The sequence below is a fragment of the Colias croceus genome, chromosome W (genome assembly GCF_905220415.1).
Source record: "Colias croceus chromosome W, ilColCroc2.1".
NCBI classification, from domain to species: Eukaryota; Metazoa; Arthropoda; class Insecta; order Lepidoptera; family Pieridae; genus Colias; species Colias croceus.
Genome location: NC_059567.1, coordinates 1,286,740 through 1,358,828, shown reverse-complemented (window position 1 = coordinate 1,358,828; position 72,089 = coordinate 1,286,740). Strand labels below are relative to the sequence as shown.

Genomic DNA, 72,089 nt, shown 5'->3' with positions numbered 1-72,089 from the left:
TTATTCAACTAGCATTTCCTTTCTGAATTGGATCTTTTTTGACGATAGACCATCAAAATAGGTTAAAAGATTTAAATAGTTTTAAGTTACAGATATAATTGAGTATTTGAATAAAAAATTTTTTTGTGCTAAATGGAAAGATTATACATATATATTAGTTTTATAGCAAAACTATTTTTTTAAATTTTTATTTGCAATAATTCAAAAGTTATTTCCAAATAAAAATTAGTCTTTGAATTCAGTACCGAAAACACACCGACAACTCCCGAAGCGTCACCCGGACGCGTGTGACGTCATAATGTTAGTTTTCACACATTGCAGTTGATACAAAAACGTATACAACTAAAACATTTTGACGTCACATCTATGGTGACCAGTCGTGGCGCGTTTATAGTCACGTGATTTTAATTTAAATTTCATCAATTTTTAATTGCTTTTATTTAATTGAAAAAAATTTTTTTTGGTGTTTTTTGCATTAAATATCAATATTATTAATAATAAGGTTTTAAAATACATAAAAAAATCAATATTTTTTTTTATTCAAATACTCAATTGGGAGTTGTTATAAAAGAATAATAATTGAAAATAATATACATGTAATGAAAAATATATTTTTCATTAATTTGAATTCCCGCGCAATCTGACCGAAACATCAAAACAGTAATTTATAATTCTATGTTTGAGTCTAATCTGTGGTAAAGAAAACTTGAAGGTAATCTATGGATCTCACAAAAAGCGCTCGTCATTGTGGATAAAATTACTATTGATCCTTTATTGTGATTTAATTAAGAAACGACACAATTATAAACATTAAATGTTGTTTCTTTATTTACAGGTACGATCTTGTGTTAATACTAAATGTGAAATTCAACTAATGAATACTAAATGTGAACTATGTAAACTAATTACAATAAAACTTTATTTACAGAGAAACTCAATTGTGTTTTGTGTCGCCCAAAACTTGGGAAAATACCTTATAAAACAACATTTATTGTAAGAAGATGGAAAAATTAAAATTTATGTTCCAAGTAAAACCAACAACAGATGGAAAGTCAAACTTTATTGCCATAACCTTAATTGCCACGCAAGATGACAAAGTCTACTTAATCCCTGAAGAATATCAAACAATATCGTTTCATAAACATATCTTAGCCTCGAAAAGCTTCACCACTGTGAAAAATACATTAAAAAAACGATATCAAACCAGAAATGTTTGGATAAAAACTACAGAGGATATTTTAAAAACATATGTTGATGAGGACGGTAACATGATTTTCCAGGACCAATTTCTAGAGGAAAGTACCCAAGAACAATTATCTTTTGAGAGTAAAAAGTATTCTGAAGATCCTGTAATAAAAATTTTAGAAAAATTAGTTGAAGATCAACAAAACAAAGAAAAACAAAGTGTAAAAAAGTTAGCCGAGAGATTTGTTATTGAAAAGTTTGACGGAAGAAACTCAAGTGCATATGAGTGGATGAATGTATTTGAAAAAGAATGTACAAGGTTTGACATAATAAAAGATGAAGAAAAAATTGAAATCTTCCGACTATTTTTAGAAAAATCATGCACTGATTGGTATTCTTCCATGATGATAAAGTTAAGTCTACACTCCGAATGGTCAAAATGGAAATCAAGTTTCTTGCAAACTTATGCCAATAAAGGTTGGACATCTAGCAAGTATGCTTTATCGTTCAAGTATCAATCAGGATCTTTACTAGAGTATGCAGTGAAAAAGGAAAAACTTTTACTCGAGATAAGGAAAACAATGGATGAAGGCACCCTAATTGATATAATTGCTGCAGGCTTACCAGATTTTATAACAGATAAAATTAACAAAGAAGAAATTTTACATACAAGCAATTTATTCAATGAACTAGGCAAATTAGAACATCTGGTCACAAAGAAAAAAAATATCTTCAAGAAAAAAGAAGATTTAAAGCCAATTAAAGAAAAATGCAGTATATGTGAAAAATTAAAAAAAGGCATACGCTTTCATTCAGAAGATTCCTGTTGGTTTAAACAAAAGACAAATATTGAAAAGGATAAAAAGCAAATAAAACTTATAAACAATTCAGAATTAGAATGTGAATTACAGTGTGAAGACCAAAAAAACTAATAGTGCCGCCATTGATCAAAATAAAATTAGTACTCAATGAAAATATTGAAGTATTCGGAATCTATGACTCGGGGTCTAATGTCTCATTGATAAACTCAAAATTATTAAAGATAAAGAATGAGGATACCGGTCTCTCCAACAAGACAAATTTAAAAACGATTAATGGCGTTAAGAAGGCAAATGGAATAATTACTCTTGATGTTGGCATATTTGATTTGAAAAAAAAAATGAATGTTTTTGTAATAGACAAAGAAAATTTTGATTATGATTTTTTAGTGGGACTAGACTGCATAAAGGAATTTTATCTAGTTCAAAATGAAAACTTGGAAATTAGCCAGAAAATACCAATACAAAGAAATGAAATTGTTTCTAAGGAATCAAATAAAAGAAATACGGATTTTAAGAAAATAAAATCCGAAAATTTAGTAAACTTCAACGAAGACTTCAGTGAAGAAAACTTCAAAATTTGTATTAACCATCTGGACTATCTGGAAAAGGCTTTGATTGATGAATTAATATCCAAAAATAAAACAGTGTTCGCAAAGGACAAATATGACATAGGAAAGGTAACTGATTATGAAGCACACATTGATCTGCTAGTAGAAAAATATTGCAGTAAAAGGCCATACCGTTGCACAATGGAAGACAAAAAAGAAATTGAGAACCAGGTAGCAAAATTATTAGAAAAAAATATTATAGAAGAATCATATAGCCCATTCGCAGCACCAGTCACATTAGCATTTAAAAGAGATGAAAACAAACGATCAAGATTGTGCATAGATTTTCGTGACTTAAATAAAATAGTGGTACCTCAATCACAGCCATTTCCTCTTATTGAGGACCTCATAATAAAAACAAGAGATTGCAATTATTTTTCAACTCTTGACTTTCATTCAGCATTTTGGTCTATACCTTTGCGTGTTTCAGATAGACACAAAACTGCATTTGTGACACAAGAAGGTCACTATCAATGGACCTGCTTACCATTCGGATTGAAAACTTCTCCAGCCATCTTCCAGAGGATAATGTGTAATATAATACGGAAGCACAAGCTCACAGAGTTTACGGTATGTTTCATTGATGATAGTTTGCTATTCTCAAAATCTTTCTCGGATCATGTCAGGCACCTAAAACAACTATTTCAAGCAATTAAAAGTGAAGGTTTAAAACTAAACTTCTCTAAATGCCCGTTTGCAACAGACTCAGTTAAATACTTGGGTCATGTAATACAGAATAACTCAGTCAGGCCACTGAAAGATAACTTAGTATCAATAAAAGATTTTCCAACCCCAAAAACTAAAAAAAATGTGAGGCAATTCTTGGGGAAAATAAATTTCTACCATAAGTATGTGCCAAATATAGCAATAAAATTAGAACCATTACATAACCTTTTGAGAAAAGGACAACCTTTTAACTGGACGAAATCGTGCCAAAAAACATTTGAAGAAATGAAACAAATATTGTGTTCTCAACCAATATTAACAATCTTTGACCCAAACTTACCTATTCACATATACACAGATGCCAGTATACTAGGAGTGGGAGCTGTCCTAAAACAACCACAAGAAAACAGCGAAGAGAAACCAGTAGCATACTTCTCAAAGAAATTGAATCAAGTACAAAAAAGAAAGAAAGCTGTTTATCTGGAATGTCTTGCAATTAAAGAATGTGTAAAATATTGGCAACATCTATTGATAGGTAGGAAATTTATTGTCTTTTCCGATCACAAGCCACTGGAGAATATGAACATAAGGTCAAGAACAGACGAAGAATTAGGTGATCTGTCATACTATTTATCACAATATGATTTCCAAATTAAATATTCTCCTGGAAAATACAACACTGAAGCTGATTGCCTGAGTAGGAATCCAGTCCTCGAACCCCATGAAAACCAAGATGAACAGTTAAAAATAGTTAACACAATAACACTAGAAGACATCTTAAAAGATCAAATAAAAAATGAATATATACAGTGCAGAAAAGATAAGTTACAAATAAGGAACAATATTTACTACAAGAAAGTAAACAAAAAAGAGAAAATAATTATATCGGAGAAATTCAGCTTAGAATTTATGAAAAATGTCCATACAGATCTTGGTCACATAGGAATTAAACAGATGCAAAGAATGATTAGCTCAGTGTATACAGCAGAAAACATGTCAAAAAATATAAAAAGTATCTGTGAAAATTGTATAGTATGTTTAAAAAATAAATCAAGAGGACAAAATAAATATGGATTGATGTCCCACTTGGGTCCTGCTACAAAACCTTTTCAGATATGCTCTATTGATACCATTGGAGGTTTTGGAGGTTCTAGATCAACAAAGAGATACTTACACCTGCTATCAGACCACTTTACTAGGTATGCATATATTTTAACATCAAGCACTCAAAACGCAAATGATTTCATCAAACTGATAAGAAACTGTGCAGAAACAGATGAGATTGAATTGATACTCTCAGACCAGTACCCAGGTATCAATTCAAAGGAGTTCAAGAATTTTTTGGACGAAAAGAATATTTTATTAATTTTTACTGCAGTGAACTCTCCTTTCTCAAATGGCATAAATGAAAGACTAAACCAAACGCTAGTCAATAGAATCAGGTGCCGGATAAATGAACGTGAAACAAAAATAGCTTGGTCAACTATAGCCCACAACTGTGTAAAAAATTACAACGAAACAGAACACACTGTTACAGGGTATGCTCCAAAATACCTACTCTATGGCACAGATGTGAAAATTTTACCAAATGAGCTGAAGCAGGAGAAGACAGAATACAATTTGTTCCAGGCTAGGAAAAAAGCTCTTGAAAATACAATCAGATCACATGATTACAACAAGACAATTTATGATAAAAATCGCAGACATATAGACTTCAAAATTGGTGATACCGTTTTTGTGGAGAATGGAAACAGACTTAATAGGAAGAAGCTTGATGTATTTAAACTTGGGCCCTACAAAATTTTAGAAAAAATATCAAAGTCAATTTACAGGATAAACACGGATCATAGGAAGTCAGAGTCAAATTTTTTTCCACATCTCGAAACTAACGCCAGCCCCTGGCTGCACTTGAAGAGTATGTATGTTAAGCTCATTATTTTCTCTTTGGGAGGGAGATGTAATGAAAAATATATTTTTCATTAATTTGAATTCCCGCGCAATCTGACCGAAACATCAAAACAGTAATTTATAATTCTATGTTTGAGTCTAATCTGTGGTAAAGAAAACTTGAAGGTAATCTATGGATCTCACAAAAAGCGCTCGTCATTGTGGATACAATTACTATTGATCCTTTATTGTGATTTAATTAAGAAACGACACAATTATAAACATTAAATGTTGTTTCTTTATTTACAGGTACGATCTTGTGTTAATACTAAATGTGAAATTCAACTAATGAATACTAAATGTGAACTATGTAAATTAATTACAATAAAACTTTATTTACAGAGAAACTCAATTGTGTTTTGTGTCGCCCAAAACTTGGGAAAATACCTTATATACATTTAGTACTCAACTGTGAATACTGAATATTATATTATACAATTTTTCTGAAGTGACTAAACATCTCTTCCGAACTATCAAGATAGTGCTTACATACACAACACATTAAATTTCTTTTGTTCCAGTGTTGCCCTATTACATATTATAACTTCTCTAAAAATTGTTACAGATGTGGAAAGTGATATCTGGCAACGAGCAAAGCTCCCTAGAGACGATTCTAGAAGCGTGGGAGGGGGATTTGGAAGAGGCGTGCAATATTCAAGACCCGAACGATGGTAACACCGCGCTACATAAAGCGGCTATAGCTGCCAAACCTGAAATGGTTACGTGAGTATATTATATATTTTTTAATATGAACATACAATACAATGGTATATAGTTATTCTGTTTGTAAATAGACCTTGTTGTACTGTTTATAATGTATGTTATAGTCTATAGAAGTTTCAAATTAGATAATGTTACAACCGTGATAACTGTACCATATATTAAGAAGAAAGATCGTTGCGTGTTTTTATAATTTCTTTAATGCTTTAGAGTATTTATGCCCGATTTCACCAATAACCCCTAAACAGTCTCCTAAGTAAGGGTTCGACCTTAGTTTAAGGGTGTGGTAGTTCAAATCACTACCAAACCTAACGATTTAGGTGACACTTATCTGTCGGTGAAAGCAAATTTTACGTTAAGTATCCCCTAAATTGACTTAGGTGACACTTAAATTTTACAGGTTGTTGGTGAAAACGGGCATTAGACCTATAATAATTAATTGTGCACGTAATACACACGTCATCGTCACGTCACGTCTTGCAATCATGAATGCGTACATCTTGCGTAGAAACAATAAGAACGGAGCGGCAACGTCGCATCAGCCGTTCGTTGTGCGGCCGCGGCGACAGTTTTAATTATATTATTATTGTTTGACGAAAATGTGCGTGTACATTACCTAATGTACACGCAATCACTTGATGTTAGTAATAACCTAAGTTATTACTAACACGTCTTGATGTTAGAAATAAACTAAGTTATTACTAACATCAAGTGATTTGTATCGACCTCTGTCAGTGTGCCTAGTGCGAGTTTTCATCGAGTACGAAACGTTACTATCGCGTTTGCGTCACAGCCGAATTAGTATGGGAAATCGAACAGCGCCCCTAGCGGACGTATGGGGAAGCTTTGATTCCCCATACAAATTTCGATGTGACGCAGACGCGATAGTAACGTTTAACTAAAATTATTAGTGATGCTGACCGCGGTCATGTTTGCAAAAAAAAAAGTCATTTTATATGTAAAGTTATTAAATGTTCATATTTCAGTGCACTCCTAACAGCGGGCAGCGATCCCTGTATCCGTAATCACCAATTACAAACTCCATACGCGGCTACTACTTTCTCTCTGGAAGCGCAAGTATTCTAAACAAGGCAAGTCAAAAATTGTTAAATCACTGAATTAAGCACAACTTAAATGTAAAAATATGATTATTTTTATTTAATTGTCAATGAACAATATTCTGTTTTGCTTTTTTTGTCTTTTTATTGCCTACAACATAATCCCACTACGAAATCTTTGCAGCAAAAGAATTCGAAAGAATCCTCATTTTACTGAGATGTACCAACTTTTTGGAAAAGTAAAATGCGATTTATATGAAAAAGAGAAAAAAATGCCTGGGTAACATTTCCCAGCCTCTGAAGGTTCCCGACCTTTCATGTAACTACGGGCGGAATCTGACGAAAATCTCCAGCAAAAATGATAACCTTTCCCCCAAAACTTTTATTAGACTTTGTCAAGTCTTGCAAAGACCTATCTAACAAATGAATGAGGTACTTGTGTACCATCGGCGCTTCGTCGTAAATAATTAAATCGGAGTGTAGTATAAGTTCAGCTCTCTGGGTTCCGTTTGTTACATACCAATAGCCTAAATCGTCAATAGCGCTTAACGGATACTTAAACATACTGTGCGCAGTCATACCGCCGTCATAGTTCTGCGCGGCAATACCTGAACTCGCTGTGCACAAAACTACACCGTTGAGTACGCCCCTCACGTACGCTGCTATCGTATTTAATAGCAACGTTTTACCAGTGCCTGCCGGACCGTCTATATAAATAGCACTTTCGTTACTATTGCGAAAACCGTGATCAGTGAGCAAATTTTGCACATAGGTCTGAGATAGGTCGGAAATCGGAAAAAGAAGAAGGATTAGGTTTTTTTGGGAGAGGAATAATATTAGCCCTTTTCCAGGCCGTGGGGAAGGTACCCGTGGAAATGGAATGGTTTAAAATGTGGGTAATGACAGGAACGACTATGTCGAGGATAGGTAGGATCATGCTACGACCAATACAATCACTCCCAACAGCATTAGATGACAAAGACATGATATTCTTCTTAACATCACAGCTAGTAAATTGATTCAGACAGAACGGAGGAAAATTAGGAGTTGGAATAGAAGAAAGCGTGTTAATAGTCATAACTTTAATAGTGTTATCAAAATGAGGAGTTCCAGCAAAAAATTGGTTGAGTAATTCAATATTAAAATTTTTGAAATCAGCTTTGGGATCTTTACAGCCAACTCCTAAGGTTTTTAAGAACTTCCAAACTTTAGCAGGGTCGCCGTTCTCGACCGACGAGTGAATGTGGCGTCTTTGTGCATCTCTACAACAAGTATTACAACGATTCCGAATCTTAGTGTACTTCTCCCTGTTCGCGTCGTTACATTTTAGTTTGAGTTTGGTTTTGGCTCTAGACTTCTGTTGCAAAAGTGATTTCAGATCATCCGTTAACCAAGGCGCTGGAAGGTGTTTTAGTTTTACCGGCCTAAGTGGCGCATGCTTGTCGTACAGATCGGTAACAAGTGATGAGAATAGTTCAGCCATAGTATCAATATTGTCCTGAGAATAAATGATAGACCAGTCGATATCTTGAGCATCACGACACAAGCGATCAACATCCACTCCGGCAAAGTTGCGTCGCAAGGAGATCTTGGGTTTGTGTTTAGGAGGACGGATATTATAGAAGATATAGATGAGGTCATGATGGGAAAATGCATTGGCAGCATATTGACCATGCTGAAGGACAAGGTTAGGAGAGGAGACAATAATGAGGTCAAGAAGTGAAGGAGTGCAGTTAGGTAAAGTATGAGTTGGATTAAGAGGAAGAAGGTGTAAATGTGCTGACTCAATAATAGTTTTAAGAGTCTTGGCTCGGGAATCGTTTTTGACGATGCAGGTGTTGAAATTACCCATAAATAGGGAGTGTTCATAAATAGGAATTAGTTGATCAAGGATAGATTCAAATGAGTGAAAGTAGTTAACGGAAAGGGAGGGGCTATAGAACACACCAAGCAGGAGCTTGGTGTGGCGTAAGGTAACTTCAATGATAAGATGTTCGGCAGCATCGGGGGGTGGAGGCTGGGGGGAGAGGCTTATAATTTTGTAAGTGAGATGGGACCTTAAATAAATCGCGACACCGCCACCAGCCTTGCCGATCCGATCATTTCGTATCAGGTTATAACCAGGAAGGGAATAGCAGGAAGAAGGAAGACAGGGTTTGAGCCAAGACTCGGATATAAGTAAAGCGTGCATGTTGACGGAATCAAAAGTTGCTAACAAGTCAGGAAAATGTGCTGGGACACTTTGCGCATTGATATGAACCGCATTAAATATTTTGGAATCATTAGAGAAACTGTTTGATAGGAGATTGTTTAGAGGAGTAAAGGAGGAAGTACTGTGGAAGCTGTCCTCACTACCAAGATCTTCAGAGGAGAAAGACAGATAATTAACATTACTAGATGTGCTATCGTTCAACATATTGATTTGCAAGATAATATTATATTCTATGCTATGTGTTTATAAGAATATATATAAACTAGCTGGTGCGTTGTGCGCGGGCTGCAAGCAGCCCGCGAGCCCCTTTTGCCCCTGGGTTGAAGCAATAGGGTAGTCATTTGAAAATATATTCGAATTTTCTGTCCATTTGTTACATCTGCTAACAGCGATTCTACAGTCAGTCGTTAATGCTTATAAATTCCCCATTCAAGTATTTTCCACTCCGGGAGGCTGTCCACCTTCGAGGGAGCGTAGTGCGCGGGCTGCAAGCAGCCCGCGAAGCATCCCAGGGCAGAAATCTTCAGTCATTTGAAAATGCAATAAAATTCCCAGTCAATTTGTTATTATCTGCTAACAGCGATTCCACAGTCAATCGAAGTGCTTATAAATTCCCCATTCAAATATTTTCTATTCCGGGGGGCTGTCCACCTTCGAGGACGCGCGGTGCGCGAGCTGCAAGCAGCTCGCGGCTCATCCCAGAGCAGAAATCTTCAGTCATTTGAAAATGCATTCGAATTTCCTGTCCATTTGTTACATCTGCTAACAGCGATTCTACAGTCAGTCGAAACTGCTTATAAATTACTTATTCAAATATTGGTTAAATTTTTGAAACGTGATCCCGAATTTTATTTTTTTGATGTGTCTAATCAATAGCGGTGACTTTTCATAATAAACTGTTCAAGACAATAAATGTGTGAAGATGTATAAAACATATTGAAAACTTCAAGTCATCATTAGTAGCGTCGTTTAAAATCAAATTCATTATGCTTTCGGCACTAAAAATATCTAAGTGAAAGCCATAGGACTAAAGTCAAAGGGTGTATCGAATAAGATATTGTTACACTATAAAAATAACTACTTTAAAAAAACCGACTTCAAAAACGGAAAAGTAAAAAATAATTAATTAGTTACTACATATTATTTAGTTGTGTTATTCACTATATAGGTTTGAAGTCGGTGCCAAGCATAAGCACTTATTAAACTACGCTATTTTTTGATACAAGAACTACGATTATTTCGATACAAGAACTACCTACTTGCAATTCAATTACATTAATCGCAATACAAAATATTGGCTATTTTCGATACAAAAACTACACTACTCTTGGTGTAAGTCCTACGCTTATAAAGCGTGAACGATTAGCTCATTCACTCAATAAATGTGTGAAGATGAATATATTATTACGTATTGAAAACTTCAGTCTTTTTAGTAGCTTCGTTTAAAATCAAAATCATTATGTTTTCGGCACTAAAAATAAGAACCTACTTTTCCGTTTTTGAAGTCGGTTTTTTTAACGTAGTTTTAATAGTTTTTAACCTACGTAGTTTTTTTGTTTGAGTGGGAATCGCCCTAAAGTCGCTTCTGTTCAAGAGTTTACTTAACACGCTCGACGCTTAATCGCTCCTCGCTACCTATTTGAATATTTACGCCGGCCGCTGACGTGACTTGCTCGCTTCGCTCGCTTGGCTAGTGCAGTAGTTCAAAAGTTAACCTAACTCGCTCGTCGCTTCGCTCCTCGCTACTTCTTTGAATATTTACGCCGGCCGCTGACGTGACTTGCTCGCTTCGCTCGCTTAGCTAGTGCGGTAGTTCAAAAGTTAACCTAACTCGCTCGTCGCTTCGCTCCTCGCTACTTCTTTGAATATTTACGCCGGCCGCTGACGTGACTTGCTCGCTTCGCTCGCTTGGCTAGTGCAGTAGTTCAAAAGTTAACCTAACTCGCTCGTCGCTTCGCTCCTCGCTCTTTCTTTCAATATTTACGCCGGCTGCTGACGTGACTTGCTCGCTTCGCTCGCTTGGCTAGTGCAGTAGTTCAAAAGTTAACCTAATTCGCTCGTCGCTTCGCTCCTCGCTACTTCTTTGAATTTTTACGCCGGCCGCTGACGTGACTTGCTCGCTTCGCTCGCTTGGCTAGTGCAGTAGTTCAAAAGTTAACCTAACACGCTCGTCGCTTCGCTCCTCGCTACCTATTTAAATATTTACGCCAGCCGCTGCCGTGATTCGCTCGCTACGCTCGCTTGGCTCGCTTGGCTCGTGCGGTAGTTCAAAAGTTAATAAATATTTATTACTCCGGGAGGCTGTCGACCTTCGAGAGCGAGAGAGCAAGCAGCCCGCGGCGCCGTCCTTTTCCGTTGCTATTCAATCACCCTTCCTACTATGGAAATTTCCATACAAAATTTTCGAAAAAAAAAATTTCGCTTTTTTAACAAAAAAAATTATATGCCTGGAAGCGGACCAGGTTTTGAAGTATTTTTTACTTTGGCGACCCCGACCTACCTGCCACCGGTTCAGAGAGCCGTTGAATTACGTGATGTATGGAAAATGGAAACCGGGGGTCGGAGAGAAAATCTGAGTATGCAGTTTTGTAAATCTGGCCGATCAGAGCACAAAAGTCAATTTTCAGACCGATCGTAAAGTAACTGGCGCCACCATCTTGCCTCGAAAAATTGGCCATTTTAAAAAAAAAAATTGCGTCCAATTTGAAATTTCTCGATTGCCCTGGTAGCGCCCCATCTTCCTGATCCTTTTTTAGTTCTACACCCCCCACCTATCTCGCGCCGTTTCGGAGAGCCGTCGAATTTCGCGTTGTATGAAACTCGGAAACCAGCGATGGAAACTCGATTATGAGTATGCCACCTCAATTTGCGGCTCGATTAAAGCCCCTGTGCCAAGTTTCAGCGCGATCACACCAGCGATGGCCGTTTTAGAATTTGTATGGCGGCGGCCATTTTTTCCGCCATTTTGAATTTTTTTCACTATCTGTGGTAATTGCTCGAGGTCTACTCCAAGTTTAGTTCGAGCACCCCAGATGTAGCTGCTACCGTTTGCGCGGGCCGTTGACCGTCTTCGAGAGATGAGGGAAAGTTTAAGATTTCGGATTTTTCTGGATATCCTGGGAGCTGGGCGAGTACGAATGCGTCATTGTTGTATTTCTCCATTGCACCACCTCGTCTAAATTTACGTTTTTATGTTTGCGCCAAAAATGGAAAAATTCCAAAATCGAGCGTCCCACTATGGCTCCCTGGTAGCGTCCCAGGGTGGTGATCATTTTTAGTTCCGGGACCCCCCACCCAACTCGCACCGTTTCCGCGGGCCGTTGGAGTTTACGTTGTATGGAAGTTGGAAACGGGGGCCCGGAGCCACTCGAACGGGGCACCGATCGATTCGCCGGCTTGAATAGAGCACGTGTGCCAAATTTGAGACGTAAGGATTCATAAACGGCGATTTTGGCAAAGTACGGCGGCCATCTTGTTTTCGCGAAAATCCCCATTTTCCCACCACCCCTGGTAATCGCCACCAGTTCTGAGCATTTTTTGTTTAGACACCCCCCCTCCAGGTGGCACCGTTTTTGCGCACCTCCAGGGGTCCACTCTCTTGCCCAGGGTGTTGGAGATGTCAATATTTTTCCGGTGGTCACTCGGCGCACCTCTACACGATCACGTCGAAATCCCCCCCACTTTCCACGTAGTTTCCGAGAAACCCGATGTCAGTGAGTCAGTGGTAGTGTAGCTTTATATATTATAATAACTAGCTGGTGCGTTGTGCGCGGGCTGCAAGCAGCCCGCGAGCCCCTTTTGCCCCTGGGTTGAAGCAATAGGGCAGTCATTAGAAAATGTGTTAAAATTCCCAGTCCATTTGTAATTTTCTGCTAACAGCGATTCCACAGTCAATCGGAAGTGCTTATAAATTTCCAATTCAAAAATTTTCTATTCTGGAATGCTGTCGACCTTCGAGGGTGCGTTGAGCGCGGGCTGCAAGCAGCCCGCGAGCCCTTTTTGCCCCTGAGTTGGAGCAATAGGGCAGTCATTTGAAAATGCATTCGAATTTTCTGTCCATTTGTTACTATCTGCTTACAGCGATTGTACACTCAGTCGGAAATGCTTATAAATTCCCCATTCAAGTATTTTCTACTCTGGGGGGCTGTCCACCTTCGAGAGTGCGTGGTTCGCGAGCTGCAAGCAGCTCGCGGCTCATCCCAGGGCAGAAATCTTCAGTCATTTGAAAATGCGTTGAAATTCCCTGTCAATTTGCTTTTATCTGCTAACAGCGATTCCACAGTCAATCGGAAGAACTTATAAATTTCAAATTCAAATATTTTCTATTCCGGGGGGCGGTTCACCTTCGAGGGTGCGTGGTGCGCGAGCTGCAAGCAGCTCGCGGCTCATCCCAGGGCAGAAATCTTCAGTCATTTGAAAATGCATTCGAATTTCCTTTCCATTTGTAACATCTGCTAACAGCGATTCTACAGTCAGTCGAAACTGCTTATAAATTACTTATTCAAATATTGTTAAATTTTTGAAACGTCTTATCGATAGCGGGCAGTGACTTTTCATAATAAACTCAAGAGTTAACCTAACACGCTCGTCGCTTCGCTCCTCGCTACCTATTTGAATATTTAGGCCGGCCGCTGCCGCGACTCGCTCGCTTCGCTCGCTTGGCTCGTGCGATAGGTAGTTCAAAAGTTAACCTAACATGCTCGTCGCTTCTCTCCTCGCTACCTATTTGAATATTTAGGCCGGCCGCTGTCGTGACTCGCTCGCTTCGCTCGCATGGCTCGTGTGGTAGTTCAAAAGTTAACCTTACACGCTCGTCGCTTCGCTCCTCGCTACCTAAACTGCTTATAAATTACTTATTATTCAAATATTGGTAAAATTTTTGAAACGTCTTATCGATAGCGGGCAGTGACTTTTCATAATAAACTGTTCAAGAGTTAACCTAACACGCTCGTCGCTTCGCTCCTCGCTACCTATTTGAATATTTAGGCCAGCCGCTGCCGCAACTCGCTCGCTTCGCTCGCTTGGCTCGTGCGGTAGGTAGTTCAAAAGTTAACCTAACACGCTCGTCGCTTCGCTCCTCGCTACCTATTTGAATATTTAGGCCGGCCGCTGTCGTGACTCGCTCGCTTCGCTCGCATGGCTCGTGTGGTAGTTCAAAAGTTAACCTTACACGCTCGTCGCTTCGCTCCTCGCTACCTAAACTGCTTATAAATTACTTATTATTCAAATATTGGTAAAATTTTTGAAACGTCTTATCGATAGCGGGCAGTGACTTTTCATAATAAACTGTTCAAGAGTTAACCTAACACGCTCGTCGCTTCGCTCCTCGCTACCTATTTCAATATTTAGGCCGGCCGTTGACGCGAATCGCTCGCTTCGCTCGCTTGGCTCGTGCGGTAAGTAGTTCAAAAGTTAACCTAACACGCTCGTCGCTTCGCTCCTCGCTACCTATTTGAATATTTACGCTGGCCGCTGCCGTGACTCGCTCGCTTCGCTCGCTTGGCTCGTGCGGTAGTTCAAAAGTTAATAAATATTTTCTACTCCGGGAGGCTGTCAACCCTCGAAGTAGCGCGGTGCGCGGGCAGCAAGCTGGTGCGTTGTGCGCGGGCTGCAAGCAGCCCGCGAGCCCCTTTTGCCCCTGAGTTGAAGCAATAGGGCAGTCATTTGAAAATGCATTCGAATTTCCTGTCCATTTGTTACATCTGCTAACAGCGATTCTGCAGTCAGTCGGTAATGCTTATAAATTCCCCATTCAAGTATTCTCCACTCCGGGAGGCTGTCCACCTTCGAGGGTGCGTGGTGCGCGGGCTGCAAGCAGCCCGCGAAGCATCCCAGGGCAGAAATCTTCAGTCATTTGAAAATGCGTTAAAATTCCCCGTCAATTTGCTTTTATCTGCTAACAGCGATTCCACAGTCAATCGGAAGTGCTTATACATTCCCCATTCAAATATTTTCCTTTCCATTTGTCACATCTGCTAACAGCGATTCTACAGTCAGTCGAAACTGCTTATAAATTACTTAATCAAATGTTGTTAAATTTTTGAAACGTCTTATCGATAGCGGGCAGTGACTTTTCATAATAAACTGTTCAAGAGTTAACCTAACACGCTCGTCGCTTCGCTCCTCGCTACCTATGTATTTGAATATTTAGGCCGGCCGCTGCCGCGACTCGCTCGCTTCGCTCGCTTGGCTCGTGCGATAGGTAGTTCAAAAGTTAACCAAACACGCTCGTCGCTTCGCTCCTCGCTACCTATTTGAATATTTAGGCCGGCCGCTGCCGTGACTCGCTCGCTTCGCTCGCATGGCTCGTGCGGTAGTTCAAAAGTTAACCTTACACGCTCGTCGCTTCGCTCCTCGCTACCTAAACTGCTTATAAATTACTTATTTAAATATTGGTAAAATTTTTGAAACGTCTTATCGATAGCGGGCAGTGACTTTTCATAATAAACTGTTCAAGAGTTAACCTAACACGCTCGTCGCTTCGCTCCTCGCTACCTATTTGAATATTTAGGCCGGCCGCTGCCGCAACTCGCTCGCTTCGCTCGCTTGGCTCGTGCGATAGGTAGTTCATAAGTTAACCTAACACGCTCGTCGCTTCGCTCCTCGCTACCTATTTGAATATTTAGGCCGGCCGCTGCCGCAACTCGCTCGCTTCGCTCGCTTGGCTCGTGCGATAGGTAGTTCATAAGTTAACCTAACACGCTCGTCGCTTCGCTCCTCGCTACCTATTTGAATATTTAGGCCGGCCGTTGACGCGACTCGCTCGCTTCGCTCGCTTGGCTCGTGCGGTAAGTAGTTCAAAAGTTAACCTAACACGCTCGTCGCTTCGCTCCTCGCTACCTATTTGAATATTTACGCTGGCCGCTGCCGTGACTCGCTCGCTTCGCTCGCTTGGCTCGTGCGGTAGTTCAAAAGTTAATAAATATTTTCTACTCCGGGAGGCTGTCAACCCTCGAAGTAGCGCGGTGCGCGGGCAGCAAGCAGCCCGCGGCGCCGTCTTTTGCCGTTGCTCTTCAATCACCCTTCCTACTATGGAAATTTCCATACAAAATTTTCGAAAAAAAAAAATTCGCTTTTTTACCAAAAATTTTTACATGTCTGGAAGCGGACCAGGTTTTGAAGCATTTTTTACTTCGACGACACCAACCTACCTGCCACCGGTTCAGAGAGCCGTTGAATTTCGTGATGTATGGAAAATGGAAACCAGGGGTCGGAGAGAGATTCTGAGTATGCAGTTTTGTGAATATGGCCGATATGAGCACAAAAGTCAATTTTTAGACCCATCGTAAAGTAACCGGCGCCACCATCTTGCTTTGAAAAATTGGCCATTTTTTGAAAAAAAATTACGTCCAATTTGAAATTTCTCGATTGCCCTGGTAGCACCCCATCTTCCTGATCATTTTTTAGTTCTACACCCCCCACCTATCTTGCGCCGTTTCGGAGAGCCGTCGAATTTCGCGTTGTATGAAACTCGGAAACCAGCTATGGAAACTCGATTATGAGTATGCCAACTTAATATGCGGCTCGATTAAAGCCCCTGTGCCAAGTTTCAGCGCAATCGGACCAGCGATGGCCGTTTTAGAATTTGTATGGCGGCGGCCATTTTTTCCGCCATTTTGAATTTTTTTCACTATCTGTGGTAATTGCTCGAGGTCTACTCCAAGTTTAGTTTGAGCACCCCAGATGTAGCTGCTACCGTTTGCGCGGGCCGTTGACCGTCTTCGAGAGATGAGGGAAAGTTTAAGATTTCGGATTTTTCTGGATATCCTGGGAGCTGGGCGAGTACGAATGCATCATTGGTGTATTTCTCCATTGCACCACCTCGTCTAAATTTACGTTTATATGTTTTCGCCAAAAATGGAAAAATTCCAAAATCGAGCGTCCCACTATGGCTCCCTGGTAGCGTCCCAGGGTGGTGATCATTTTTAGTTCCGGGACCCCCAACCCAACTCGCACCGTTTCCGCAGGCCGTTGGAGTTTACGTTGTATGAAAGTTGGAAACTGGGGCCCGGAGCCACTCGAACGGGGTACCGATCGATTCGCCAGCTCGAACAGAGCACGTGTGCCAAATTTGAGACGTAAGGATTCATAAACGGCGATTTTGGCAAAGTACGGCGGCCATCTTGTTTTCGCGAAAATCCCCATTTTTCCACCTCCCCTGGTAATCGCCACCAGTTCCGAGCATTTTTTGTTCAGACACCCCCCCTCCAGGTGGCACCGTTTCTGCGCACCTCCAGGGGTCCACTCTCTTGTCCAGGGTGTTGGAGATGTCAATATTTTTCCGGTGGTCACTCGGCGCACCTCTACACGGTCACGTCAAAATCCCCCCAATTTTCCGCGTAGTTTCCGAGAAACCCGATGTCAGTCAGTCAGTGAGTGGTAGTGTAGCTTTATATATTATAACTAGCTGGTGCGTTGTGCGCGGGCTGCAAGCAGCCCGCGAGCTTCCGTGTGCTCTAAGAGTTTTAACAAACGATGTTGTTTTTTTTTATTTATAATTTTTCTAGCTATCATCAGCTCTTGGACTATAGCAATAGGTATAATTTCTAATAATAAATCATTAATTTTTATTTTGTCAGAAAAAAAAGTCCAAGACAACACTTACTCAATACAAGTACTTGATCGCAATTAATCGTTTCATAATCATAAAAAATATATAGGGTATATTATGACAAAATACGCTAAGAAGAGATCTTTGATGTAAAAAAAATACACTGAAATTGTATGTTTTTTTTTTTTCTATTATAATCATCAATCCATGTTTCAACAACAGAATGTAATTTGCGATGTAATTTGTGTATTTTTGTTGTACATACCTATAGTTGTACCAACTAAAAAGAAAATAGCAAACTGACACATTTTTTAACATAAATATAATAACCTGTATACTTATATTGTGTTACATCAATCTAGATAATATTGTTATTATGATATATATATGTATTATATATTGAAGAATAAATAATTGAAAAATTTATGTTCAAAAATCTTACACCACCATACTTCATAATTTGATCGATATTCATTAATCCTAAACTATATATTCTTCTTATTTAATTAAAAGTATAAAAGAGCGAAATTTATGAAAAAATAAATAAATCAATGCTCAGTTTTCGAGCAGCCCAGTCTCTAAGATCCCAGCCGATAAATTACTTGTCTTTAAATATAGTATTATACATTATAATAATAATACAAAATTTAAATATCACTGATTTCTCTTTCAGTTTTGAACGACTTCGATAATATAGAAAGCGATTGTTTTTAACAGAAGCAATAATGAAAATAGAAGATTGAAATTATATAATGAAAAAATGATCTCGAAATTTGCAAAACGTGTTTTTGAAAGATACCTACAATACAAAATAAGATATCTAAATAATGGTGTTTTAATTTCATTGAACATATTCATATACCTTAAGATATACCTACTTGAATAATAATGGTTACCTCTTGTCTTGTTTATAAACTAACAAAAAACTGAATTATATAAACAAGTCCCCCTGTCGAGTGTAGCTGATATTAAAATTAAATGTTAAGTTGTTAGTTCGTTATGTAAAACCTCGAAATAATATCTAGTTTGTTACCTATCGTTATTTTTTCTTATCTAGTTACATTAAATTGACTACAACAAGTAGAGAACAAGAAGAACAAGAGAAAACAACTTCAATAAAAAATCAACAAGATTTTTTATTGAAGTTGTTTTCTCAATATTTATAGTCTCTTAGGTATTTTAGTAATTTAGCTGCAAGCCAACAATTTAAATATGTAATAGTTAGGAGTTAATTAGTTAAAATTTTCATATATGCATTCATCAGCGTTTTTCTTAATTCTATCATTTTATAATCCTCTTTCAAATAATATATTTTTAATTTTTATATGATAAGGTATGTACATATAGTGCCTTTTTTTAATTTATATGTACCTACTGAATTAAGTGTTAGGAAGTTATACCTACGTTTATTATAAAAAAATATAGGTAGTTATAAATATCAGTTCCATCTGTCGGTTTGCAATGATTAATTTGTTAAGTTCTTCATACACTGTGTTTATTGAATCGAACATGTGAAAAATGATTTTAGTAGGTTCATTTCTATGTGTTTCTATGGCATACTTAGATCATAAAGTAAATGGCATAAGAAAAAGCTAATTTTAAGTAGGTAATAAGTACTAAACATTGTCTTGTGTAGTAGATGGTAGGCAATTTATCTAATCAAAACTTTAATTATTTCAATAATAAAACAGCTATCTACATAGATTAATTACATTTATCAAAATAAAGTTTCATAAAATCAATGTTAATAATTATTTTTGAATTGCGAATAAAACAACAATAATTTAAACTAAAATGATTTTATTAACATGACTATATTATTCAACTTATGGTAACAGTAATACATTTTTTCATTTTTAAAGAAAATCTATAGGTATAAATTTATACAAAATCAAAATAACAAAAAAACGAATAACATACAACTTAAATAAAATCTATACATAAAAAAACGTAGGAAAATACACTTGAATATTTTTTGGGTGCAATTTACAAAATAATAATCGAAGCAAAAAATATGCTACCCCACCCCGGGCTAGACGCAAACAATAGTGCATAGATAAACATAAAATTTTGAATATATAATATATTAACCGGTCGGATTAACATCTTATAGGCTAAACATACATATTAGATAACATCGTGCTAAGACCAATAGGAGCCTAGCAATGCGGATAAAGCCACGGAGCACGATGGTGGTCTGTTTAGTGCTTTCACGTGTTTCTTCTTAGTAACGCTGCTTTGAGCACCTGGCGCGTCTGGCTGAAATTGTTTAAAATATGAATATTTTTGCTATCCTTTTTTATATGCATAAGTATGAGTATCAATAAAAAATCAAGAATAGTAGTCAAGAATAGTCGATTGAAATTCAATTTATGAATAGATATACTTAATATGAATTCTTGCAAGTCACAACTTTGGTTTTTATCAGTGATGTTTATTATAAAACTTATTGTTTGTGACGAGAGTTTTATAGTTAGAAATTAAAAATTTTAATGTATTTTACTACAAATATATAGCATAAATTTATAAAAAATTATATTTTGTTCTAATAGTAACAAAGGTCGCATTGAGGAAACTATTTTTTATCAATACTTTATGTAGTTTGATCGTTTCATAAACAAAAATTAGGCCAAAAATATAATTAATATACTTAACTGGTGATTCCATTTTGTACTGATACAAAGCCTGTTTTATATATGTTTAATTATTTTGACTTCAATTATTCCTTTTATTGGTTGTGTCATTCCTCCTCCTGATGAAACTGTCTTTATGTTATAGAGTAATTTGTGGCATTTCTGAAAAAAAAAATCCACATTTAATGAAAACCTTCAATTTGTCAAAACTAAATCAAATAATTGGGACCACCACATTGCAGGCAGCTTTCAAATAAAAAGAAAAAGAATTCTCAAAATCGGTTTTCCCAGTGAAAAATTATGATTTAACAAAGCGAAAAAGAGATTAAGTCCAATTTCGAAGTCGATTAAAATGTAAATTTAATCATGATGTGTTATTTATTATATTTATGCAGTTTAAATGTTTCACAAACAGGAATTAGGTCAATAAATATATTATAAGAAAAGAAAGAAAAAACATTTAATTCAAGGACATCAATAAATAACATCAATAGGTACAAAAAAAAGAAAATCACATAAAATCACATAAAATTTACACACAAGAAAAAAAGTAAAAAAAAGAACATGAGAAAAAAAAAATAAAAATAAAGAAAATCAATTATAAAACAGTGTCCTTGAAAAAGGGAAGCCAACTCAGCATAATCTATGCTGCAATTATGCACACACAGAGCTGGTTTTCAGTGGCCCCTAGACATTGTTACGATTAGAGAAACAATAATTATGTAAGAATATATGTAATGTATGTAATAAGAATATTATGTACTTAACTTGATATTTTTTCTCATCAAAATTCTTCATCAAAACTTTATATGTACCTAATATGTAAAATATTTTGCCCTCAAGTCCTTTTATTGGTAAAATAAGTAGTATCTTTCTTCCTATGGATGAAACTGGTCTTTTATATTTTCCTATTTCTACTGGGAATCAATTGTGGCGTTTCTGAAAAAAAAAACATTTATAAAATATTTGATTATCCTCATTTTTTATCACTGGCAATCATTTTAAACGTTTTAATACACTTTTTTAAATTTATTGAGAGTTTTGCATCCATACTTTTGTTATCTAAACTTAATCAGGATATAATGTTTTTTTAATGCTCCTTTTTAGACAAACAGGAATTATGCCAAACAAATATAATATACTTAACTTGTGATTTAATGTTGTCATATTAAACCTATTATTTTGTGTTGTTTGTCCGTCTTCTGCGATCTGGAAAATATGAAATATATAAGTTGTATCATAAATTTAGAAAGATAATAAGAAGATTATAAAAGATAATATAAACCTATGACAAATATCCGCAAAAAGTAACACTGTTTTCAATTTTTTTGACTGGCAGCGAGGTGTTTCACATCATACTGAGCAAATTATATCTGAAACTTTCTGTATTAATGCAAAACTACCACCTCCTCCTTTATCCAGGCTTGGGACTGGCTGCGATGAGGTAGAATAAAATAATCTTATAAAATTTATTCTATTCACCCTCAAACACAGGCGGAGTTACCTAACTACCGTCTAAGAACTCGATATACACTAATTACTACTATTATACTTAACTATAAAAGAAATAAAAATTGTAAAGTGTGTTATGATTGACACGTGTTTAAGTAAAGCGTTATGCGTGTAATAAAATAAAATTAAATAAATATAACCATGATTCTATCAAAAATACATACTTAGGTATACACGTAAATAAAATGTATGAATAAAATATCTACATTCTACATCAATAATTTACACGATCTAAATTAATTTACTCTAGTTTACTCTAGTCTATATACCTATAAACTAAACTTAATTGATTTTATGTACACAAAAATATAGTTTGTGTTGTGCATGTAAGTTTATGTTAAAAAACAAAATTGATTGATCTATATAGAAAATTGAAGCATAGCGAGACAAAATATTTAAATATTACTGTAAAATGCGCTCAGCGAATGTAAAAGTACGATATTAGAAGTAATGATGTAGCGCGTTGTACTGTAAATATACGTCGGACGTGATGCAATTTATAAAAATGAAATGATAGCCCTTCGAATATAGAATAACGATGGATCATGAAAGACGATAGCGGGCGCTTTTAGTCCAACGGAAGGAATGGATCCGCGGACGGTACCGGGCCGGTGTCGGGCGGAGCTGCGCGCGAGCGGCCTCGCTCGGCGGCGAGACGTGGCCGGGCCGGCAGCGCGCCGCGGCGGGCGCAGGAGCGGCTCTGGCGCAGAGGTGAGTGCGGTGCCCCAAGTCGCTTTGCATTGGCGCTGCGTCGCGCCTGCAGTGATGGTGGTGGCTAGATGTAGACAGTGTCGAAACAATAGAATATTACGATTGATAATGCGGGGCGTTTCTCTCAAGTTATAAGTATGTATTAATATTATTTTATATTACATCTCATATAATATGTCATAATAATTATGCTAACCTAACCAAAATATTTGCGTATTTGAAAAAAAAATGGACAGATCACGGATACACAAAATAAAAACAATTTTAAGTTCCTATAAATAATTGTTATTTATTCTAACTATCAAATTTGATAAATGTTGAGTGAATGTTATCACTATCATGTAAACAAAATTTAAATGGATATGATTATTAATATTATTTTATTAATATACCGTGAAATATTCACAAAACGAAAGATGTCGTTTACTTTAAAAGTCAAAGCAATATCATGAAAGGTCGGGAACCTTCAGAGGCTGGGAAATGTTACCCAGGCATTTTTTTTTTCTCTTTTTCATATAAATCGCATTTTATTTTTCCAAAAAGCTGGTACATCTCAGTAAAATGAGCATTCTTTCGATTTCTTTTGCTGCAAAGATTTCGTAGTGGGATTATGTTGTAGGCAATAAAAAGACAAAAAAAGCAAAACAGAATATCGTTCATTGACAATTAAATAAAAATAATCATATTTTTCATTTAAGTTGTGCTTAAAATTCAGTGATTTAACTTTATTTACCATGGTTATTTCCGGGATACCAAATTAGGTTTATTTTTCCGAAATTAACCGAATAGAAATAATATTTATTAACTATCAAATTATGTGGTAATATAAAATGTGCTAACCCTAAGCTTCTTTTGATGCTGAGCAATGTTGTAAAATATAGATCGCTACATTATTAGGTAATTTTGCCCACCATTGTAACTTTTGTTTAAAACAACCTTCAGTGGTAGTTATAATATTTCAAACGTTATTTAATAACATATTATGAGTTATATATACTTGAACTTTCACCATTTTTGCCCGCGAAATCACACATGATATTCGACGAGTTACAACAAGTTGCTAATTTAAGTTAGCGACACATACGGCAGTGTTGTCAGACATAGAACCTATTTTACACCAAATACTTTGAATGTTGCGGTATTTTTGCAATTTAAAAATTTACTTATGAATTGATCTTCGGGCAAAGATATCCTTGGTAAAAAAATCACAATAAGACACTATGCATTTTCGAAGTAATTATGATATTGATTAATTGTTTTTGATAATGTAGTTTTTTTTTGCGTTGTAAAATATTCAAGAATATGGTTATCATACTAACAAAAGATGTTTTCAACTCTTAGAGTGTTTCATACATTTTACATTGTCTTACTAAAATATTGTAAATAACAAAAACTTATAGGTGATACGTAAACATAAATGTTCTACTTATGTATCTAGTAAAAACAAAAAATATATTTTATAGATATATTATATATGCATGTGAAAAAAGCAATTGATTGTAGTTAGTATAACAATTCTTCAGTTCTCGATTTAGGTTTGGAGTTTGTACGATAACCGTACTTACTACATAGTCACTTTAATTATTTCAAGCAAGCAAGCAATGAAATGTTTCAAATTACAAAATAAATAACCAGTCGACCAGCTGTATTCCAACATTAGGTACATTAAGATAAAATGTATTTTACATAATGATAGTATGTACTTTATATACAATGAGTTCTTAATATTACAGGTTAACGTTAACTTTTTTTAAATTACATATAGTATAAACTATAACGTATTAAGAAGAATTTAGAGAAGATATAAAGAAGAGAAAGAAGAATAGGCACAGTGGTGTAATTAATTAACACGAAACGAAAAGGGCGAGTTACATAAGAAGGTATAGCGAAAAAATAGAAGAGTTGCCTGATACTTTAATTCAATAAAGTTTCTCTCGAAGAAGAGAAGGCAGAGTAAAAGTAAGGAAGAAAGTTTTTATTTTTGCAATACGAATTACAATATTATAACTTTAATTATTGTAAAATAACTGTTGACAACGTAACGTGTATGTTAATTTTTTTTTTTCATAAGTACATAATAATGGGTTATTGTAAATTTGCCACAAAGTTAATTCGTCACGTTTTTAAAACTCCATACATTGAAAGTAAATTCGTCACATGCCTTAAAAAGTATGTGTAAGTTCGTCACAGGTATATTCGGGTTATTGTAAATTTGCCACAAGTAGTAAAGTACCGCCAGCAAGCAAGGCAAGTGAATTATACCTTTCAGCCTGCGATGAAACCAGCAATATAATGATTTACATTTTAATATTACAGTCATCATTCACATAAGGTAAATTCATCAATAACATAAGGTAAATTCATTATTTAGTCAAATTGATTTGCGCTTTTTAAAAGTTTGAAATGATTTTTTATGTATTAGAATTTTTATTTTTATGGAAAACGAAAGTTGACTTATAAAAATAATTAATGTGATTTTAACTGTGATTTATTAATTGTCATGATCATGAAACGCGCTAGTCTGTTTGAGTTTTGATTTTTATATGCTTTGTGTTTTTCTAATATTATAGGATATGATTTAAGTAAAGTAAGTAAGTAAGCAATATCTTTACTTGTTAAAATAAAAGAATAATATTTTATCCTTATTTTTATAGGATTGTTATAAATATTGTAGAGCCGCTTTTAGTTCATTGCATTTTAAAAATATTTATAAAGAGAACTGTGATTTTTACGATTACCTATGTAGAATAATATAGATGTTAAGTTATATTTTTTATAACTGTTGTATATTTTTAGAACATTCAGGGTGTAAGTGACAGTCTTTCGAAAACTTTGATCATGGACTCAGGTCATCTTTCTGAGCAACTTTCCCAAAGAAACCATATTGCGGAAATGAAAAAAAAAATTCGGCTTCCCATACAAAATTTTCGAGTGAGATGCTAATTTTGTATGGGAGGTTGAAATTTTTTTTTTCATTTCCACAATATGCTTTCTTTGAGAAAATTGCTCAGAATGATTCCATGGTTAAAGTTTTCGGGAGGCTGTCCCTTACACCCTGTATACAAAATAGGTGAAAAATATTTTATCCTTATTTTTATACGATTGTGATAAATATTAGTTATAGTGAAGTGAAGTCCCATGTCCCCAAGTGGGGTAAGGGGCAGATGCATTACACATTTGTTTCACTGATCGATTTTCTTTAGGGACAAGTAGGTGATCAGCCTTCTGTGTCCTGCCAGACCGAGACATTTTTTTTTTCTTCGTCTCCACCGGGAATCGAACCCAGGACCCCTCGGTTTTACGCTCACGCGTCAACCACTGTACGAAGGAGGCGGTCTAATTAGTTATAGAGCCGCTCTCATTTCATTACATTTTAAAAATATTTATAGAGAGAACTGTGATTTTTTATCATTACCTATGTAGAATAATGTAGATATTAGATATTTCTTAAGTAATACTCTTTATAACTGCTGTGAATTTTTAGAACATATACAAAATAGATGTTCCTTGGTTTTTAGCAAAATTTAACTTTGTTATGCTTTTCCTTATGTTTTTACAAAGTCCATCGCCATCCAATTTGACTGTGATTTTTTTACATGTAAGGTTGAAAATCTAAAACTGATTAAGAAATAAACATTTTAAATTAATTTATTGTTTAATTTTTTTGCTATCTGTACTTAAATTATCGATGTGACGAATTTACAATACTTGATATTAAATCGTGACGAATTAACTTTAAAAAAATAAAAGTGTGGCAAATTTACACATACTTTTTTAGGTGACGAATTAACTTTGTGGCAAATTTACAATAACCCTAATTATGTACCTAGGTATGTAGTTAAAATCTTTAGTTTAATTTTCATTTATTCATTCATCAGTGCTGTTTTTTTTTTTATAATTCTCTTTCAAATAATATCTATATTTTTAATTTTATATGAGTGCCTTTTTTAATTTATGTACCTACCTACTAAATTAGGTGTTAGGAAGTTATACCTACGTTTATTATAAAAAAATAGTTTATTTTCAGTTCCATCTGTCGGTTTGCAATGTAAATATCATTGCATACGTCGATACAATGTAGATAGCGACAATATAATATAATGCTACATCGCTATCATTTCAGCTATAGGGTGAACAAAAACTACTCTTATGTACATAGTAGAATTTTGTAATTTGTTAAGTTCTTCATACGCTGTTTATTGAATCGAACATGTGAACAATGATTTTAGTAGGTTCATTTCTATGGCATAGGTACTTAGATCATTAAGTTAATAGCGTAAGAAAAAGCTAATTTTAAGTAGGTAAGTACTAAACATTATCTTGTGTAGTAGATGGTAGGCAATTTATCTAATCAAATAGATTAATTATATTAAAATAAAGTTTCATAAAATCAATATGTATTAAAATAATTATTTTTGAATTGCGAATAAAACAACAATAATTGAAACTAAAATTATTTTATTAACATGACTATATTATTCAACTAATGGTAACAGTACATAAGTAATAGGTACATTTTTTCATTTTTAAAGAAAATCTATAGGTATAAATTTATACAAAATCAAAATAACAAAAAACGAATAACATACAACTTAAATAAAATCTATACATAAAAAAACGTAGGAATATACACTGAACATTTTTTTAACACTTGAGGCGTCTTCTACAAAATAATAATCGAAAAAAAATATGCTACCCCGAGCTAGACGCAAATAGTACTGCATTGATTAACTTCCAAATTTTGAATAAATATTATGAACAGGTCGGATCAACATAATATAGGCTATAACATCGTTCTAAGACCAATAGGAGTGTAGCAATGCGGGTAGCTGCGGGGCACGCTGGTGGTCTGCTGTTTCGTGCTTTCACGTGTTTCTTCTTAGTAACGCTGACCTTTGACCGCCTTGCGCGTCTGGCTGAAATTGTTTAAAATATTTATATATTTTTGTTTATAAAACTCATTGTTTATGTAGGACCAATATAGTTAGAAATAAAATGTATAAATTAATTAATAAAGAATTATGATTCTAATAGTAACAAATATTTGTATGTTTTATAATATATTTGTATTTGTGACAAAATACAAGACATTTAATTATACAAATTTAACAAAGCGAAATAAATAAGGTCACATTGAAGAAACTATTTACTTTATGTAGTTTAATTGTTTCATACACATAAATTGGGCCAAAAATATAATTAATATACTTAACTGGTGATTCCATTTTTTACGAATATATACTATCAAAGCTTGTTTTATATATGAAAATATATTGAATTCATTTCCTCCTCCTGATGAAACTTCCTTATGTTATCGAGCAATTTGTAGTATTTCTGAAAAAAAAAAACACATTTAATTAAAACCTTCAATTTGAAACTAAATCGTTAAGATTTGATAATTGGGACCACATTGCAGGCAGCTTTCAAATAAATAAAAAAGGAAACTGAAAATCAGTTATCCCACTGAAAAGCCAATTGAGAACTACCTCCTGTTTCGAAATCGATTAAAATGTAAATTTAATCATGATGTATTATATTTATGCAATTTAAATTTTTCACAAACAGGAATTAGGCCAATAAATATATTATGTACTACAAATTCAACATTGTTATTTTTTCTCATCAAAATTAAAGACTTTTTCTATACCTAATATGTAAAAATATTTTGCCCTCAAGTCCTTTTATTGGTAAAATAAGCGTCTTTCTTCCTATGGATGAAACTGGTCTTCTATATTTTCCTATTTCTCCTGGTAATCAATGGCGTTTCTGAAAACAAAACAAAAATATATTTGATTATTCTCATTTTTTATCACTGGCAATCAATTTAAACGTAAAACGTTTTACTTATACACTTTTTTTAAGAGTTTTGCATCCATAGTTTTGTCCAAATTTACTCAAGATGTTTTTTTTAATTCTTCATTTTACTCAAATACGAATTACGCCAACAAATACACATAATATACTTAACTTGTGATTGAATGTCGTCATATTGTTGTCCTCTGCAATCTGGAAAATATAAAATAATATACCAAGTTGTTTCATAATTTTAGAAAGCTAATTAAAAGGTTATAAAAGATATAATATAAAAACCTATGACAAATATCCGTAAAAAGGAACACTTTTCAATTTTCTTACTGGCAGTGAGGTGCTTCACATCATGCTGAGCAAATGAGATCTGAAACTTTCTGTATTAATGCAAAACTACCACCTCCTCCTTTATCCAGGCTTGGGACTGGCTGCGATGAGGTAGAATAAAATAATCTGATAAAATTTATTCTATTCACCCTCAAACACAGGCGGAGTTACCTAACTACTTTCTAACTACTCGATATACACTAATTACTACTATTGTACTTAACTATAAAAGAAAAAAAATTTGTAAGGTGTGTTATGAATGACACGTGTTTAAGTAAAGCGTTATGCGTGTAATAAAATAAAATAAAATAAATATAAATATGATTCTATCAAAAATACACACGTATACACGTAAATAAAATGTATGAATAAAATATCTACATTCTACATCAATAATTTACACGATCTAAATTAATTTACTCTAGTTTACTCTAGTATAGTCTATATAAAACTATACTTAATTGATTTTATGTACAAAAAATATAGTTTGTGTTGTGCATGTAAGTTTATGTTAAAAAACAAAATTGATTAATGTACATAGAAAATTGAAGCATAGTTAGACAATATTTAAATATTACTGTAAAATGCGCTCAGCGAATGTAAGTGTGATATTAGAAGTAATGATGTAGCCCGTTGTACTGTAAATATACGTCGGACGTGATGCATTTCATAAAAATGAAAATACAGCCCAACGAACATAGAATAACGATGGATCATGAAAGACAATAGCAGAAACTTAGTCCAACGGAAGGTATGAGATCCGCGGACGGTACCGGGTCGGTGTCGAGCGGAAATGCGCGCAAGCGGCCCCCGAGGTGGACACGCATTTCCACCGGTCACCGAGCCGATAAGGTCCATTCAAATCCAATTAAATTCCTATGAACCAAGCAGCTGCTATGACTTACATATCCATGACATTATTAATAGACATAAGAAAAGTTCAGTCAATTTTATAAATTACTGTCACCGCCACTGACATAAATACTTGACAATGCGCATACAACCTTTAAACCAATAACAAACTTACACATTCGCTCTCGCATTTTACTTTAATACAAATAATTTGTTACAGTGTTTCAACTTTAACGTAGAATCAATTCGTTTTTTAATATAAGTGTCATGATGATAAGAGTTCATAAAAAATACGCACAATGTAAACGTTGGCAACATGATTTGATTTTAAGAATTGATTTTTCTGATATAGAACGGAGGTGAACAATTTCATTCCAGGAAGCCGAGTGTGTAATGCTTGCAAGTGTAACTCGTCAATCTACCAATTAATTGCAAAGTGAATAGTGTAATGCGTGGTGGGAAATCCCTAAAGTAACTGTGGAATGACGACGTTATTAACGTAAGGTTTACCGTCTATTAATTTTTCCCTATGTACAAGAAGCATTAAATCGTTCCTATCCCGTACGCGACCTAATGCCACGTACAACTGTCCGTGACTGAAGACATCCGATCTTAAATCAATGCCAACCCTATTAATGGTTTGGCCTTGACTCTTGTGAATGGTCATTGCATAACACACCTGAAGGGGAAATTGCAATCGACACATTTCTATCGGTCTATTATGATCAATGGGGGCTTTGAACATGATTCGCGGTATAAAAAACAATTCGGCTATTCCCGGTTTCTGAACTGTTATCAATCGAGGTGAAGTCCCTACGATTATAACTTTCGTACCATTAACTAAATGATCCGAAAAACTAAGGTTACGTATTATCATGCAAATGCATCCTACTTTTAATGTGAGATCGTGTTCTGGTATACCTTTAGGGTGCATACTATTCAACACGTCCACGCCTAAATACAATTCGTCAGTGTCATCCGTGGCCGTTTTATCTACTGAATAGAAATGTAAAAGATCGCCTGGCAAACGGTCTAATACAGTCCTATTTATTTCCCTAATATTAGAATTGTGAGTTGAAAGAATGGCTCTACCTATGCAAACTTCTGGCTCGTGTTCTAAAAGGAAATCCGAAAAAACAAAATTAATTAACTCATTTAAATCTGTAGTAAATGATAAAAGTGAAAGGTCTATTAAATTTTGACAAGATCTGCCGACCTTTACCGAATGTAAAGGCAAATTGTTAGAACCTATTTGAAGCAAAAAATCGGAAAATACACTATCTTCACTACACCTCTGAGGTGTAGTTAGTGAAAACGTCTTTAAACTCTGCCATAAGGGCGATGATTTGACTGAAGCATTAAATATATCGGAATGACACTTGGCGTTGGTAACTACTGGTGGAATCTGACGAAAGTCTCCGGCAAAGATGATAACCTTTCCCCCGAAACTTTTATTAGACTTTGTCAAGTCTTGCAAAGACCTATCTAACAAATGAATGAGGTACTTGTGTACCATCGGTGCTTCGTCGTAAATAATTAAATCGGAGTGTAGTATGAGTTCAGCTCTCTGGGTTCCGTTTGTTACGTACCAATACCCTAAATCGTCAATAGCGCTCAACGGATACCTAAACATACTGTGCGCGGTCATCCCGCCTACATAGTTCTGCGCGGCAATACCTGAACTCGCAGTGCACAAAACTACACCGTTGAGTACGCCCCTCACGTACGCTGCTATCGTATTTAAAAGCAACGTTTTACCAGTGCCTGCCGGACCGTCTATATAAATAGCACTTTCGTTACTATTTCGAAAACTATCATCAATGAGCAAATTTTGCACATATTCGAACACTTGCAGCTGGTCATGAGACAGCTTGGGCGTCCAAATATCTACAAATTCGCGTAATCCGTCTGCATCGTGTAGAGCCTTCTCACGGCCTAATTCGGTAGTGTCATCGTACGCGTCAGGCAAACCTTGCTCTAACAAACACGTACCATGTTTACGCAATAGACGGTCAATTTGAACCAAGGCCTGGGTGTACGCTCTATCCGGATCGTTATCTACGCGGTTAAGGATGTCTTCAGCTAGTTCATTTTTAAATTTTTCCCACAGTGTCGCTACTGCTACCCCGTTAACAGCCAATAATACGAAAAAGTTACGCAGGCGTGGTCCGGTCAAAAAACATGAAGCTTCCTGCATAGCTATCTCGTATTCGGCTTCATCGTTGGCGATCCCAACGGCTTTAGCGGCTTCCTGGAATGTGTTACAATTTGGACCACCCAAGTTATAAAGATCCCTGTAACTACGGCAGGGGTGTAAAGCTAACAGTAATCTTAAATAAAATTGTTCACCTCTGTTGGGCGCGACCCAAAATAAACGCGTCACTATTTCTCCCCTCTGTCTTTTTGTCAAAAATTTTCCGTTATTCATTTCGTAAATGATTGTATTTTTTGTTGAGGGGCGGCTGGAGTGAACTATGTACCTCTCGTAAAAATCTAAATATGTTAACCTATCAAATTCTTCACCGAGGGGACGATTAAAATACGTGATGAGATCCGAATCTGAATTTTGAACTGCACGTTCTTCATTTCCCGCCTTAAAAAAAATTGACTGGTGATTTTCTAAATGAACATCTAACATCTTAACAGTGGGCTCACGTCCCGTGACGTCAAACTCAAAAACTCTCCAAGCAGCCTCACCAGAACCGATGTATCGTTTTGTGACGTACTGTTCTATTTCGTTATTTTTGTGTTCATCTGGAACAATGGCGACTCGAGCCTCGTCTGGACCTTTGGTCATATATTTGAAAAGATATTTAATTACAGTTCGAGTGGACACTGATTCTAAATTTAAATGACAATCGTATCTAAGGAGAAGGGCAGCGTTGTACGGTACTATCCACAAATCACTAATTTCTACATCCCTCCCTCTGTATTTAATGGTGGCTGTATTTTTACTGTTACGCTTTAAATTTATAAACCCTTTATCATTACAATGCGTGACCTCTGTCTCTGGTTTTGGGAAATAGCTTGTACATTTTTTTTTTTTCACTATCCCAACATTTTAAATCTGTCCTATGCGGTGGACCGCATGGACCATGAACCATATAATCTAAAACGGCTTTCCTCAATTTTCCATCAACTTCTGAAGCGTCAGGAATATCTGCTCTAATGAATTTATCTACATCAGTACCGTGAACGGGGCCACCACCCTCGACTGCAAAACAGATATGAGCGTGTGGTAATCCCCGTTTTTGGAACTCTATTACATATAAAATATAAACAATTTTACCAAACCAAACCCCTGTGCGAAGATCCCTCAAAAGTTGTTGTAATTTAATGTTAAAAACTCTAGCACAAATTGAAGGCGTATTATGATGACCTGTTGTTGAATTTTGTATTTCAGGCCATTTGGGATTGCAAGTTAAAGTTAAAAGAAAAGATGGCAATCCTAATCTGTTAACTACTGCCATAGCATCCATATACTTTTGCTTCATATATCTAGGCCCCCCCGTGTAACTACTCGGCAAATAAACTCTACCAGGCACAACCCCACCCTCTCCTCGAATAGTCTCATCTACACTGATCTGTCGTAAAACTGACTCTACTTCTCTTAATGGAGCGGAACGGAGAGCATTATCCGTGTTACCTTTTTGGATGTTATACAGGTAACGAAGTCTTTCTTCTAAAATTCTACATTGCATATCAACTAACCACTCTTCGGACAAACGATTAAAATCGTTGAAACGGGGTTCGCTCAGAAGGAGACATCTAACATATTTGTTTTGGGTTAGTTTTGCTCCATTATTGTCCGTTTTGTTAGGAAACCATCCAGGGTTACCGTGCGGATACAATAATGGATATTGAAAAGTTTCATATAAGGGGTGCATTATATCTACTGTGTGAGGCTTTTTGTCGCCAATTTTCCAGATGGCAATGGCGCGCGGAATATAGCGCTCCTGCTCATTGCTTATAATGGCAGCAATCTCGTTGCCCAAAGGCATATCACCGAGAATGTTGCCATGTGTGCGTCGTGTGGTGTGTTCAAAAATGAGGTGTGCGTGGTCGGATGGTTCTTGGCTCAGCCGCTTGAAGCACTCTATATAAGGGTTATGACTATGCAAGAAATTTGTGATGGACCGAATGACTGTTAAATCTAGATTTAAATTTGAAGCGACGCTCTCTCGCTCACTGTTATCATAAATATAAAGTCCAGCCGGGTTAGTAGTTTCTGAGTACGCAAGATCGAAAACTCTGTGATAAACCCTCCCTTGAATTTTTAAAAATGATACCCCCGTGGTTGGATGTTGAAATCCGTGTGAAACACCTAACGCACTAAAAGCAAATAAATTATTATAAGCCCTAGGTTTATGCAAAAAAGAAGGAAAGCTATAAAATGGTTCATTTAAAGGCGGGAAATTTTGAACGTTATAAGCGCCAGCCCCACAACACCACTTGTTACGATTCTTTTCCTCAAAGAACAATCTAGCATTACAGTGCCTACACAAAAACGCTTCCCTATCTAATAACGAAATGTTTTTAAAACTATACAATTTGACGACAGTTAAGCCGTCGCCACTCTTTGTACCTATTAAATTGTTGGAATTCCGTAATTCCACGTCTAGATTTCGATTAATTTTATTGTACTTATCTACCGCTTGCCTATTAACCTCCGGATTAGATTGTGTATATTTTTGAACGGCTTGCTTATTGATTTCGGGATTATTCTGACTGTACTTCTGAACTGCCTGCCTATTAACCTCGGGATGATTTTTATTATATTTTGTGACCGCTTTTAAATGAGAATCTGCATCTATAGATCGCCTACCTGGTCGTCCCCTCTTACGTCCTACTTCTACTGAATTTACTGATGAACTATCCGAATCTGCGTTTATATTATTGTTTTGTTTGTGTGCTTTAGATTTATTATATTTAACCGGTCTACCGCGTTTTTTACCTACAATCCTAACATCGGGTAATTTTGCGATGGAGACAACTGGTGTGAGTGTTGTAAGTTTAGGGTCGCGAATATTTTTAAGTAATACTTTTGGTTTTAGGGAATTTAATTTAGGGTCATATTTTGGGGGTATTCCTTTATTAACTAAAACTACTGGCTTTAAAATAGATAATTTAGGGTCGCGAATATTTTGAATTAAAACTTTTGGTTTTAGGGAATTTAATTTAGGGTCATATTTTGGGGGTATACCTTTAGTAACTAAAACTACTGGCTTTAAAATAGATAATTTAGGGTCGTCTACACTAACTAATTCGTCTACACTAACTAATTGGTCGTCTAAACTAACTAATTGGCAGTCTACACTAACTAATCGGTTGTCTACACTAACTAATTGGTCATCTACACTAACTAATTCATTAATAATATTTACACTATGAAAATTATTTAAAATTATTTTATGAATTTGATATTGACTACCAAACGACGGATTCCAAAACAAAAATTTTGCAAGAGTATCTAAATTGTTGCACTGAAAGAGACGTGCGGCTCCTACCGAATGCGGGTTATGTACGTACTTATTATTCGCGTCTACGTTATGGCTATTAAAAATAAAATACTTATTATTTGACCTCCAAAAAGATATCGTATTATTAGCGCCGGTGAAAAGGTAGCTATGTGTGGAGTCGTTGTGTGTAGTGTGAAATATTTTATTTTTTAGGATTAATTTTAATTGTAAAGTGTAAGTGGCTATGTCGCCGTCACATGTGGGAAACAGCCCGTTGTCGATCCAACTATCGTTGTCTGCCATCGGTTTAATTTTAGCCAAATAGGTCCCTACACGTATATCAGAAGGCAATTCTTCAGGGTATAAATGAGGATGATTGTGCGCAACCCCAAGTGGTCTTATTTGAATATATAACATATCACCGAATTCTAAAATAGTGTCTATATTTTCCCGAGAAAATACGGCTCTATTTAGAATAGAAGAATATACAGCCGCGCATGTTGCCATCGCGACACATTGTGCGTTGTTACCCTTAAACCGGGGATCGGCTTGATGCGTTGACCCTTTAATAATAATTTAACCGATTAAAATAATAATAAAAACAAAATGACATTTTATCAGGTCAGAAGAAACCTATTTATATGAATATAGAAACATATTATATATATTATGTTAAGCAAATTGAAATGTTCCAAACAAAGAATGCATTGTATGATTATAAAATAAAAATCAGTATGAAATAGGTATGTTAAAGAAGGTATCCCTGGTGAAATTACCATTACCTTTCTTAAACTTCTTAACACAAAAATTTCGATTAGATATCGGTTGAGATCCAAATTGTCCAAGGAGTCGAAACTACTCTAAAAAATATACGTAACTCGCTACGAAATACGAATAGAAGATGTAGCGTCATTGTAGGTTAACTTACCCCGCAATCTATAAAAAAATATTCGCAACAATACTGAGACGCAGCAGTGTACTATGATATAATATTATACTCGTATAATCAAACATATCTAGAATTATTTGACATGTTAATTTTAAAACTATGTACTTACGTAATATGGTGTACCTATTCTTTTATTAAGTCATAATATAGGTATAATTAACCGTATGAAATCAAAATCAATTCTTAATTATTACCTATCAATTCAAATTCTAGTAGTTATAGGTACTATACGATACAACTTAAAGTCGTTCTTCCGCCTCCAATACTATTCTAAAACATATAAATCTTGCTTCTACAATAATTAATCTAAGTGTAAATTAATTTCGCTACAAAATTTGAAGAGTGAGAAAAATGAATTGAAATTTGATTTTATTTAATTCTTATTCAACAATTGAAATTTAACCGAAAATTTCAATAATCCTACTACTATCATAAATGCGAAAGTTTGTGAGGATGTGTGTGCGTTTGTTACTTTTTCACGCAAATACTACTGAACCGATTACAATGAAATTTAGCACACATAACTTGGATTAACACAAAGGATAGGTTTTATCCCGGAAATCCCACGGGAACGGGAACTATGCGGGTTTTTCTTTGAAAACACGGGCGAAGCCGCGGGCAGAAAGCTATTTTATCTATACATATAAATTATAAGCATTACATTACAAAATAAATATTCCATAAAAAGAAAATAGGTAGGTATGTATCACTATAACGCAAGTTAATACAGAACAGTAGGTACATAACATGTCTAAGACAATATTATGATTTACTTATAATAACCATTATTTTTACTATTTAAGGATATATACAATTTTGAATATAATATTGAAGGAATTACCTAATACATATTTAATTTATTTTCACAATTAATATACCTAACACAAAATGGCGACCGACGCCGACAACCGCGGCTGCGCCCGCTCATTGCGCGACATTGCCGGTCCTCGATTCCCGCGAATTTTTTTACAACGAATTAGGAAAATAATATAGTACTGTTTCTTTGAAAACGCGGGTGAAGCCGCGGGCGGAAAGCTATTTTATCTATACATTTATGCATTACATTACAAAATAAATATAATACGTTCAATTCCATAAAAAGAAAATAGGTAGGTATGTATCACTATAACGTAAGTTAATACAGAACAGTACATAACAATGTCAGAAACAATATTATCATGATATATTATAATAAGCATTATTTTTACTATTTAAGGATATTTACAATTATTTTGAATATAATATTGAAGGAATTACCTAATATTTAATTTATTTTCACAATTAATATACCTAACACACAAAATGGCGACCGACGCCGACAACCGCGGCTGCGCCCGCTCATCGCGCGACATTGCCGGTCCACGATGCCCGCGCATTTTTTTACAACGAATTAGGAAAAAAATATACCTAGTAGTTAAAGAAAATTACTTTATTCTGTAATCGATTAGGTACATACGCAACTGCATAATGAAAAATGTTTTTTAACACTACTTGACAACGGCAATTACGTATTAGGATCATAAGCATTAGATAGGTACCTACCAATTTCATAAAAAATCTTTGAATAATATACAAGAAATAGATACTTATTTAGAACATTTCAATTTGCACAAAAAAGATAAACCTGATTGATTACCTAATAGAGCCCTATGAAAATATGTACCTATGTTAATAATTAGTTCTAATAAATTGAATAAAGCTTACCGGTAGCGATACACGCCATTGCCGCTGCGTTGCCGCCATTGTTGCAAGAAGATGCTTGGAACATGTCGAGGGCACGAGATCACGTAGAATCTCGAAAAGTTACTGAAAACGATACATGAATATTTAAAAACAAAGCATTAAACAAACATCACTTGTTTTCAATAAAATACTTAATCAATCATCAATTCATTAAATCCATAGAAAAAACAAAAGAATAAATCGTTATGAATAAGAGTGAAGACTTTTGGTAGGTACCTAATTACCAACTCCTCGCTACCTAAACTGCTTATAAATTCAAATATTGGTAAAATTTTTGAAACGTCTTATCGATAGCGGGCAGTGATTTTCATAATAAACTGTTTAAGAGTTAACCTAACACGCTCGTCGCTTCGCTCCTCGCTACCTATTTGAATATATAGGCCGGCCGCTGCCGCAACTTGATCGCTTCGCTCGCTTGGCTCGTGCGGTAGGTAGTTCATAAGTTAACCTAGCACGCTCGTCGCTTCGCTCCTCGCTACCTATTAGAATATTTAGGCCGGCCTTTGACGCGACTCGCTCGCTTCGCTCGCTTGGCTCGTGCGGTAAGTAGTTCAAAAGTTAACCTAACACGCTCGTCGCTTCGCTCCTCGCTACCTATTTGAATATTTACGCTGGCCGCTGCCGTGACTCGCTCGCTTCGCTCGCTTGGCTCGTGCGGTAGTTCAAAAGTTAATAAATATTTTCTACTCCGGGAGGCTGCCAACCCTCGAAGTTGCGCGGTGCGCGGGCAGCAAGCAGCCCGCGGTGCCGTCTTTTGCCGATGCTATTCAATTACCCTTCCTACTATGGAAATTTCCATACAAAATTTTCGAAAAAAAAAATTTCGCTTTTTAGTAAAAAAATTTATGTGCCTGGAAGCGGACCAAGTTTTTAAACATTTTTTACCTTGGTAACCCCAACCTAAGTGCCACCAGTTCAGAGAGCCGTTGAATTTCGTGATGTATGGAAAATGGAAACCGGGGGTCTGAGAGAAATTCTGAGTATGCAGTTTTGTAAATCTGACCAATCAGAGCACAGAAGTCAATTTTCAGACCGATCGTGACGGAACCGGCGCCACCATCTTGCTTTGAAAAATTGGCCATTTTTTGAAAAAAAATTACGTCCGATTTGAAATTTCTCGATTGCCCTGGTAGCACCCCATCTTCCTGATCATTTTTTAGTTCTACACCCCCCACCTATCTTGCGCCGTTTCAGAGAGCCGTCGAATTTTGCGTTGTATGAAACTCGGAAACCAGCGATGGAAACTCGATTATGAGTATGCCAACTCAATGTGAGGCTCGATTAAAGCCCCTGCGCCAAGTTTCAGCGTGATCGGCCCAGCGATGGCCGTTTTAGAATTTGTATGGCGGCGGCCATTTTTTCCGCCATTTTGAATTTTTTTTGCACTCTGTGGTAATTGCTCGAGGTCTACTCCAAGTTTAGTTCGAGCACCCCAGATGTAGCTGCTACCGTTTGCGCGGGCCGTTGACCGTCTTTGAGAGATGAGGGAAAGTTTAAGATTTCGGATTTTTCTGGATATCCTGGGAGCTGGGCGAGTACGAACATGGTGTGAGTGTATTTCCGCGATGCGCCACCTTGTCTAAATTTACGTTTTTATGTTTGCGCCAAAAATGGAAAAAATCCAAAATCGAGCGACCCACTATGGCTCCCTGGTAGCGTCCCAGGGTGGTGATCATTTTTAGTTCCGGCACCCCCCACCCAACTCGCACCGTTTCCGCGGGCCGTTGGAGTTTACGTTGTATGGAAGTTGGAAACGGGGGCCCGGAGCCACTCGAACGGGGCACCGATCGATTCGCCGGCTCGAACAGAGCACGTGTGCCAAATTTGGGACGTAAGGATTCATAAACGGCGATTTTGGCAAAGTACGGCGGCCATCTTGTTTTCGCGAAAATCCCCATTTTTCCACCACCCCTGGTAATCGCCACCAGTTCCGAGCATTTTTTGTTCAGACACCCCCCCTCCAGGTATCACCGTTTTTGCGCACCTCCAGGGGTCCACTCTCTTGTCCAGGGTGTTGGAGATGTCAATATTTTTCCGGTGGTCACTCGGCGCACCTCTACACGATCACGTCGAAATCCCCCCCACTTTCCACGTAGTTTCCGAGAAAACCGATGTCAGTCAGTGAGTCAGTGAGTGGTAGTGTAGCTTTATATATTATAACTAGCTGGTGCGTTGTGCGCGGGCTGCAAGCAGCCCGCGAGCCCTTTTTGCCCCTGGATTGAAGCAATAGGGCAGTCATTTGAAAGTATATTCAAATTTTCTGTACATTTGTTACATCTGCTAACAGCGATTCTACAGTAAGTCGTTAATGCTTATAAATTCCCCATTCAAGTATTTTCCACTCCGGGAGGCTGTCCACCTTCGAGGGAGCGTAGTGCGCGGGCTGCAAGCAGCCCGCGAAGCATACCAGGGCAGAAATCTTTAGTCATTTGAAAATGCATTCGAATTTCCTATCCATTTGTTACATCTCCTAACAGCGATTCTACAGTCAGTCGAAACTGCTTATAAATTCCCCATTCAAATATTTTCTATTCCGGGGGGCTATCCACCATCGAGGGTGCGTGGTGCGCGGGCTGCAAGCAGCCCGCGGTACATCCCAGGGACAAAAATCTTCAGTCATTAGAAAATGCGTTAAAATTCCCCGTCAATTTGCTTTTATCTGTTAACAGCGATTCTACAGTAAGTCGTTAATGCTTATAAATTCCCCATTCAAGTATTTTCCACTCCGGGAGGCTGTCCACCTTCGAGGGAGCGTAGTGCGCGGGCTGCAAGCAGCCCGCGAAGCATCCCAGGGCAGAAATTTTCAGTCATTTGAAAATGCATTCGAATTTCCTATCCATTTGTTACATCTCCTAACAGCGATTCTACAGTCAGTCGGTAATGCTTATAAATTCCCCATTCAAATATTTTCTATTCCGGGGGGCTGTCCACCTTCGAGGGTGCATGGTGCGCGAGCTGCAAGCAGCTCGCGGCTCATCCCAGGGCAGAAATCTTCAGTTATTTGTAAATGCATTCGAATTTCCTTTCCATTTGTAACATCTGCTAATAGCGATTCTACAGTCAGTCGAAACTGCTTATAAATTACTTATTCAATTATTGTTAAATTTTTGAAACGTCTTATCGATAGCGGGCAGTGACTTTTCATAATAAACTGTTCAAGAGTTAACCTAACACGCTCGTCGCTTCGCTCCTCACTACCTATTTGAATATTTAGGCCGGCCGCTGCCGCGACTCGCTCGCTTCGCTCGCTTGGCTCGTGCGATAGGTAGTTCAAAAGTTAACCTAACACGCTCGTCGCATCGCTCCTCGCTACCTATTTGAATATTTAGGCCGGCCGCTATCGTGACTCGCTCGCTTCGCTCGCATGGCTCGTGTGGTAGTTCAAAAGTTAACCTTACACGCTCGTCGCTTCGCTCCTCGCTACCTAAACTGCTTATAAATTACTTATTCAAATATTGGTAAAATTTTTGAAACGTCTTATCGATAGCGGGCAGTGACTTTTCATAATAAACTGTTCAAGAGTTAACCTAACACGCTCGTCGCTTCGCTCCTCGCTACCTATTTGAATATTTAGGCCGGCCGCTGCCTCAACTCGCTCGCTTCGCTCGCTTGGCTCGTGCGGTAGGTAGTTCATAAGTTAACCTAACACGCTCGTCGCTTCGCTCCTCGCTACCCATTTGAATATTTAGGCCGGCCGTTGACGCGACTCGCTCGCTTCGCTCGCTTAGCTTGTGCGGTAAGTAGTTCAAAAGTTAACCTAACACGCTCGTCGCTTCGCTCCTCGCTACCTATTTGAATATTTACGCTGGCCGCTGCCGTGACTCGCTCGCTTCGCTCGCTTGGCTCGTGCGGTAGTTCAAAAGTTAATAAATATTTTCTACTCCGGGAGGCTGTCAACCCTCGAAGTTGCGCGGTGCGCGGGCAGCAAGCAGCCCGCGGTGCCGTCTTTTGCCGATGCTATTCAATTACCCTTCCTACTATGGAAATTTCCATACAAAATTTTCGAAAAACAAAATTTCGCTTTTTAGCAAAAATTTTTATGTGCCTGGAAGCGGACCAAGTTTTTAAACATTTTTTACCTTGGTGACCCCAACCTAAGTGCCACCAGTTCAGAGAGCCGTTGAATTTCGTGATGTATGGAAAATGGAAACCGGGGGTCGGAGAGAAATTCTGAGTATGCAGTTTTGTAAATCTGACCAATCAAAGCACAGAAGTCAATTTTCAGACCGATCGTGACGGAACCGGCGCCACCATCTTGCTTTGAAAAATTGGCCATTTTTTGAAAAAAAATTGCGTCCAATTTGAAATTTCTCGATTGCCCTGGTAGCACCCCATCTTCCTGATCATTTTTTTGTTCTACACCCCCCACCTATCTCGCGCCGTTTCAGAGAGCCGTCGAATTTTGCGTTGTATGAAACTCGGAAACCAGCTATGGAAACTCGATTATGAGTATGCCAACTTAATACGCGACTCGATTAAAGCCCCTGTGCCAAGTTTCAGCGCGATCGGACCAGCGATAGCCGTTTTAGAATTTGTATGGCGGCGGCCATTTTTTCCGCCATTTTGAATTTTTTTCACTATCTGTGGTAATTGCTCGAGGTCTACTACAAGTTTAGTTTGAGCACCCCAGATGTAGCTGCTACCGTTTGCGCGGGCCGTTGACCGTCTTCGAGAGATGAGGGAAAGTTTAAGATTTCGGATTTTTCTGGATATCCTGGGAGCTGGGCGAGTACGAATGCGTCATTAGTGTATTTCTCCATTGCACCACCTCGTCTAAATTTACGTTTTTATGTTTGCCCCAAAAATGGAAAAATTCCAAAATCGAGCGTCCCACTATGGCTCCCTGGTAGCGTCCCAGGGTGGTGATCATTTTTAGTTCGGGGACCCCCCACCCATCTCACACCGTTTCCGCGGGCCGTTGGATTTTACGTTGTATGGAAGTTGGAAACGGGGGCCCGGAGCCACTCGAACGGGGCACCGATCGATTCGCCGGCTCGAACAGAGCACGTGTGCCAAATTTGAGACGTAAGGATTCATAAACGGCGATTTTGGCAAAGTACGGCGGCCATCTTGTTTTCGCGAAAATCCCCATTTTTCCACCTCCCCTGGTAATCGCCACCAGTTCTGAGCATTTTTTGTTCAGACACCCCCCCTCCAGGTATCACCGTTTTTGCGCACCTCCAGGGGTCCACTTGGTTTTCGAAGATGATCGAGATCGCTATATTTTTCCTCTGGTCACTCGGCGCACCTCTACACGATCACGTCGTTATCCCCCCCACTTTCCACGAAGTTTCCGAGAAAACCGATGTCAGTGAGTCAGTGAGTCAGTGGTAGTGTAGCTTTATATATTATAACTAGCTGGTGCGTTGTGCGCGGGCTGCAAGCAGCCCGCGAGCCCCTTTTGCCCCTGGGTGGAAGCAATAGGGCAGTCATTAGAAAATGTGTTAGAATTCCCAGTCCATTTGTAATTTTCTGCTAACAGCGATTCCAGAGTCAATCGGAAGTGCTTATAAATTCCCAATTAAAATATTTTCTATTCTGGAATGCTGGCGAACTTCGAGGGTGCGTTGTGCGCGGGCTGCAAGCAGCCCGCGAGCCTCTTTTGCCCCTGAGTTGAAGCAAAAGGGCAGTCATTTGAAAATAAATTCGAATTTTCTGTCCATTTGTTACATCTGCTAACAGCGATTCTACAGTCAGTCGGTAATGCTTATAAATTCCCCATTCAAGTATTTTCTATTCCGGGGGGCGGTTCACCTTCGAGGGTGCGTGGTGCGCGAGCTGCAAGCAGCTCGCGGCTCATCCCAGGACAGAAATCTTCAGACATTTGAAAATGCATTCGAATTTCCTTTCCATTTGTAACGTCTGCTAACAGCGATTCTACAGTCAGTCGAAACTGCTTATAAATTCCCCATTCAAATATTTTCTATTCCGGGGGGCTATCCACCATCGAGGGTGCGTGGTGCGCGGGCTGCAAGCAGCCCGCGGTACATCCCAGGGACAAAAATCTTCAGTCATTAGAAAATGCGTTAAAATTCCCCGTCAATTTGCTTTTATCTGTTAACAGCGATTCTACAGTCAGTCGTTAATGCTTATAAATTCCCCATTCAAGTATTTTCCACTCCGGGAGGCTGTCCACCTTCGAGGGAGCGTAGTGCGCGGGCTGCAAGCAGCCCGCGAAGCATCCCAGGGTAGAAATTTTCAGTCATTTGAAAATGCATTCGAATTTCCTATCCATTTGTTACATCTCCTAACAGCGATTCTACAGTCAGTCGGTAATGCTTATAAATTCCCCATTCAAATATTTTCTATTCCGGGGGGCTGTCCACCTTCGAGGGTGCATGGTGCGCGAGCTGCAAGCAGCTCGCGGCTCATCCCAGGGCAGAAATCTTCAGTTATTTGTAAATGCATTCGAATTTCCTTTCCATTTGTAACATCTGCTTACAGCGATTCTACAGTCAGTCGAAACTGCTTATAAATTACTTATTCAAATATTGGTAAAATTTTTGAAACGTCTTATCGATAGCGGGCAGTGACTTCATAATAAACTGTTCAAGAGTTAACCTAACACGCTCGTCGCTTCGCTCCTCGCTACCTATTTGAATATTTAGGCCGGCCGCTGCCGCGACTCGCTCGCTTCGCTCGCTTGGCTCGTGCGATAGGTAGTTCAAAAGTTAACCTAACACGCTCGTCGCTTCGCTCCTCGCTACCTATTTGAATATTTAGGCCGGCCGCTGTCGTGACTCGCTCGCTTCGCTCACATGGCTCGTGTGGTAGTTCAAAAGTTAACCTTATACGCTCGTCGCTTCGCTCCTCGCTACCTAAACTGCTTATAAATTACTTATTCAAATATTGGTAAAATTTTTGAAACGTCTTATCGATAGCGGGCAGTGACTTTTCATAATAAACTGTTCAAGAGTTAACCTAACACGCTCGTCGCTTCGCTCCTCGCTACCTATTTGAATATTTAGGCCGGCCGCTGCCGCAACTCGCTCGCTTGGCTCGTGCGGTAGGTAGTTCATAAGTTAACCTAACACGCTCGTCGCTTCGCTCCTCGCTACCTATTTGAATATTTAGGCCGGCCGTTGACGCGACTCGCTCGCTTCGCTCGCTTGGCTCGTGCGGTAAGTAGTTCAAAAGTTAACCTAACACGCTCGTCGCTTCGCTCCTCGCTACCTATTTGAATATTTATGCTGGCAGCTGCCGTGACTCGCTCGCTTCGCTCGCTTGGCTCGTGCGGTAGGTAGTTCAAAAGTTAATAAATATTTTCGACTCCGGGAGGCTGTCAACCCTCGAAGTTGCGCGGTGCGGTGCCGTCTTTTGCCGATGCTATTCAATTACCCTTCCTACTATGGAAATTTCCATACAAAATTTCCGAAAAAAAAAATTTCGCATTTTACCAAAAATTTTTATATGCCTGGAAGCGGACCAGGTTTTGAAGTATTTTTTACTTCGGCGACCCCGACCTACCTGCCACCAGTTCAGAGAGCCGTTGAATTTCGTGATGTATGGAAAATGGAAACCGGGAGTCGGAGAGAAATTCTAAGTATGCAGTTTTGTAAATCTGGCCGATTCAAGCACAGAAGTCAATTTTCAGACCGATCGTGAAGTAACCGGCGCCACCATCTTGCTTTGAAAAATTGGCTATTTTTGAAAAAAAATTGCGTCAAATTTGAAATTTCTCGATTGCCCTGGTAGCACCCCATCTTCCTGATCATTTTTTAGTTCTACACCCCCCACCTATCTCGCGCCGTTTCAGAGAGCCGTCAAATTTTGCGTTGTATGAAACTCGGAAACCAGCGATGGAAACTCAATTATGAGTATGCCAGCTTAATATGCGACTCGATTTAAGCCCCTGTGCCAAGTTTCAGCGCGATCGGACCAGCGATGGCCGTTTTAGAATTTGTATGGCGGCGGCCATTTTTTCCGCCATTTTGATTTTTTTTCACTATCTGTGGTAATTGCTCGAGGTCTACTACAAGTTTAGTTCGAGCACCCCAGATGTATCTGCTACCGTTTGCGCGGGCCGTTGACCGTCTTCGAGAGATGAGGGAAAGTTTAAGATTTCGGATTTTTCTGGATATCCTGGGAGCTGGGCGAGTACGAATGCGTCATTAGTGTATTTCTCCATTGCACCACCTCGTCTAAATTTACGTTTTTATGTTTGCCCCAAAAATGGAAAAATTCCAAAATCGAGCGTCCCACTATGGCTCCCTGGTAGCGTCCCAGGGTGGTGATCATTTTTAGTTCGGGGACCCCCCACCCATCTCACACCGTTTCCGCGGGCCGTTGGATTTTACGTTGTATGGAAGTTGGAAACGGGGGCCCGGAGCCACTCGAACGGGGCTTCGATCGATTCACCGGCTCGAACAGAGCACGTGTGCCAAATTTGAGACGTAAGGATTCATAAACGGCGATTTTGGCAAAGTACGGCGGCCATCTTGTTTTCGCGAAAATCCCCATTTTTCCACCTCCCCTGGTAATCGCCACCAGTTCTGAGCATTTTTTGTTCAGACACCCCCCCTCCAGGTGGCACCGTTTTTGCGCACCTCCAGGGGTCCACTTGGTTTTCGAAGATGATCGAGATCGCTATATTTTTCCTCTGGTCACTCGGCGCACCTCTACACGATCACGTCGTTATCCCCCCCACTTTCCACGTAGTTTCCGAGAAAACCGATGTCAGTGAGTCAGTGAGTCAGTGGTAGTGTAGCTTTATATATTATAACTAGCTGGTGCGTTGTGCGCGGGCTGCAAGCAGCCCGCGAGCTTCCGTGTGCTCTGAGAGTTTTAACAAACGATGTTGTTTTTTTTTATTTATAATTTTTCTAGCTATCATCAGCTCTTGGACTATAGCAATAGGTATAATTTCTAATAATAAATCATTAATTTTTATTTTGTCAGAAAAAAAAGTCCAAGACAACACTTACTCAATACAAGTACTTGATCGCAATTAATCGTTTCATAATCATAAAAAATATATAGGGTATATTATGACAAAATACGCTAAGAAGAGATCTTTGATGTAAAAAAAATACACTGAAATTGTATGTTTTTTTTTTCTATTATAATCATCAATCCATGTTTCAACAACAGAATGTAATTTGCGATGTAATTTGTGTATTTTTGTTGTACATACCTATAGTTGTACCAACTAAAAAGAAAATAGCAAACTGACACATTTTTTAACATAAATATAATAACCTGTATACTTATATTGTGTTACATCAATCTAGATAATATTGTTATTATGATATATATATGTATTATATATTGAAGAATAAATAATTGAAAAATTAATGTTCAAAAATCTTACACCACCATACTTCATAATTTGATCGATATTCATTAATCCTAAACTATATATTCTTCTTATTTAATTAAAAGTATAAAAGAGCGAAATTTATGAAAAAATAAATAAATCAATGCTCAGTTTTCGAGCAGCCCAGTCTCTAAGATCCCAGCCGATAAATTACTTGTCTTTAAATATAGTATTATACATTATAATAATAATACAAAATTTAAATATCACTGATTTCTCTTTCAGTTTTGAACGACTTCGATAATATAGAAAGCGATTGTTTTTAACAGAAGCAATAATGAAAATAGAAGATTGAAATTATATAATGAAAAAATGATCTCGAAATTTGCAAAACGTGTTTTTGAAAGATACCTACAATACAAAATAAGATATCTAAATAATGGTGTTTTAATTTCATTGAACATATTCATATACCTTAAGATATACCTACTTGAATAATAATGGTTACCTCTTGTCTTGTTTATAAACTAACAAAAAACTGAATTATATAATCAAGTCCCCCTGTCGAGTGTAGCTGATATTAAAATTAAATGTTAAGTTGTTAGTTCGTTATGTAAAACCTCGAAATAATATCTAGTTTGTTACCTATCGTTATTTTTTCTTATCTAGTTACATTAAATTGACTACAACAAGTAGAGAACAAGAAGAACAAGAGAAAACAACTTCAATAAAAAATCAACAAGATTTTTTATTGAAGTTGTTTTCTCAATATTTCTAGTCTCTTAGGTATTTTAGTAATTTAGCTGCAAGCCAACAATTTAAATATGTAATAGTTAGGAGTTAATTAGTTAAAATTTTCATATATGCATTCATCAGCGTTTTTCTTAATTCTATCATTTTATAATCCTCTTTCAAATAATATATTTTTAATTTTTATATGATAAGGTATGTACATATAGTGCCTTTTTTTAATTTATATGTACCTACTGAATTAAGTGTTAGGAAGTTATACCTACGTTTATTATAAAAAAATATAGGTAGTTATAAATATCAGTTCCATCTGTCGGTTTGCAATGATTAATTTGTTAAGTTCTTCATACACTGTGTTTATTGAATCGAACATGTGAAAAATGATTTTAGTAGGTTCATTTCTATGTGTTTCTATGGCATACTTAGATCATAAAGTAAATGGCATAAGAAAAAGCTAATTTTAAGTAGGTAATAAGTACTAAACATTGTCTTGTGTAGTAGATGGTAGGCAATTTATCTAATCAAAACTTTAATTATTTCAATAATAAAACAGCTATCTACATAGATTAATTACATTTATCAAAATAAAGTTTCATAAAATCAATGTTAATAATTATTTTTGAATTGCGAATAAAACAACAATAATTTAAACTAAAATGATTTTATTAACATGACTATATTATTCAACTTATGGTAACAGTAATACATTTTTTCATTTTTAAAGAAAATCTATAGGTATAAATTTATACAAAATCAAAATAACAAAAAAACGAATAACATACAACTTAAATAAAATCTATACATAAAAAAACGTAGGAAAATACACTTGAATATTTTTTGGGTGCAATTTACAAAATAATAATCGAAGCAAAAAATATGCTACCCCACCCCGGGCTAGACGCAAACAATAGTGCATAGATAAACATAAAATTTTGAATATATAATATATTAACCGGTCGGATTAACATCTTATAGGCTAAACATACATATTAGATAACATCGTGCTAAGACCAATAGGAGCCTAGCAATGCGGATAAAGCCACGGAGCACGATGGTGGTCTGTTTAGTGCTTTCACGTGTTTCTTCTTAGTAACGCTGCTTTGAGCACCTGGCGCGTCTGGCTGAAATTGTTTAAAATATGAATATTTTTGCTATCCTTTTTTATATGCATAAGTATGAGTATCAATAAAAAATCAAGAATAGTAGTCAAGAATAGTCGATTGAAATTCAATTTATGAATAGATATACTTAATATGAATTCTTGCAAGTCACAACTTTGGTTTTTATCAGTGATGTTTATTATAAAACTTATTGTTTGTGACGAGAGTTTTATAGTTAGAAATTAAAAATTTTAATGTATTTTACTACAAATATATAGCATAAATTTATAAAAAATTATATTTTGTTCTAATAGTAACAAAGGTCGCATTGAGGAAACTATTTTTTATCAATACTTTATGTAGTTTGATCGTTTCATAAACAAAAATTAGGCCAAAAATATAATTAATATACTTAACTGGTGATTCCATTTTGTACTGATACAAAGCCTGTTTTATATATGTTTAATTATTTTGACTTCAATTATTCCTTTTATTGGTTGTGTCATTCCTCCTCCTGATGAAACTGTCTTTATGTTATAGAGTAATTTGTGGCATTTCTGAAAAAAAAAATCCACATTTAATGAAAACCTTCAATTTGTCAAAACTAAATCAAATAATTGGGACCACCACATTGCAGGCAGCTTTCAAATAAAAAGAAAAAGAATTCTCAAAATCGGTTTTCCCAGTGAAAAATTATGATTTAACAAAGCGAAAAAGAGATTAAGTCCAATTTCGAAGTCGATTAAAATGTAAATTTAATCATGATGTGTTATTTATTATATTTATGCAGTTTAAATGTTTCACAAACAGGAATTAGGTCAATAAATATATTATAAGAAAAGAAAGAAAAAACATTTAATTCAAGGACATCAATAAATAACATCAATAGGTACAAAAAAAAGAAAATCACATAAAATCACATAAAATTTACACACAAGAAAAAAAGTAAAAAAAAGAACATGAGAAAAAAAAAATAAAAATAAAGAAAATCAATTATAAAACAGTGTCCTTGAAAAAGGGAAGCCAACTCAGCATAATCTATGCTGCAATTATGCACACACAGAGCTGGTTTTCAGTGGCCCCTAGACATTGTTACGATTAGAGAAACAATAATTATGTAAGAATATATGTAATGTATGTAATAAGAATATTATGTACTTAACTTGATATTTTTTCTCATCAAAATTCTTCATCAAAACTTTATATGTACCTAATATGTAAAATATTTTGCCCTCAAGTCCTTTTATTGGTAAAATAAGTAGTATCTTTCTTCCTATGGATGAAACTGGTCTTTTATATTTTCCTATTTCTACTGGGAATCAATTGTGGCGTTTCTGAAAAAAAAAACATTTATAAAATATTTGATTATCCTCATTTTTTATCACTGGCAATCATTTTAAACGTTTTAATACACTTTTTTAAATTTATTGAGAGTTTTGCATCCATACTTTTGTTATCTAAACTTAATCAGGATATAATGTTTTTTTAATGCTCCTTTTTAGACAAACAGGAATTATGCCAAACAAATATAATATACTTAACTTGTGATTTAATGTTGTCATATTAAACCTATTATTTTGTGTTGTTTGTCCGTCTTCTGCGATCTGGAAAATATGAAATATATAAGTTGTATCATAAATTTAGAAAGATAATAAGAAGATTATAAAAGATAATATAAACCTATGACAAATATCCGCAAAAAGTAACACTGTTTTCAATTTTTTTGACTGGCAGCGAGGTGTTTCACATCATACTGAGCAAATTATATCTGAAACTTTCTGTATTAATGCAAAACTACCACCTCCTCCTTTATCCAGGCTTGGGACTGGCTGCGATGAGGTAGAATAAAATAATCTTATAAAATTTATTCTATTCACCCTCAAACACAGGCGGAGTTACCTAACTACCGTCTAAGTACTCGATATACACTAATTACTACTATTATACTTAACTATAAAAGAAATAAAAATTGTAAAGTGTGTTATGATTGACACGTGTTTAAGTAAAGCGTTATGCGTGTAATAAAATAAAATTAAATAAATATAACCATGATTCTATCAAAAATACATACTTAGGTATACACGTAAATAAAATGTATGAATAAAATATCTACATTCTACATCAATAATTTACACGATCTAAATTAATTTACTCTAGTTTACTCTAGTCTATATACCTATAAACTAAACTTAATTGATTTTATGTACACAAAAATATAGTTTGTGTTGTGCATGTAAGTTTATGTTAAAAAACAAAATTGATTGATCTATATAGAAAATTGAAGCATAGCGAGACAAAATATTTAAATATTACTGTAAAATGCGCTCAGCGAATGTAAAAGTACGATATTAGAAGTAATGATGTAGCGCGTTGTACTGTAAATATACGTCGGACGTGATGCAATTTATAAAAATGAAATGATAGCCCTTCGAATATAGAATAACGATGGATCATGAAAGACGATAGCGGGCGCTTTTAGTCCAACGGAAGGAATGGATCCGCGGACGGTACCGGGCCGGTGTCGGGCGGAGCTGCGCGCGAGCGGCCTCGCTCGGCGGTGAGACGTGGCCGGGCCGGCAGCGCGCCGCGGCGGGCGCAGGAGCGGCTCTGGCGCAGAGGTGAGTGCGGTGCCCCAAGTCGCTTTGCATTGGCGCTGCGTCGCGCCTGCAGTGATGGTGGTGGCTAGATGTAGACAGTGTCGAAACAATAGAATATTACGATTGATAATGCGGGGCGTTTCTCTCAAGTTATAAGTATGTATTAATATTATTTTATATTACATCTCATATAATATGTCATAATAATTATGCTAACCTAACCAAAATATTTGCGTATTTGAAAAAAAAATGGACAGATCACGGATACACAAAATAAAAACAATTTTAAGTTCCTATAAATAATTGTTATTTATTCTAACTATCAAATTTGATAAATGTTGAGTGAATGTTATCACTATCATGTAAACAAAATTTAAATGGATATGATTATTAATATTATTTTATTAATATACCGTGAAATATTCACAAAACGAAAGATGTCGTTTACTTTAAAAGTCAAAGCAATATCATGAAAGGTCGGGAACCTTCAGAGGCTGGGAAATGTTACCCAGGCATTTTTTTTTCTCTTTTTCATATAAATCGCATTTTATTTTTCCAAAAAGCTGGTACATCTCAGTAAAATGAGCATTCTTTCGATTTCTTTTGCTGCAAAGATTTCGTAGTGGGATTATGTTGTAGGCAATAAAAAGACAAAAAAAGCAAAACAGAATATCGTTCATTGACAATTAAATAAAAATAATCATATTTTTCATTTAAGTTGTGCTTAAAATTCAGTGATTTAACTTTATTTACCATGGTTATTTCCGGGATACCAAATTAGGTTTATTTTTCCGAAATTAACCGAATAGAAATAATATTTATTAACTATCAAATTATGTGGTAATATAAAATGTGCTAACCCTAAGCTTCTTTTGATGCTGAGCAATGTTGTAAAATATAGATCGCTACATTATTAGGTAATTTTGCCCACCATTGTAACTTTTGTTTAAAACAACCTTCAGTGGTAGTTATAATATTTCAAACGTTATTTAATAACATATTATGAGTAAAAGTAACCTGTGTTTTCGCCATCATGCACAAACTATCAACTTGAATTTTCACCATTTTTGCCCGCGAAATCACACATGATATTCGACGAGTTACAACAAGTTGCTAATTTAAGTTAGCGACACATACGGCAGTGTTGTCAGACATAGAACCTATTTTACACCAAATACTTTGAATGTTGCGGTATTTTTGCAATTTAAAAATTTACTTATGAATTGATCTTCGGGCAAAGATATCCTTGGTAAAAAAATCACAATAAGACACTATGCATTTTCGAAGTAATTATGATATTGATTAATTGTTTTTGATAATGTAGTTTTTTTTTGCGTTGGAAAATATTCAAGAATATGGTTATCATACTAACAAAAGATGTTTTCAACTCTTAGAGTGTTTCATACATTTTACATTGTCTTACTAAAATATTGTAAATAACAAAAACTTATAGGTGATACGTAAACATAAATGTTCTACTTATGTATCTAGTAAAAACAAAAAATATATTTTATAGATATATTATATATGCATGTGAAAAAAGCAATTGATTGTAGTTAGTATAACAATTCTTCAGTTCTCGATTTAGGTTTGGAGTTTGTACGATAACCGTACTTACTACATAGTCACTTTAATTATTTCAAGCAAGCAAGCAATGAAATGTTTCAAATTACAAAATAAATAACCAGTCGACCAGCTGTATTCCAACATTAGGTACATTAAGATAAAATGTATTTTACATAATGATAGTATGTACTTTATATACAATGAGTTCTTAATATTACAGGTTAACGTTAACTTTTTTTAAATTACATATAGTATAAACTATAACGTATTAAGAAGAATTTAGAGAAGATATAAAGAAGAGAAAGAAGAATAGGCACAGTGGTGTAATTAATTAACACGAAACGAAAAGGGCGAGTTACATAAGAAGGTATAGCGAAAAAATAGAAGAGTTGCCTGATACTTTAATTCAATAAAGTTTCTCTCGAAGAAGAGAAGGCAGAGTAAAAGTAAGGAAGAAAGTTTTTATTTTTGCAATACGAATTACAATATTATAACTTTAATTATTGTAAAATAACTGTTGACAACGTAACGTGTATGTTATTTTTTTTTTTTCATAAGTACATAATAATCGACAACCAACATTTGTTTTAAACTTTAGTTCCATTTAAAACGAGATAAAAGAATAAATTAATACGAATACATTTTTTTATACTTAATTATAAAATAAATCTTGATCTTGCTTGATTGAGGTGATTCAAAATACTGGAATTACTAATTATACGCTATTCACATACAATATATCGAACTATTCCACCATACTTCAATACTGAATACAATTAAGTATTTTTATGTAAATTAAAATTCATTAACTCCACTCGCTTGCAGGATCCGTGCGATCAACCCCACCGGGTGAGACCCTTTTGGGAAGCCCAGCGAGTGCGATCAGCAACCGGATAGAATTCATGTTCTTGTTTGGATGTCGTTTCAGAAAATATTATCATACAAATAAATCATAAAAGCATAGCCTTCAGTGTTGTATTTGATGTCGTTAATATTAGGATTTTAGTTTCATGTTCGTTCGGTTATAATTTGCACTTCAGTTTAGTTCCAAAACTTTGTGACCTCACATACGACGGCAACTGGATCATAATGCCATTTTTTTTAATTACATATATTATATTTACCTTGAACTTTCACTGTGATAGTCAATTTTCTTATGTTTTGATTACAATGGCTGTTATCAAGGATTTTGTCCACTTACGACGTTTCCTTTGGTGAACAGAAAATTTCTTTTGTCAGCTTCGAGACATTTTTGGAGTGAGAAAAAGTCATCATGTCACTCATGTTTGTTTGGCTATTGCGTCTGACCAATGTTTTCATTGCTTTCTATAATAGTAAAATGGCTATGACTGTTTATTATAATAGTAAAATGGCTATTTTAATTAGATAACGTATGTAATTCCAGTATTTGCTTCTTGTTTCGTTGATGCGGCAAATATATTCTTGATGTTCTATCATTATTATTTTTTCGTTTTTTTTATTGTTATTTTTTTTTTGGTTTTGTTCTTTTTTGTGTGTTTTTTTTGTCTTTTTTGTATATTTCTTTTTTTCTGATATTTTTTTTGTTTTTGTTCTTTTTGTGTTTTTTTTTGTGTTTTTTTTTGTATATTTCTTTTTTTCTGATTTTTTTTTGTTTTTGTTCTTTTTGTGTTTTTTTTTGTGTTTTTTTTTGTATATTTCTTTTTTTCTGATTTTTTTTTGTTTTTGTTCTTTTTTGTGTTTTTTTTTGTTTTTTTTTGTATATTTCTTTTTTTCTGATATTTTTTATGTATTTTTTTTGGTAGCTATTAAACAATTTGCTGTTTTAAATAGAATAATTAAAAATATATTTTAATTTATGCAAATTAAAGGCATACGAAATAATCTAAGAAGTGAAACTGCCACCCTTTATATTATTTACGTTAGTAACAAATGCTTGAATTTATTCGATGTGATGAATAACCATATTCTTGTTACAATATTTTTTACATAAAATACTCGTAAATGCATATGCATGCTTTTTGCGCAGGTGTGATTATTATAATACATAATCTGTAATCAAAGTTTCAATTTATGAGGATTCGGGTATAATTTACAATTTAAGTACTGAAAATGTTGTATATTATTATACCCAATCATAAGCTTTGCTTTGAATAGAAAAGAGGAGACAAGATGTACCTCTTATGTTTTATGGTGCTGAGTTTATATTTCGATACTTATAATAAAATAATGTTGATGATTGTTCCTTTATCACCTCGAGAAGCATAGGGCTTCAGTATATAGTTCATTCAGTAGATAAATAATAAATTAATACTAATAAAATATTCATAGATAAATTAATAAAGTGGTTGGGTACTGAAAATGTGATGATTGGCGTACAATGGGTCATCAGCTTTGCTTTGAAGAACACTTCAAGCAAAGAGAGACGAGATGTGCTACCAATCCTTTACGGCATCGAGTTTGCATTTTGATAAATAATTAATAATAATACTAATCAAATATTCATAGGTATGTTAATAAAGTGATTGGGTACTGAAAATGTGATGATTGGCGTACAATGGGTCATCAGCTTTGCTTTGAAGAACACTTCAAGCAAAGAGAGACGAGATGTGCTACCAATGCTTTATGGCATCGAGTTTGTATTTTGATAAATAATAATACTAATAAAATATTCATAGATAAATTAATAAAGTGATTGGGTACTGAAAATGCGATGATTGGCGTACAATGGGTCATCAGCTTTGCTTTGAAGAACACTTCAAGCAAAGAGAGAAAAGATGTGCTACCAATGCTTTATGGTATCGAGTTTGTATTTTGATAAATAGTTAATAAATTAATACTAAAAAAAATATTCATAGGTAAATTAATATAGTGGTTGGGTACTGAAAATGTGATGATTGGCGTACAATGGGTCATCAGCTTTACTTTGAAGAACACTTCAAGCAAAGAGAGACAAGATGTGCTACCAATGCTTTATGGCATCGAGTTTGTATTTTGATAAATAATAAATTAATACTAATAAAATATTCATAGATAAATTAATAAAGTGATTGGGTACTGAAAATGTGATGATTGGCGTACAATGGGTCATCAGCTTTGCTTTGAAGAACACTTCAAGCAAAGAGAGACAAGATGTGCTACCAATGCTTTATGGCATCGAGTTTGTATTTTGATAAATAATAAATTAATACTAATAAAATATTCATAGATAAATTAATAAAGTGATTGGGTACTGAAAATGTGATGATTGGCGTACAATGGGTCATCAGCTTTGCTTTGAAGAACACTTCAAGCAAAGAGAGACGAGAGGTGCTACCAATGCTTTATGGCATCGAGATTGTATTTTGATAAATAATAATACTAAAAAAATATTCATAGGTAAATTAATATAGTGGTTGGGTACTGAAAATTTGATCATTGGCGTACAATGGGTCATCAGCTTTGCTTTGAAGAACACTTCATGCAAATTTTTAAATTGCTAAAATACCTTCATACTTTGGCAACATTCAAAGTATTTGGTGTAAAATAGTTGGTTAATTTGTCTGTCAACACTGCCTATTGTGTGTGTCGCTAATTTAAATCAGCAACTTGTTGTAACTCATTGAATATCATGTGTCATTTCGCGGAAAAAAAAAATGGTGAAAATTCAAGTTGATAGTTTGTGCATGATGGCGAAAACACAGGTTACTTTTACTCATAATATGTTATTAAATAACGTTTGAAATATTATAACTACCACTGAAGGTTGTTTTAAACAAAAGTTACAATGGTGGGCAAAATTACCTAATAATGTAGCGATCTATATTTTACAACATTGCTCAGCATCAAAAGAAGCTTAGGGTTAGCACATTTTATATTACCACATAATTTGATAGTTAATAAATATTATTTCTATTCGGTTAATTTCGGAAAAATAAACCTAATTTGGTATCTCGGAAATAACCATGGTAAATAAAGTTAAATCACTGAATTTTAAGCACAACTTAAATGTAAAAATATGATTATTTTTATTTAATTGTCAATGAACAATATTCTGTTTTGCTTTTTTTGTCTTTTTATTGCCTACAACATAATCCCACTACGAAATCTTTGCAGCAAAAGAAATCGAAAGAATGCTCATTTTACTGAGATGTACCAGCTTTTTGGAAAAGTAAAATGCGATTTATATGAAAAAGAGAAAAAAATGCCTGGGTAACATTTCCCAGCCTCTGAAGGTTCCCGACCTTTCATGATACTGCTTTGACTTTTAAAGTAAATGACATTTTTCGTTTTGTGAATATTTCACGGTATATTAATAAAATAATATTAATAAACATATCCATTTAAATTTTGTTTACATGATAGTGATAAAATTCACTCAACATTTATCAAATTTGATACTTAGAATAAATAACAATTATTTATAGGAACATAAAATTGTTTTTATTTTGTGTATCCGTGATCTGTCCATTTTTTTTCAAATACGCAAATATTTTGGTTAGGTTAGCACAATTATGACATATTATATGAGATGTAATATAAATATTAATACATACAACTTGAGAGAAACGCCCCGCATTATCAATCGTAATATTCTATTGTTTCGACACTGTCTACATCTAGCCACCACCATCACTGCAGGCGCGATGCAGCGCCAATGCAAAGCGACTTAGGGCACCGCACTCACCTCTGCGACAGAGTCGCTCCTGCGCCTCCCACGGCCGGCCGCCGGCTCCGGAACTCACGACCTACCGCCTTGCAGAGGACTCTCGACACGCATTTCCACCTGTCACCGAGCCGATAAGGTCCAATCAAATCCATTTAAATTCCTATGAACCAAGCAACTGCTATGACTTACATATCCATGGCATTATTAAATATAAGAAAAGTTCAGTCAATTTTATAAATTACTGTCACCGCCACTGACATATAAATACTCGACAATGCGCATACAACCTTAAAACCAATAACAAACTTATACATTCGCTCTCGCATTTTACTTTAATACAAATAATTTGTTACACAGTGTTTCAACTTTAACGTAGAATCAATTCGTTTTTTAATATTAGCGTCATGATGATAAGAGTTCATAAAAAAATACGCACAATGTAAACGTTGGCAACATGATTTAATTTTAATAATTGATTTCTGATATAGAACGGAGGTGAACAATTTCATTCCAGGAAGCCGAGTGTGTAATGCTTGCAAGTGTAACTCGTCAATCTACCAAGCAAAATGAATAGTGTAATGCATGGTGGGAAATCCCTAAAGTAACTGTGGAATGACGACGTTATTCACGTAAGGTTTACCATCGATTAATTTTTCCCTATGTACAAGAAGCATTAAATCGTTCCTATCCCGTACGCGACCTAATGCCACGTACAACTGTCCGTGACTAAAGACGTCCGATCTTAAATCTATGCCGACCCTATTAATGGTTTGGCCTTGACTCTTGTGAATAGTCATTGCATAACACACCTGAAGGGGAAATTGCAATCGACACATTTCTATTGGACTATTATGATCAATGGGGGCCTTAAACATGATTCGCGGTATAAAAAACAATTCGGCTATTCCCGGTTTGCGAACTGTTATCAATCGAGGTGAAGTCGCTACGATTATAACTTTTGTACCATTAACTAAATGATCTGAAAAACTAAGGTTACGAATTATCATGCAAATGCATCCTACTTTTAATGTAAGATCGTGTTCTGGTATACCTTTAGGGTGCATACTATTCAACACGTCTACGCCTAAATACAATTCGTCAGTGTCATCCGTAGCCGTTTTATCTACTGAATAGAAATGTAAAAGGTCGCCTGACAAACGGTCTAATACAGTCCTATTTATTTCTCTAATATTAGAATTATGAGTGGAAAGAATGGCCCTACCTATACAAACTTCTGGCTCATTTTCTAAAAGGAAATCCGAAAATACAAAATTAATTAACTCATTTAAATCAGTAGTAAATGATAAAAGTGAAAGGTCTATTAAATTTTGACAAGATCTACCGACCTTTACCGAATGTAAAGGCAAATTATTTGAACCTATTTGAAGTAAAAAATCGGAAAATACACTATCTTCACTACACCTCTGAGGTGTAGTTAGTGAAAACGTCTTTAAACTCTGCCATAAGGGCGATGATTTTACTGAGGCATTAAATATGTCTGAATGACACTTGGCGTTGGTAACTACGGGCGGAATCTGACGAAAGTCTCCAGCAAAAATGATAACCTTTCCCCCGAAACTTTTATTAGACTTTGTCAAGTCTTGCAAAGACCTATCTAACAAATGAATGAGGTACTTGTGTACCATCGGCGCTTCGTCGTAAATAATTAAATCGGAGTGTAGTATGAGTTCAGCTCTCTGGGTTCCGTTTGTTACGTACCAATACCCTAAATCGTCAATAGCGCTTAATGGATACCTAAACATACTATGCGCAGTCATACCGCCGTCATAGTTCTGCGCGGCAATACCGGAACTCGCTGTGCACAAAACTACACCATTGAGTACGCCCCTCACGTACGCTGCTATCGTATTTAATAGCAACGTTTTACCAGTGCCTGCCGGACCGTCTATATAAATAGCACTTTCGTTACTATTGCGAAAACCATCATCAGTGAGCAAATTTTGCACATATTCGAACACTTGCCGCTGGTCATGAGACAGCTTGGGCGTCCAAACATCCACAAATTCGCGTAACCCGTCTGCATCGTGTAGAGCCTTCTCACGACCTAGTTCGGTGGTGTCATCGTGCGCGTCAGGCAAACCTTGCTCTAACAAACACGAACCATGTTTTCGCAATAGACGGTCAATTTGAACCAAGGCCTGGGTGTACGCTCTATCCGTATCGTTATTTACGCGGTTAAGTATATCTTCAGCTAACTCATTTTTAAATTTTTCCCACAGTGTCGCTACTGCTACCCCATTAACAGCCAATAATACGAAAAAGTTACGCAGGCGTGGTCCGGTCAAAAAACATGAAGCTTCCTGCATAGCTATCTCGTATTCGGCTTCATCGTTGGCGATACCAACGGCTTTAGCGGCCTCCTGGAATGTGTTACAATTTGGACCACCCAAGTTATAAAGATCCCTGTAACTACGGCAGGGGTGTGAAGCTAACAGTAATCTTAAATAAAATTGTTCACCTCTGTTGGGCGCGACCCAAAATAAACGCGTCACTATTTCTCCCCTCTGTCTTTTCGTCAAAAATTTACCGTTGGTCATATTATAAATGGTTGTATTTTTGTTGAGGGGCGGCTGGAATGAACGATGTACCTCTCGTAAAAATCTAAATATGTTAAACTATCGAATTCTTCACCGAGGGGACGATTAAAGTACGTGACGAGATCCGAACCCGAATTTTGAACGGCACGCGCTTCATTTCCCGCCTTAAAAAAAATAGATTGGTGATTTTCTAAGTGAACGTCTAACATCTTTACAGTGGGCTCACGTCCCGTGACGTCAAACTCAAAAACTCTCCAAGCAGCCTCACCAGAACCGATGTATCGTTTTGTGACGTACTGTTCTATTTCGTTATTTTTTAGTTCTTCCGGAACAATGGCGACTCGAGCCTCGTCTGGACCTTTAGTCATATATTTAAAGAGATATTTAATGACTGTTCGAGTAGACACTGATTCTAAATTTAAATGGCAATCATATCTAAGAAGAAGTGCAGCGTTGTATGGTACTATCCACAAATCACTAATTTCTATATCCCTCCCTCTGTATTTAATAGTGGCTGTATTCTTACTGTTACGCTTTAAGTTAATAAACCCTTTATCATTACAATATGTGACTTCTGTCTCTGGTTTTGGGAAATAGCTTGTACATTTTTTTTTTTCACTATCCCAACATTTTAAATCTGTCCTATGCGGCGGACCGCACGGACCATGTACCATGTAATCTAAAACTGCTTTCCTTAATTTTCCATCAACTTCTGAAGCGTCAGGAATATCTGCTCTAATAAATTTATCTACATCAGTACCGTGAACGGGGCCACCACCCTCGACTGCAAAACAGATATGAGCGTGTGGTAATCCCCGTTTTTGGAACTCTATTACATATAAAATATAAACAATTTTACCAAACCAAACCCCTGTGCGAAGATCCCTCAAAAGTTGCTGTAATTTAATGTTAAAAACTCTAGCACAAATTGAAGGAGTATTATGATGACCTGTTGTTGAATTTTGTATTTCAGGCCATTTGGGATTGCAAGTTAAAGTTAAAAGAAAAGATGGCAATCCTAATCTGTTAACTACTGCCATAGCATCCATATACTTTTGCTTCATATATCTAGGCCCCCCCGTGTAACTACTTGGCAAGTAGACTCTACCAGGCACTACCCCACCCTCTCCTCGAATAGTCTCATCTACACTTATCTGCTGTAAAACTGACTCTACTTCTCTTAATGGAGCGGAACGGAGAGCATTATCCGTGTTACCTTTTTGGATGTTATACAGGTAACGAAGTCTTTCTTCTAAAATCCTACATTGCATATCAACTAACCACTCTTCAGACAAACGATTAAAATCGTTGAAACGGGGTTCGCTCAGAAGGAGACATCTAACATATTTGTTCTGGGTTAGTTTTGCTCCATTATTGTCCGTTTTGTTAGGAAACCATCCAGGGTTACCGTGCGGATACAATAATGGATATTGAAAAGTTTCATATAAGGGGTGCATTATATCTACTGTGTGAGGCTTTTTGTCTCCAATTTTCCAGATTGCAATGGCGCGAGGAATGTAACGTTCCTGCTCATTGCTTATAATGGCAGCAATCTCGTTGCCTAAAGGCATATCACCGAGAATGTTGCCATGTGTGCGTCGTGTGGTGTGCTCAAAAATGAGGTGTGCGTGGTCGGATGGTTCTTGGCTCAGCCGCTTGAAGCACTCTATATAAGGGTTGTGATTATGCAAGAAATTTGTAATCGATCGAATGACTGTTAAATCTAAATTTAAATTTGTAGCGAGGCTCTCTCGCTCACTGTTATCATAGATGTAAAGTCCAGCCGGGTTAGTAGTTTCTGAGTACGCAAGATCGAAAACTCTGTGATAAACCCTCCCTTGAATTTTTAAAAATGATACCCCCGTTGTCGGATGTTGAAATCCGTGTGAAACTCCTAACGCACTAAAAGCAAATAAATTATTATAAGCCCTAGGTTTATGCAAAAAAGAAGGAAAGCTATAAAATGGTTCATTTAAAGGCGGGAAATTTTGAACGTTATAAGTGCCAGCCCCACAGCACCACTTGATACGATTCTTTTCCTCAAAGAACAATCTAGCATTACAGTACCTACACAAAAACGCTTCCCTATCTAATAATGAAATGTTTTTAAAACTATACAATTTGACGACAGTTAAGCCGTCGCCACTCTTTGTACCTATTAAATTGTTTGAATTCCGTAATTCAACGTCTAAATTTCGATTCACTTCATTGTACCTATCTACTGCTTGCTTATTAACCTCTGGGTTACTTTGACTATACTTTTGAACCGCTTGCCTATTAACCTCTGGGTTACTTTGACTATACTTTTGAACGGCTTGCCTATTAACTTCTGGATTACTTTGACTGAACTTTTGACTGGCCTGCCTATGAATATCGGGATTGCTCTCGTTATATTTTTTAACTGCCTGCCTATGAACTTCGGGATGTTTTTCATTATATTTTGTGACCGCTTTTAAATGAGAATTTGCATCTATAGATCGCCTACCTGGTCGTCCCCTCTTACGTTCTACTTCTACTGAATTTACTGATGAACTATCTGAATCTACGTTTATATTGTTTTGTTTGTGTGCTTTAGATTTATTATATTTAGCCGGTCTACCGCGTTTTTTACCTACGATCCTAATGTCGGGTAATTTTGTTATGCAGACAACGGGTGTCAGTGTTGTTAATTTAGGGTCGCGAATATTTTGAATTAAAACTTTTGGTTTTAGGGAATTTAATTTAGGGTCATATTTTGGAGGTATACCTTTATTAACTAAAACTATCGGTTTTAAATTAGACAATTTAGGGTCGTCTGCAATAACTAATTGGTCGTCTACATTAACTAATTGGTTGTCTACACTAACTAATTCATTAATAATGTTTACACTATGAAAATGATTTAAAACAATTTTATGAATTTGATATTGACTACCAAACGCCGGATTCCAAAACAAAAACTTTGCAAGAGTATCTAAATTATTGCACTGAAAGAGACGTGCGGCTCCTACCGAATGCGAGTTATGAACGTATTTATTATTCGCGTCTACTTTATGGCTATTAAAGATAAAATATGTATTATTTGACCTCCAAAAAGATATCGTATTATTAGCGCCGGTGAAAAGGTAGCTATGTGTGGAGTCGTTGTGTGTAGTGTGAAATATTTTATTTTTTAGGATTAATTTTAATTGTAAAGTGTAAGTGGCTATGTCGCTGTCACATGTGGGAAACAGCCCGTTGTCGATCCAACTATCGTTGTCTGCCATCGATTTAATTTTAGCCAAATAGGTCCCTACACGTATATCAGAAGGCAATTCTTCAGGATATAAATGAGGATGATTGTGCGCAACCCCAAGTGGTCTAATTTGAATATATAACATATCACCAAAATCTAAAATAGTGTCTATATTTTCCTGAGAAAATACGGCCCTATTTAGAATGGAAGAATAAACAGCCGCGCATGTTGCCATCGCGACACATTGTGCGTTGTTACCCTTAAACCGAGGATCGGCTTGATGCGTTGACCCTTTAATAATAATTTGACCGATTAAAATAATAATACAAATAAAATGATACTTTATTAAGTCAGAAGAAACATATTTATAATGCCGCACAATTTATTTATACCTAAAATGTTAAGCAAATTGAAATGTTCCAAACAAAGAATTGTATGTGTGATTGTATGATTAAAAAATAAAAATTCGTATGAAATATGTTAAAAAAAGTATCCTTAGTGAAATTACCATTCCCTTTCTAAAATTTCGTAACAGAAAAATATCAAGTCGATTATATATCGGTTGAGATAAAATGTGCAAGGAGTCGAAACTACTCTTAAAAAAAAATACTAAACTCGCTACGAAATGGGTAGGTAGGTAATAGGTATCTAGTGTAATCTATAAAAAAATATTCGCAACGATCTACGTCTCAGACCTCAGTATAATATTAAACATACTCGTATAATCAAACATAGGTATCTAGAATTATTTAACATGTTAATTTTAATCCTATCAAAACTATGTACTTACGTAATATGATTTACCTATTATTAATCTTTTATGGATAACATGGAAATACTTTACTGTTATTGGCAATTATTAAGTCATAAAAATAATATACCTACGTATAATTTATATTCATAATATTAAATCAAAATGAATTTCAAGTAAAATTCTAGTAGGTACCTATATGATACATCTTAAAGTCGTTCTTCCGTCTCTAATACTAATATACAGAATTCAAATACATAATTATTATTAAAATTGCAAATATTATTCAATTACAATTAGGTATATTAAAATTAATCACTACAATAAAATTATACAGGTTGGTTACATTAATTAATAAAGGAAAAATAGAAACTTTTATCATTGGCTAAATTGAAGGATTAACGATTTGAAGCGTGTTAGAGATTGACTGAAGATGTCTATATCTTGCGAGATACCAGTGAGCTTGTTATACTCATGGGTGAGTCTGACTGTTGGTGAGTTTTTACCAAGGTTTGTCCGATAAGAGGGGGCACTAAAAAGGCAACGAGGTTGACGAGGAACTCTAGATGGTACATTAATATTAAATCTGGTTAGTAACGCTGGACAGTCGAAACCATTATTAAACACTTTATACAAAAACAGAAGATCAGCTATAGTGCGACGCGACTCAAGAGATCTCATATTGAAATATTTAAGTCTGTCTTCATATCGAGTCAATGATTTCTTGATACCAGCTCGGTAAGCCAGCTGGCGAACAAGTCTTCTTTGAATTCCTTCGATTCTTTTTCTGTGAGTCTGGTAAAAGGGATAGTTCAAAAGTTAACCTAACTCGCTCGTCGCTTCGCTCCTCGCTACTTCTTTGAATTTTTACGCCGGCCGCTGACGTGACTTGCTCGCTTCGCTCGCTTGGCTAGTGCAGTAGTTCAAAAGTTAACCTAACACGCTCGTCGCTTCGCTCCTCGCTACCTATTTAAATATTTACGCCAGCCGCTGCCGTGATTCGCTCGCTTCGCTCGCTTGGCTCGTGCGGTAGTTCAAAAGTTAATAAATATTTATTACTCCGGGAGGCTGTCGACCTTCGAGGTTGCGCGGTGCGCGAGCAGCAAGCAGCCCGCGGCGCCGTCTTTTGCCGTTGCTATTCAATTACCCTTCCTACTATGGAAATTTCCATACAAAATTTTCGAAAAAAAAAATTTCGCTTTTTACCAAATATTTTTACATGCCTGGAAGCGGACCAGGTTTTGAAGCATTTTTTACTTCGGCGACCCCGCCCTACCTGCCACCGGTTCAGAGAGCCGTTGAATTTCGTGATGTATGGAAAATGGAAACCGAGGGTCGGAGAGAAATTCTGAGTATGCAGTTTTGTAAATATGGCCGATTAGAGCACAGAAGTCAATTTTCAGACCGATCGTAAAGTAACCGGCGCCACCAACTTGCTTTGAAAAATTGGCCATTTTTGAAAAAAAAATTGCGTCCAATTTGAAATTTCTCGATTGCCCTGGGAGCGCCCCATCTTCCTGATCAATTTTTAGTTCTACACCCCCCGGCTATCTAGTGCCGTTTTGGAGAGCCGTCGAATTTCGCGTTGTATGAAACTCGGAAACCAGCGATGGAAACTCGATTATGAGTATGCCATCTCAATGTGCGGCTCGACTAAAGCCCCTGTGCCAAGTTTCAGCGCGATCGGACCAGAGATGACCATTTTAGAATTTGTATGGCGGCGGCCATTTTTTCCGCCATTTTGAATTTTTTTCACTATCTGTGGTAATTGCTCGAGGTCTACTACAAGTTTAGTTTGAGCACCCCAGATGTAGCTGCTACCGTTTGCGCGGGCCGTTGACCGTCTTCGAGAGATGAGGGAAAGTTTAAGATTTCGGATTTTTCTGGATATCCTGGGAGCTGGGCGAGTACGAATGCATCATTGGTGTATTTCTCCATTGCACCACCTCGTCTAAATTTACGTTTTTATGTTTGCGCCAAAAATGGAAAAATTCCAAAATCGAGCGTCCCACTGTAGCTCCCTGGTAGCGTCCCAGGGTGGTGATCATTTTTAGTTCCGGGACCCCCCACCCAACTCGGACCGTTTCCGCGGGCCGTTGGATTTCGCGTTGTATGAAAGTTGGAAACTGGGGCCCGGAGCCACTCGAACGGGGCACCGATCGATTCGCCGGCTCGAACAGAGCACGTGTGCCAAATTTGAGACGTAAGGATTCATAAACGGCGATTTTGGCAAAGTACGGCGGCCATCTTGTTTTCGCGAAAATCCCCATTTTTCCACCTCCCCTGGTAATCGCCACCAGTTCCGAGCATTTTTTGTTCAGACACCCCCCCTCCAGGTGCCACCGTTTCTGCGCACCTCCAGGGGTCCACTCTCTTGTCCAGGGTGTTGGAGATGTCAATATTTTTCCGGTGGTCACTCGGCGCACCTCTACACGGTCACGTCGAAATCCCCCCAACTTTCCGCGTAGTTTCCGAGAAACCCGATGTCAGTCAGTCAGTGAGTGGTAGTGTAGCTTTATATATTATAACTAGCTGGTGCGTTGTGCGCGGGCTGCAAGCAGCCCGCGAGCCCCTTTTGCCCCTGGGTGGAAGCAATAGGGCAGTCATTAGAAAATGTGTTAGAATTCCCAGTCCATTTGTAATTTTCTGCTAACAGCGATTCCAGAGTCAATCGGAAGTGCTTATAAATTCCCAATTCAAATATTTTCTATTCTGGAATGCTGGCGAACTTCGAGGGTGCGTTGTGCGCGGGCTGCAAGCAGCCCGCGAGCCTCTTTTGCCCCTGAGTTGAAGCAAAAGGGCAGTCATTTGAAAATAAATTCGAATTTTCTGTCCATTTGTTACATCTGCTAACAGCGATTCTACAGTCAGTCGGTAATGCTTATAAATTCCCCATTCAAGTATTTTCTATTCCGGGGGGCGGTTCACCTTCGAGGGTGCGTGGTGCGCGAGCTGCAAGCAGCTCGCGGCTCATCCCAGGACAGAAATCTTCAGACATTTGAAAATGCATTCGAATTTCCTTTCCATTTGTAACGTCTGCTAACAGCGATTCTACAGTCAGTCGAAACTGCTTATAAATTCCCCATTCAAATATTTTCTATTCCGGGGGGCTATCCACCATCGAGGGTGCGTGGTGCGCGGGCTGCAAGCAGCCCGCGGTACATCCCAGGGACAAAAATCTTCAGTCATTAGAAAATGCGTTAAAATTCCCCGTCAATTTGCTTTTATCTGTTAACAGCGATTCTACAGTAAGTCGTTAATGCTTATAAATTCCCCATTCAAGGTACGTTACGTACTTCGTAGTAAAAAGATAATGCCATGGATATGTAAGTCATAGCAGTTGCTTGGTTCATAGGAATTTAAATGGATTTGATTGGACCTTATCGGCTCGGTGACGGGTGGAAATGCGTGTCGAGAGTCCTCTGCAAGGCGGTAGGTCGTGAGTTCCGGAGCCGGCGGCCGGCCGTGGGAGGCGCAGGAGCGACTCTGTCGCAGAGGTGAGTGCGGTGCCCTAAGTCGCTTTGCATTGGCGCTGCATCGCGCCTGCAGTGATGGTGGTGGCTAGATGTAGACAGTGTCGAAACAATAGAATATTACGATTGATAATGCGGGGCGTTTCTCTCAAGTTGTATGTATTAATATTTATATTACATCTCATATAATATGTCATAATTGTGCTAACCTAACCAAAATATTTGCGTATTTGAAAAAAAATGGACAGATCACGGATACACAAAATAAAAACAATTTTATGTTCCTATAAATAATTGTTATTTATTCTAAGTATCAAATTTGATAAATGTTGAGTGAATTTTATCACTATCATGTAAACAAAATTTAAATGGATATGTTTATTAATATTATTTTATTAATATACCGTGAAATATTCACAAAACGAAAAATGTCATTTACTTTAAAAGTCAAAGCAGTATCATGAAAGGTCGGGAACCTTCAGAGGCTGGGAAATGTTACCCAGGCATTTTTTTCTCTTTTTCATATAAATCGCATTTTACTTTTCCAAAAAGCTGGTACATCTCAGTAAAATGAGCATTCTTTCGATTTCTTTTGCCGCAAAGATTTCGTAGTGGGATTATGTTGTAGGCAATAAAAAGACAAAAAAAGCAAAACAGAATATTGTTCATTGACAATTAAATAAAAATAATCATATTTTTACATTTAAGTTGTGCTTAAAATTCAGTGATTTAACTTTATTTACCATGGTTATTTCCGAGATACCAAATTAGGTTTATTTTTCCGAAATTAACCGAATAGAAATAATATTTATTAACTATCAAATTATGTGGTAATATAAAATGTGCTAACCCTAAGCTTCTTTTGATGCTGAGCAATGTTGTAAAATATAGATCGCTACATTATTAGGTAATTTTGCCCACCATTGTAACTTTTGTTTAAAACAACCTTCAGTGGTAGTTATAATATTTCAAACGTTATTTAATAACATATTATGAGTAAAAGTAACCTGTGTTTTCGCCATCATGCACAAACTATCAACTTGAATTTTCACCATTTTTTTTTTCCGCGAAATGACACATGATATTCAATGAGTTACAACAAGTTGCTGATTTAAATTAGCGACACACACAATAGGCAGTGTTGACAGACAAATTAACCAACTATTTTACACCAAATACTTTGAATGTTGCCAAAGTATGAAGGTATTTTAGCAATTTAAAAATTTGCATGAAGTGTTCTTCAAAGCAAAGCTGATGACCCATTGTACGTCAATGATCAAATTTTCAGTACCCAACCACTATATTAATTTACCTATGAATATTTTTTTAGTATTATTATTTATCAAAATACAATCTCGATGCCATAAAGCATTGGTAGCACCTCTCGTCTCTCTTTGCTTGAAGTGTTCTTCAAAGCAAAGCTGATGACCCATTGTACGCCAATCATCACATTTTCAGTACCCAATCACTTTATTAATTTATCTATGAATATTTTATTAGTATTAATTTATTATTTATCAAAATACAAACTCGATGCCATAAAGCATTGGTAGCACATCTTGTCTCTCTTTGCTTGAAGTGTTCTTCAAAGCAAAGCTGATGACCCATTGTACGCCAATCATCACATTTTCAGTACCCAATCACTTTATTAATTTATCTATGAATATTTTATTAGTATTAATTTATTATTTATCAAAATACAAACTCGATGCCATAAAGCATTGGTAGCACATCTTGTCTCTCTTTGCTTGAAGTGTTCTTCAAAGTAAAGCTGATGACCCATTGTACGCCAATCATCACATTTTCAGTACCCAACCACTATATTAATTTACCTATGAATATTTTTTTTAGTATTAATTTATTAACTATTTATCAAAATACAAACTCGATACCATAAAGCATTGGTAGCACATCTTTTCTCTCTTTGCTTGAAGTGTTCTTCAAAGCAAAGCTGATGACCCATTGTACGCCAATCATCGCATTTTCAGTACCCAATCACTTTATTAATTTATCTATGAATATTTTATTAGTATTATTATTTATCAAAATACAAACTCGATGCCATAAAGCATTGGTAGCACATCTCGTCTCTCTTTGCTTGAAGTGTTCTTCAAAGCAAAGCTGATGACCCATTGTACGCCAATCATCACATTTTCAGTACCCAATCACTTTATTAACATACCTATGAATATTTGATTAGTATTATTATTAATTATTTATCAAAATGCAAACTCGATGCCGTAAAGGATTGGTATCACATCTCGTCTCTCTTTGCTTGAAGTGTTCTTCAAAGCAAAGCTGATGACCCATTGTACGCCAATCATCACATTTTCAGTACCCAACCACTTTATTAATTTATCTATGAATATTTTATTAGTATTAATTTATTATTTATCTACTGAATGAACTATATACTGAAGCCCTATGCTTCTCGAGGAGATAAAGGAACAATCATCAACATTATTTTATTATAAGTATCGAAATATAAACTCAGCACCATAAAACATAAGAGGTACATCTTGTCTCCTCTTTTCTATTCAAAGCAAAGCTTATGATTGGGTATAATAATATACAACATTTTCAGTACTTAAATTGTAAATTATACCCGAATCCTCATAAATTGAAACTTTGATTACAGATTATGTATTATAATAATCACACCTGCGCAAAAAGCATGCATATGCATTTACGAGTATTTTATGTAAAAAATATTGTGTAACAAGAATATGGTTATTCATCACATCGAATAAATTCAAGCATTTGTTACTAACGTAAATAATATAAAGGGTGGCAGTTTCACTTCTTAGATTATTTCGTATGCCTTTAATTTGCATAAATTAAAATATATTTTTAATTATTCTATTTAAAACAGCAAATTGTTTAATAGCTACCAAAAAAAATACATAAAAAATATCAGAAAAAAAGAAATATACAAAAAAAAAACAAAAAAAAACACAAAAAAGAACAAAAACAAAAAAAAAATCAGAAAAAAAGAAATATACAAAAAAAAAACACAAAAAAAAAACACAAAAAGAACAAAAACAAAAAAAATATCAGAAAAAAAGAAATATACAAAAAAGACAAAAAAAAACACACACAAAAAAGAACAAAAACAAAAAAAAAATAACAAAAAAAAAAAACGAAAAAATAATAATGATAGAACATCAAGAATATATTTGCCGCATCAACGAAACAAGAAACAAATACTGGAATTACATACGTTATCTAATTAAAATAGCCATTTTACTATTATAATAAACAGTCATAGCCATTTTACTATTATAGAAAGCAATGAAAACATTGGTCAGACGCAATAGCCAAACAAACATGAGTGACATGATGACTTTTTCTCACTCCAAAAATGTCTCGAAGCTGACAAAAGAAATTTTCTGTTCACCAAAGGAAACGTCGTAAGTGGACAAAATCCTTGATAACAGCCATTGTAATCAAAACATAAGAAAATTGATTATCACAGTGAAAGTTCAAGGTAAATATAATATATGTAATTAAAAAAAATGGCATTATGATCCAGTTGCCGTCGTATGTGAGGTCACAAAGTTTTGGAACTAAACTGAAGTGCAAATTATAACCGAACGAACATGAAACTAAAATCCTAATATTAACGACATCAAATACAACACTGAAGGCTATGCTTTTATGATTTATTTGTATGATAATATTTTCTGAAACGACATCCAAACAAGAACATGAATTCTATCCGGTTGCTGATCGCACTCGCTGGGCTTCCCAAAAGGGTCTCACCCGGTGGGGTTGATCGCACGGATCCTGCAAGCGAGTGGAGTTAATGAATTTTAATTTACATAAAAATACTTAATTGTATTCAGTATTGAAGTATGGTGGAATAGTTCGATATATTGTATGTGAATAGCGTATAATTAGTAATTCCAGTATTTTGAATCACCTCAATCAAGCAAGATCAAGATTTATTTTATAATTAAGTATAAAAAAATGTATTCGTATTAATTTATTCTTTTATCTCGTTTTAAATGGAACTAAAGTTTAAAACAAATGTTGGTTGTCGATTATTATGTACTTATGAAAAAAAAAAATATTAACATACACGTTACGTTGTCAACAGTTATTTTACAATAATTAAAGTTATAATATTGTAATTCGTATTGCAAAAATAAAAACTTTCTTCCTTACTTTTACTCTGCCTTCTCTTCTTCGAGAGAAACTTTATTGAATTAAAGTATCAGGCAACTCTTCTATTTTTTCGCTATACCTTCTTATGTAACTCGCCCTTTTCGTTTCGTGTTAATTAATTACACCACTGTGCCTATTCTTCTTTCTCTTCTTTATATCTTCTCTAAATTCTTCTTAATACGTTATAGTTTATACTATATGTAATTTAAAAAAAGTTAACGTTAACCTGTAATATTAAGAACTCATTGTATATAAAGTACATACTATC

The 72,089-nt window shown here is 36.1% G+C and overlaps 1 protein-coding gene and 3 long non-coding RNA genes across 14 annotated transcripts in view; 1 reads left to right on the top strand and 3 right to left on the bottom strand.

Moving 5' to 3' along the window:
* Positions 1–18,663, top strand: part of LOC123704840 (ankyrin repeat and zinc finger domain-containing protein 1-like) — a 38,604-nt gene extending 19,941 nt beyond the window's left edge. The window contains exons 8-10 of one of the 8 annotated variants that reach the window (XM_045653331.1): positions 5,793–5,950; positions 6,934–7,038; positions 18,442–18,663. In XM_045653331.1, coding sequence (XP_045509287.1) covers positions 5,793–5,950; positions 6,934–7,033 — 258 coding nt within the window. In that variant the 3' untranslated portion in view covers positions 7,034–7,038; positions 18,442–18,663. Of the gene's footprint in view, positions 1–577; positions 3,023–3,044; positions 3,185–3,638; positions 4,411–5,476; positions 5,501–5,792; positions 5,951–6,933; positions 7,140–18,441 lie in introns of those variants that run through there. The other 7 variants (XR_006753187.1, XR_006753188.1, XR_006753190.1 and 4 more) reach the window with 7 other exon arrangements.
* An 888-nt stretch (positions 18,664–19,551) lies between these two features.
* On the bottom strand, positions 19,552–21,904 carry LOC123704844. 2 transcript variants are annotated; one of them, XR_006753194.1, is made up of 4 exons: positions 21,687–21,904; positions 21,170–21,610; positions 20,424–20,563; positions 19,552–20,027 (listed from the first exon to the last, which is right to left on the bottom strand). It is a non-coding gene; the product is annotated as an uncharacterized LOC123704844 (long non-coding RNA). The 2 variants fall into 2 exon arrangements; XR_006753193.1 differs by having other exon boundaries at positions 21,170–21,900.
* A 5,599-nt stretch (positions 21,905–27,503) lies between these two features.
* On the bottom strand, positions 27,504–37,895 carry LOC123704846. Of its 2 annotated transcripts, XR_006753197.1 has the most exons (5): positions 37,724–37,892; positions 28,593–28,630; positions 28,272–28,390; positions 27,833–27,958; positions 27,504–27,540 (listed from the first exon to the last, which is right to left on the bottom strand). It is a non-coding gene; the product is annotated as an uncharacterized LOC123704846 (long non-coding RNA). The 2 variants fall into 2 exon arrangements; XR_006753196.1 differs by having other exon boundaries at positions 28,272–28,630; positions 37,724–37,895.
* Positions 37,896–48,413: 10,518 nt separating this feature from the next.
* On the bottom strand, positions 48,414–50,871 carry LOC123704843. 2 transcript variants are annotated; one of them, XR_006753192.1, is made up of 4 exons: positions 50,549–50,871; positions 50,032–50,472; positions 49,286–49,425; positions 48,414–48,889 (listed from the first exon to the last, which is right to left on the bottom strand). It is a non-coding gene; the product is annotated as an uncharacterized LOC123704843 (long non-coding RNA). The 2 variants fall into 2 exon arrangements; XR_006753191.1 differs by having other exon boundaries at positions 50,032–50,856.
* Positions 50,872–72,089: the final 21,218 nt, after the last annotated feature.